We start from the raw sequence: 72,089 nt of genomic DNA, 5'->3' as shown, positions 1-72,089 counted from the left end.
TAGATAGGTATTTGGTTTGTCATCGCCCTGCTGTTTCCCCAAACCTGTCAGAATGCTACCCCGGCCTTAAACCTCTCAGGACACCTGTAATCCGATGCAGAAGGCCAGAGGAGCCAGGATGTTTGCAGCTCAGTGCGTTCAGCATCTTGGCTCCCGGGCTCCGTCTTCCTGTCACTTGTCCCAGTGGGAATGCCAAATAGAAGATGCCTTTTCCAGGGCCCAGGCATAAGAAAGACTGCAGCCCTTGAGTTTCAGTGACCTCTGGGTCCCTGGCTGCAGATTCCCTCCCCCTTCTCCTCTCCAGGTGTTGGAAGTGGCAGCTGCTATTCTTTTTGGCTCCTTTCCCTTCTTTTTAACAGAAACCAGTGACTCAAGAGCTGCCAGGTGGTGTTGTTGATAAACAGCACATTCTAATACCAGATTTCCTCCCGGGAACCAACTCGGGCTCTCTTCTTTTTGGCTGATGACCGAAATGGGAAGAAACTTGGCTGCACCTTCCAGACACTCTTGGTTAGCTTCTAGATGACGCCCATTGAGCGACAGGATAAGCTGGCTAAGCGGGAGTGTCCCACGCTAACTCTGACTGTGTGACTTACCAAATACTTGAGACCCCCGCGAGCCTGCCTCGGAGAAGCTGATTTTTGGATGATGCCATGTGACTCTGGGAGTTCCTTGGCAAGGCTCCCTCATCCAGCCTTGCCAAGAAAAATCTGTAGACCTGTTGTACCTATTTCTGGACATAGTGAGTGTCCAGTTAGTGCCAAAAGTTGAACAAGCTGCAGCCATTTGTTGCCAGTTTCGCGCCACGCCCTCATTCCACAAGGAAGGCATCAACCCAGTGATTGCTTTCCCGATTTCTGGTTCACAAGAGCGGACCGTGGTCTGGAGGTTTGCCTGGGAAAAGCTTGGCCAATTCTTCCTTTTGGTACCAATTTCTCTAAATATATAAGCAAGTATTCGTTTGAGCTACTGGAGACAAGAAGTATGTTGAAAAGAGAGAATGGAGAAATGAAATAAAAAAACCAAACAGTGCCTGACCTCAGGCTGCAAGTGGACCATCGTGAGTCAGGAGGGAGGGTGTTTCACAGCAGTCGCCTGCAATGTGATAGAGAAGCCATGGATTTAGAGTGAAGGTCTGAGCCAGCAGTTGGCCAAAGGCGGTCAGGGAAGTGTTCCAGAGGGCAGCACACTTTGCAGAGGTAGGAGCTGCAAATTAGCCCTTAAGAGAAGGGGAGAAAAGGTGTGTCCAGTACAGGAAACAGCAGGCAAAGCTGGAAAAGGTCAGAGCTGCCTGGGAATATAGTTTAGAGGTGGAGCAGTGACCGAGCCTGCCCAAGACCCTAGGTTTAACCGTGGTGCAGCCGAGTAAAACAGAAACCTCTGTCCAGAGCGGTGGAATCTGCCTATAAGCTTGGCCCTGGAGAAGAGGAAGCAGAAGCATCATGAGCTTGGGACTACTAGCCTGTACTATACAGTTTCCATAAACAGAAACGGAAACACACACACACACACACACACACACACACACACACACACACCATGGTCTTAATGATAGTCTGAAAAAGGTTGGAGCAAAGGATTCCCATGGAGAAATGGTGAGAGATGGTGCCAGGCTGCTGGGCACTAATGCGTTTAATCTTTACCCTGAACATGGCAGGGAACAGATGACAGATTGAAAAACAAGAGTAGCCTAAGCAGATATGACTTTTTTTAGAATGTTCATTCTAAATAAGGACGAGAGCCGTGGAGGGAGGGGCAATGTATCCATTCAATAAATACTTCGTGGCATCTTCCGTGGGTCTGGCATGCGTTTGGCAGGCCGGGTGTCTGCCAGCCAGAGCTTGCAGTCTCAGCAGGAGATGAGAGGAAGATTTGGGAATGAAGAGAAGGACATTGATTTGAGAAATATTTAGGAAGCAAAATGAACAGGAGTCAGTGACAGCTCAGCTGGGTGAGGCGTGGAGAAGGGAGAGAAAGGGATCTTGGACGACACCCAGGTTTCTAACTTGGGCAGTTGGGTATCCAAGGATGACAATCCTCTGTGTTTCTTAAAAGAGGTGCTAATGACATTTCATACAGAAAAATGTGTGGGACTCTCTCATACACTTAAAAATATTTGGCATCCTTGGCTGAGCTCCACGAAATGCCAATAGTATTGCCTAGTCATTGCAACACCCGTAAAGTCCCTCCCTCTCCGTCAGATTTCCAAACACTCCCTGAGAGCCATATTCAGACAGAGAAAGGACTGGGCTGGGGAGGAGAAACTAAGGCAGTTTGCGGACGTGTTCAATTCGTGTTCTGCTCAGATTTCCACCTCAGTGGTGAACGTACCTCTATGTCACCAATTGCCCTGCCCCCTGTAAACCAGGGAAGTGCCGATGTCTCTTCCCAGACATCACTGCTGTCTCGTATGATGTCCACATGCCGTCCATACCTACCCAGTTACCATGGAACTCAGTTTCTTCAATCTAGAAATATTTCTCACTCCCTCCCCCCCAAAAAGAATTATGCATTTCCTTCTTACTACTTTCTTCTCCGCATTCTCAGACATTACTGAGTTGTCTGAAGAATTACTGAGTTGTAGAAGAAAGGGCTGGCTTACTCCCGTCTTCCTCTGTTTTGTTTCTCCGTCCTCTCTTGGTTCCACATCTCAGCTCGGTTTCACCTTAAGCTTACATCTGATAACTCTTGACAGGCCACTGCGTTTGTCTACACTGCAGCCTTTGGCCTGGTCTGATGCTCCCCTCAGGCTGTGCTACCAACCTTCCTAGTGGGTTGTTTCCAGTCCTGGGGGACGGGTGTATGGAGGAAGACAGGTATGGGAATATAATTGTCCGGGGAAAAGGTGTTAGGTAAGATGACCCGAGGCCAGCACCTTGGTAGACAAGAACCTCAAAGAGAAGACTAAAGGACCAAGTACCCAAAGAAGACCCACAGAGCAACAGATACAGATTGGGAAAAAAACCAGAAGAAGCCTCGGCATCTTGAAGGGAAGACTGACTGAGTATTAAATAGGAAAAGGAAGTCAAGGATGATAAAAGCTAAAAGCAGGATTCTAAGCATAACTGAGAGAGAACCTGGGGCCTGGGCCTACTGTCATAAGCTGCACTACACTGTGCTGACAGCAGACACCACCCTGGTAGTCTACGGCATCAGACACTGATTTCTTGCTCTCAGTGGCCCCCGTGGGTTGTTGGTTGCAGATCTGTGCAGCCCCTTGGTGCCCAGAAGGACAGCACATTCTCTTGTCAAATGGTGAAGATCCGTGAAGGACCCAGGCAGAGGGTTTGAAAGAGCTGGAAATGCCCAGTGTTACTTACATTGCATTTTATCTGTTAAAGCAAGTTACGTGACGAGCTTAATGCTGATTCAACATGTGTAATCAGAAAGAAGTCTGGAACTAATAAAGAGAAACCCCACACAGAGCAGCAGGAAAATATATACATAAATTTTACTTAGTGGAGGTACGTGTGGTGTTTGCATATGTGTACACGCATGGATGTACATGGATGAAGAGGCTGGAGCAGCATTTTATGTGTCCTTCTATATCATCTCCCACTTTAATCCCCCGAGACGGGCCCTTTTGCTGAACTGTGCTCTCACCGTTAGTTAGGTTAGTTAGCTTCAGTTAGGTTGGCAGCTATCCAGCCCCATCCAGTCTCTGTCACCCCAAGGCTGGGGTCACAGGCCCCTGGGGCCATTCACAGATTTTTTTTTTTTACATGGGTGCTGGGGATCTGAACTCAGGACCTCATGATCAAGCACAGTAAACATTTTACCCAGGCCCAGAAAATATTTTTTTTTGCACATTCATAAAGTCTACAATACTTGGCAAAGCAATTTCTCTTCAACTTCGAGTTTTTCCTTCCGTCAGATGGCTTTAATTACTACCCCTCCCAGCGGGCTGCGTGACGTGAATAAAGTGATGTACGTGGAAAGACACCACGGAAGGTGGAATTCCCTAGTATTTAACCTTCACCTGCCAATATGCAGCTATCACCACCACTCCCACCCTTATAGTAATTTTTCCTCTTCCGTAATTTCACTCCCCAAATCAAGAGTCATTTCTCCCTCTATGTCGTCCAAATCAGGACCCGAGGCTATTCTAACAGCTGGCTCGGTTGGGATTTATTTTCTCACACTCCTCTTTGCATCCGCAAAATCACTCTTCAGGTCAAGTTACTTTCTTTCTCTTTTCTACCAGCGTGTGCTTCTTAGCTTCTTGCACACCACCTCAAAATCCCCCTCTAGAAGAAACGGTGTTGATGCTGGGAACAGAGAGGCATCCTTCTGCTCTGGTGGTGGGAATGCAAATGAGTCTAGCCCTTATGGAAATCAGCATGGAGGGTCTTTAAAAAAAATTAACTAAAAATAGAACACTGTTTGGGGTGTTTACCCAAAGTCACCATACAATGGAGATACATGCACGTCCATGTTTATGTAGAACTCTTAACAGCAGCCAATGTATGGAATCAGCCTATGGAGTCATTAATCAGCCATTAAAATGAATGAACAATGAAAATGTGTTTGTGTGTGTGTGTGTGCGTGCGTGTGTGCATACACACACGCACGCACACACATGCACGAGAGAGACAGAGAGAGAGAGAGAGATATTAGTATTATTCAACCCTCCAAAAAAACAAAAATAATGTCATTTGCAGAAAAATGGTGAAACTGGAAGTTATTATGCTAAGTGAAGTAAACTAGACTCAGAAAGACAAAAATAGCATGTTTTCTCTGGTGCAGAATCTACATGTAAAAAAAGAGACATGAAAATAGAATGAGGAATTGTATAGGGAGAGGGGAGAGGGGAGAGGCAGGACAGAGAGCAGAGTGAATATGGCTGGTGTGCTGTGTTCAAGCATGGAAATACCATAATGAAGCCCATTATTGTGTACAATTAATATACATTATTGACTTTTTAAGGAAAAAAAGAAAACAGAAGAGAGGGAGGGAGGGAGGGAGGGAGGGAAGGAGAGAGGGAGGGAGGGACAGAGGAAAAGAGAGAAAGAAGGGGAAAAATCAGAGGCTTGCAGCTGCCTCCTCTTGGCTCTAGCTGGAGTTGATGGCCAGGGTGGCCGGCACCCTGCTGAGAACATTGTTGGACAGACTCAGAGCTCACATCCCTAGGTTGTATCAGAAGACCCAACTCTGGAGGCAGAGATCTGGGCTTTACAGGTCTCTTTGAAGTTTAGGGACCCTGGAGCACTCCCGCCAAAAGGACTGGGCTGGGTCTTTGTAGGAAAAGGATAGAGAAAAAAAGGAACTAGGTAGGGAAAGGCAGACAGCATGCCCCCATACCTTTCTTGGAGATCACCAAAATTTACTCAACATATTCAATGATCTGTAAATCCAAGGTCCCCCCCCCTTTTGGTTTTTGTTTTGTTTTGTTTTTCCAAGACAGGGTTTCTCTGAGTAACAGCCCTAGCTGTCCTGGAACTAGTTCTGTAGACCAGGCTGGTCTCAAACTCACAGAGATCTGTATGCCTCTGCCTCCTGAATGCTGGGATTAAAGGCACGCACCACCACTGCCCAGAATCCTAGTTGTTATTTTGAAGAGGTGTGTGAGTGTATGTGTGTGTGTGTGTGTGTGTGTGTGTGTGTGTGTGTGTGTGAGAGAGAGAGAGAGAGAGAGAGAGAGAGAGAGAGAGAGAGAGAGAGAAAGAAAGAAAGAATCCTATGGTGGAGTCCTGATTCTATGCTCTCAGTTTGAATCCTGCTGCCAGATACACACTTGGCCAACTTCCCCACCTTGTTAGACTCTGTTCAGATTTCAGCTGCTCAGTCTAAACAGTCTGAATTCACTTCCTATTCTTGACTAAAATAAAAGACCACAAATTTAGTATATGAAAACAGAAGTTTACTCTTTCAGAATTCTAAAGCCTGTAAGTCCAAAATCAAGGCAAAAGCAGGGGCACATTCAACACCGAAGGCGCTAGGAGGGACCTTTCTTATCTCATCCGAAATAACCCCGCATTTTAGAGGCTGGCAGGTCCTTAGCTCTCGTTGGGTCACGGACTCATCAGTCCAGCTCCCACCTGTGTCTCCACATGGACTTCTTCATGTGTGTTTGCTTCCTTTTTAAAGATTTATTTTGATTGATATGTATGTGGGTGTCTGTGTGAGTGTTGACCATGCGTGTGCAACCGCCCAAGGAGGCCAGAAGAGGACATCCAGTCTGTGAGCGCTGGGGACGGTGGCTGCCTGAAGTGGGTGCTAGGAAGATACTTTGGGTTCTAAGGAAGGGCAGCAAGCCCTTAGCTGCTGAGCCATCTCTAATGTCTTTTCTTCCTAGAACAGCATTCACTGGGTTAGAGCCGATCATAATTCACATGGAACCACAATGGATTGCATCTGCAAGGGCCCCACTTCCAAACAGATCACCTTCCAAGGTTCAGGATCAGCATGAACTTGGAGGGCAACAATGTCTGACATCTGGCTTCTAAAATTTCATGCTCTAGCTACATAAAAGTGTATTCGCTGGTCCAACATCATCAAGATTCTTAACCCACTCTAGGATTAATTCCAAATCTAAAGTATAATTTGCTCAGAAAGTCTCATTTATTTTGAAATCAGGCCTGGTTGAGGCCCCAGGTAAGTCCATCTTGGACAAAAATTTGCTTCTATCTTTTAATAGTGAAACCTGGGCAACTGAACATAACAATCCATCTTTAAAGGGAGAGAAGGGAAGAAATAGAGGGAAAGTAGTCTAGGGCATGTTTACCACCAACAGGGCAAATTCCACTCATTCTTCAGGCCTGAGAATGATTAAAATCCAATGCCTATAAACACTGTTTTCACCCAACAGTCAAACAAGTGAGCCAAGTTCTCTGCCACTTTTCCTGAGGTACTCCTTTCTCCAGGGCCTGGCAGCATGTCCCCATTCCACCTGAGGTCTCACCAGGAGAATATGCTAATGGCTATATCTGTAGCAATAGTCTGGGTTTTTCTTAGGTTTTGTCCTTTTTTATTGTTTTTATTGAGCTATACATTTTTCTCTGCTCCCCTCCCTTTCTCCCCCTCCCTTGTGACCCCCACAGTCCCAGTTTACTAAGGAGATCTTGTCTTTTCCCCCTTCCTATGTAGATCCCTGTATGTCTCTCTTAGGCTCTTAGGATCCTAGGATCCTCTTTGTTGTCTAGGTTGTCTGGGGTTGTGGACTATAGGTTGGATTTTTTCTTTGCTTCCTGTCTAGAAGCCAAACACCTATGGTAGTGTCTAACACTAGAAAAAAATGTGTTTGATGAATGAATTCAAACTCTTTCATGCATTAGAGTATTGTCACCATAGGCTTCAATATTAACTCTAGTAAGTAATCGAAAACTAAGAAGCAAACAATAATGTCACACTCCTTAAGGCTGTCACAGGAATTAATGAGATAATGTCTATAAAGTGTCTTATTCATGAGTAACAGCCAATAACTAACTCAGTGACAATCATGTATCTCTCCTAACTGTTCCCCTCCTCATTTTTATTTAGTAAATGCTTTTAAAAAGTACCTACTATGTGTCAGAGGGTAGGCACCTATTATGTGTCAGATCTTTTCCAAACACCCATAATTCTGCCTGTTGCAACACAAGTTATTTTCTATAATGAAACAAGATAACACATTGTTGGGGGTATATCCAAGCTGACAGAATGTTTCTCTAGCGTGTACAAAGCCCTGGGTTCTGTACCAGCCTTTTTCTTTTAGGTCACCAACCAACCAGCTCCCAAATTGTGAAATGCAGACTTATTATTAGTTTTGAATGCTTGCCCTAGCTTAGGTTCATTTCTGGCTGTTTCTTGTAACTTAAATTAACCTATTTCTCTTGGCTTGCCTTTTGCCTCAGGGCTTCTTACTTTTCTTGCTTCTGTATATTTTACTTCCACTGCCTCTCTCTGTCTGTCTGTCTGTCTGGTGGCTGCCTGACTTCTTGCCCTGGGTGTGTCCCTGGGTTCTCTCCTCTCTCTTCTGTCCTTCTTCCTCTCTTCTTTGAGCCTAGATGTCTTCTTATTTATTCTCTGTGCCTGATAGTCCCTCCTCTTCTTTCTTCTGCCTAACTATTGGTCATTCAGTTCCTTATTTGGCCAATCAGATGCCTTAGGCAGGCAAAGTGGAAGAAATGCAACACATCTTTTCATAATTAAACAAATGTAGCACAAACAGAAGTAACACACCTTTACACAATTAAAACAATATTCTGCAGCATAAACAAATGCAACATATCTGTGCCTAGTTAAAATAATATTCCACAACAGGGTTAGACCCCAGAACCACATAAAATGAGGTGTGGTAGTGTAATGGCCAGGAAATCAAAAAGTTCAAGATGATCCTTGGGTACATAGAAAGTTTGAGACCATTCTTCATTATAGTAGACCTTGTCTCAAAAGCAGAAAAGGGAAAAAATAAAACCATAAATAAATCCCCTATCCTAGACAACAAGTTGGTGTGTTTTTGTTACCTATGGCCTAACTACAAGGCTAAAATCACAGGCAATAAAAAGCTTGTAGGCAGACTGAACATAGCCAACAATGTGAAGAGTATATACTTCAATCTTCAGCTCTTCCTCACTAGCAAATCCTCTGTGGAGCCCAGAATTTTCTTTAGCATCCATATTCATGTGGACAGTCTCCTCCGGGTGAATAACCTCTCCATATCTCTGGACAGTTGGAATAACACTTCATCAATCCTTGTAGCTGGATGACGAAGCTCCCAGTCAGAAAGCTGGTTATATAGCAGCACACTGATGCCTCCTTCCTTTGCGCAGAGTGTAATTAAAAAAGAAAAGGAAAGAAAGTTAAGTCACCACGGTGGGATTGGAGGGAGAAGTCAGGACAAGCCAATATGAGCATCACCGCTTCTATCACAATCACGGCACTTCCGGTAACAGTGCACGGGTGGCTGAGCAGTGTTCAGAGGATATTCTGATCCACCAGAGGCAGATTCGGATGTCTGGGTGTGAACTCTGAGGACTTGCTGAGGCCCTTGGGGCACTCTGAGAGCAGTGGTTCTCAACATGAGCTGCAATCTAAAGTCATCTGGGGAACCTGTGTGAGCTTCTGGGACCCAGCGAGCAAGCAAAGCTGACTCTCTGAGAGTGAGGTCTACGCATCTGTACTTTGAAAAGCCTCCCACCATGGGACTCCTATGCGTAGCTGAGATTCAGATCTGAGTCCTTCAAGGCTCTGGGTCCCACACTATTGCAGGTTAATGTGCCTGAGGGTCACCTCGGAATCTTGCTGGCAGTGCAGAATCTGATTCATCCGCACTGGCACTGAGGTCGGGTCCTTCCCAGAAGCCCCCAAGTAGATGCTGAGGTGGCTAATCAGACATTGCATTCTCACTAGCAAAGCCAGTAATTCCTGATCCAAAAGAGACCCTAGGGATGTGGGGGAGTGTGGGTACTAATGTGGGAGTTGGCACTGATTCTGAAGAGAGTTTCTAAAATCCTGAAAGAATGGCTCTGCCTAAAGACCTCTTCAGTCACTGCTGCTGTGTCATGCAAGCAAGCAGAACGGCTGGCGTTGGTACAGCCACAAAGCAACTGAAACACGTTCATCTGGTCAAGCATGAGACACTCATCTGCTTCATCAGCGCTTGGAGGCTGAGGCAGGAGGATCATGAGTTTGAAGCCAACCTAGGCTACAGAGTAAGACCCTGTTTCCAGAAAAATTAAACATTTGGTTGTTTGGCGTTTCATTTGTTTTTAAAGATTCCTAGAATTAAATTACTGAAGTTCAAGCTTCAACCCTGGTTTCACCCTTCACCCGCTGTGGTCTCTTTGGCTAGTCAGTATCTTCACACCTCAATGTCTCTACCTGGAAAACAGAAATACTGACAATACCTGAGAAAATTATAAGACATTACCTTAAAAAATTATTAAATGAGTTCATACAGAAAATACGCCTAGATCAGCGCCTGGGAATAGTAATGCTCATTAATTTTGAGTTACTATGATTGTTTGGGTGGGAAGGGGCAGTCTTTGGCGTCAACGTAGACGCGTACAAAGCTTTGCTTAGTTTGCACACACAGCATTGTGACCAGCTGAGCTAGGGTTCTGGTCCCTGTGAGTCTCAGTTTTGTCGTTTGGCAGGGACAACAGCAAGGCTCTACAGATGGTGACGGGGTAAATTATAAGCACACAGCACGTGCCACACTGTTGACCTCTGGTAAGAAGTAGCTGTTGGAACATCAAGCCAGGCAGGACCTCAGAGGCCACCGGTGTGACTGCATGGTAACTGTGTGACCGGAATCAGGGCCATGGTCTGTTTCTACATCAGCTCCTAGGATGGGGGAGGGGTGGTTGTGAGGCCATAGAAGAGCGCTTTGCAAACTGTGAAGCTAAAATCTCAAATATGGGCTCTAATACGGTACAGGTATTTTTTCTTCCTTACCCAGGAGAAAGAAAAAGAAGTGTTTGTTGTGCTGTGGTACTGCCGAGCACTTCCCCAAAGAAAAGCTTTCAGTGGATCGGGAAGTGAGGGCGGGCAGCATCACCCTTTCCAGTCAAGTCTGACTCTGTCTTTTGAATGAAATGGTATTGCTCACTAATAAATAAATAATAAATAACCTGCCTATACCAAAAATCCTTTCTTCTGACAGTGGAACGGTTTCCCTGCAACAAAACTTTGCTCCCATAGCAACCTCCTTTTTACATCCTTTACCCAACATCCCTCCAGACACATCTCGATAAGTCCATTAGGAAGGGAACGTGGAAGGTTGCGTGTTTAATGGGCACTTGAAGGGGGCACTGGAGCATGCACTGAAGTGAGTCCTTAGAGTGGACACGGCGGCACACAGAGGTTCCAGGCCGCTTGTCTCTGCTACTGAAATCTCCCGGAGCAGGCGTCCCATGCGCCCGGCTCCTAAGCACCATCTGGCAGCCGCATCTTGAGCTCTGCCACTCTTGCATGTGATCCAGGCAGCCCCGGTTCACTTCTATCTAACGACACGAGTGTACTGACATTTATCACTGGCTTCCACTTTCCAGAGCGGAGAGGCAGCCTGGCAGACGCAGGGGACATACGTCTCTGTGGCATCGCACCCAGCAGCTGACATGGGGGATTACTCCTTCCTCTGTCACCCTTGGCACGTGCTCCTTCGCTCAGCCCTAATGGGAGTCACTAGCTTGTACTTTGAACAAGGGGCGGAGAGTCGCTCCAAAAACCCACGCTTGGTGCAAGCTCTTCTTTCTAGGATATGACTACCACATTTACAGACTCCATTCACATTTTAGGTATACATATGTTTCTGTTTCTTAAAAAAATGAGGTGTTAATTGAGCCTGTACCTGTGCATGTGTGTTCACATATGGAAGTCTTGGATAAACAGCATATAAAAATACAGGTTATTTTCCTACAAACTGTATCCTAATCTGGCACTCAGCAGCGCACTCGCTCGGTATTCCATTATTAGGACTTGGATTTTTGTTTCCCAATACCGTTTGAAGGACAAGAATTGTGCTAATGAGTCAAAACATTTTCCTTCTATTTAAACTCCTTGGTGCCCTAATGAGACTATCAAATGAGCCCTGAGCAAAGGGAAAAACATGACTCAACTTCTGGAGGCCCTGAAAAAATTCTACGTAAATCAGCGCGTTCCCAAACATGGCCTCGTTTACTCAGGTGCTGCCTCGTTCTTCTGGTCTTTTTTGTTTTCCAGTCACAGGCCATTGTTTGGAAGGTTGAACAATGCATCTTATGTAATCCAGGCTATCACAGGAGGAACCCCTCCCCCGGGTTATCAGTGGCTCTTGTTTATTCTGCACTTGCGGAGGCAAACAGCCTTCACTGGCCAGTGAATCATGTTGTGCCCATGGCAGGAAGATGACGACAGCCTCCGTTTTTTTTAACTTCTAGAGAGACCAAAAAGGAAATGCTGGTGAGCAGGCAAAAGACGCAGATAGGGCGGAAAGAGAAGGCCACCTGAGAAAGGAAGAACGTACGTGGGCTTCTGTTGTGATGGGAGCGTCAGAGCGGCTCACTGAGTGTCATCCAAGGTGAAAAGGAAGAGACCGTCCTAATGGAAGGCACAGGCAGAACTCAAATTTCTAGCAAGAGTCGATTTTGCCAGAAGGAGTCATGAGGCAGGAGGATTCTAGCTAAATATATTTGATTTGGGGATGACTTTCCTGTCCGTGGGTGTTGAGGAGGAGGGGGCAAGGGCGGTCTGTGAAGTAGGGAAGAGAAAAACTTAGGGAAGCTGTGAGCTGGAAGGAAGATGGGTGACGATGGAAAACTCTTCCTGACAAGACAACGGGGACCCTAGGCTCCCACTGGAGACTGCTCTGTCTTCTTATGCCACTTTAGGACCAGGCTTTCTGTCTTTTAAAAACGACATCCCAAGTCTTCTTAAGGGAGGGTAATCTTTCTAGCCCTGTGGATCAACAGCAAATAAACGCTAGCATATAATCACACTGTGGAAACAGTAGGCAAGACTCAGAAAGGATTTGAGCAACTTTCCAGGTAAATATGTTTTTCAGGGTCACAGCAAAAAAGATTATATGGCGACCTGGCATTATCATATCCCACTGAGAGGGCTAAAAGCTGGTGAGATATTTCCAGAGGCCAGCTTGGCAGTATGTGCCAAAAGCCTCAAAGCAGTGAACACGCTTTGCTCATCAGAGGGTGAGTTGACCAGTAAACCTAGAGTCTTTTTCACAAGGAATAAACAATTTGGGCTCTGCTCAAAGACAGCAAAAATTCCGTTCATCCACTGTTGTTTCCAACAGTAAAAACCGAAACCAATTTAAACTTTGACTAGAGGATTGGAATGACTAATTAGCATATGTTTGAAGCAAAATCCCATGTAGTCATTAAATTAATATATAAGAGTATTAATTAATGGAGGAACTACTGATGCTACATCATTCAATCACCGACGTTCAAAAACCATGTATCCAGTGTGATCTCATTTTTTGTATAAGACATTCATAGAATGATACATGCTTAACTACTGAGAGGTTATTTTTATAGGTAGAAAAATAGTTTCATTTTCTTTCTCACATTTATTTTTGATGTACAACTTTCTATTAAAAGTTATTGTATTAATTTTGAGTGCTGATTCCCGCACCTAGATCCCACAGGTTGATATCTGTGCAGTATGCTGCCTGTCACCTAGTATATCAGTGTCTTCTCACGACATGGCTCTGCGCTCACTCTCTCTGCATGTCCCGTGTACCTATCTTTGAGTTCATCATTCCCCATCATTGGGAACCTCAATGATATCAGTTTCACCGCTCCGCTCTCTTACCAGTCCCTGTCTTTCTTAGCCTCTGCTATTCCTCGAAGCCTGAGATCCACAGACATGAAAAATACCTGAGCCTTCACCTCTGCCATGTCCCCTCTGCCTTCACCTCTGCCATGTCCCCTCTGCCGTGTCCCCTCTGCCTTCACCTCTGCCGTGTCCCCTCTGCCTTCACCTCTGCCATGTCCCCTCTGCCTTCACCTCTGCCATGTCCCCTCTGCCTTCACCTCTGCCGTGTCACCTCTGCCTTCACCTCTGCCGTGTCCTCTCTTCCCTCCTAGCTCAACTTAGTTTTCACGATCTATGATTAAATGTTTTCTGCCCAGATATGCCATCCCTTGCCTCTCTTATTCTTCATTTTATGAACTTGGAAAAAGCCCCGATCTTGGTTGATTATAATTCTCTGCTTCGTCTACGACTGTACCCATGCAGCTGGGTTTAGCTGAAGAAACTAGCCATCTTGAGCCTCATTTCAAGTTCAATATGGCTGACATCAAGTGTGAACTTCCACGACTGACTCTTTTTTAACTTCTGTCTCCTTTCTTATAGGATGACCCTAATCCTGTTTTCTCACAGAGAAAACAGAAACAACCAGAAAAGAGCTTCAAACACCACACGTATGTCCTTCCAGCACCCACATATGTCCATGCCTTCCTCCTCTCAACTGCTGTGAATTAACACGCACTCCCAGCCAAAGCTACACCTTCCAGCTACACACGAAGCCCTGCGCTGTTCTGGCCATTTTGGAGGCATTACCATGGCAGCTCTCCCTGCTCTCTCTTATATTCCTCTTTTCCTCTCTCCTGGCTTCACCCACCAGCGTATGAACATTGCTAGTTCTCCCACCCTGCATTTCCCCTGCCCCAGCTCCTTCTCCGGTCATAATCCCATACATTCTTCCCTTGATCACTAAACCCTTTGAGCAAATTATCTGTTTTCAGTTTCCACGCTCATCGGCACGCTCTCCAGACTCCTTCTGATGAGCTTTTGCCGCTGTTGAGCGTCTCCATCCTTACTGTGCAGAGTCCAGCTGTCAACCCACAATCCTACCCTGCTCCCCCTCGGCGCCATCAACAAGGTGACTGCTACAGTCTGGCAGGTTTGCCAGGCTCCTTTTGGTGCAATCACAGGCCACTCCTTCCCTGGTTTTTTTTTCTCCCCACCTTTTTCCCAGCTTCCTTTACTGCTTCATCCTAACCCCCTTCCCAAGACCGGTGATGCTGGGGAATCTCAAGGCTCAGTCCTTAGGCTGCTTCTTATTTCCAATTCATGCTCATTTTCCTGGTGCCCCTACGCAAATTTCATGTTTTTAAACACTATGTCTATGCTTATACATCCCAGATATATGGATCTGTATCCCTCACTTGGCTCCCGGGGTCTAGACTCATACCTCCATAGTCACCTACACGGTCACCTACATAGCCAACATCTGTACTAATTTAAAATGTCAGAAAGCAAATTCCTGCTTTAACCACCAAATCCATGTCTTCTCAGTCTTTTCTTTTTTTCTACCAGATAATGACCATCCCATTCTTCTGATGGCTCCACACAGAAACCTTGGTGCCAACCAAAGGCATCAAAAACTCATGCTGACTATTTCTTACAAATACAAGGATCTCCTTCCTATCCGTATCTTGCTAGCATCTTGGGGATGCCACTCACAGCCCTGATCACCTGTGTCGTCTTTACCCTCATCTCTTTTTCTTTTCCCATCTATATGTCAACGTAAAAAAAGATTTATTTTTTTTAAGTGTGTAAGTGCTTGCCTGCATGTGTATCTGTGCCCTACAAACATGCCTGGAATCTACAGAGGCCAGAGGAAGGTGCTGGGTCCCCTGAAACTGGAGCTACAGAGGGGGCTGAGCAGTCATGTGGGTTCTGGTAATAGAACCTGGGTCCTCTGCTCGAGCAGCAAGTGTTAACTGCTGAGCCATCTCTCCAACCCCAACAGAGATTTCCCAAAAGACATTGGTATTTTGGAATAGCAGAACATTGATTGGGAATACTTGGTCCACACTTATTTATGGCCATGTTCAATGAGGTCCAGGCAAGAAGTTATTGACCTTTGTTTTGTTTTTGAGACAGGGTCTCACCATGTAGCTTTGGCTGGCCTTTAACTCGCAATGTAGACCAAGCTGGCCTTGCACTCAGAAACTAGCCTGCCTCTGCCTCCTGGGTGCTGGGATTGCAGGTGTCATCTATGACAGGTTTAACTTCATTGGCATGCCTCCTAGTGAGAGGCTAGGGACCTTCCTTTCCTGACTCTCAAGCTGGCCTTGTTGAGTCACCAATGGGTTCTGGCAGCTCCCACCACTGGTCATGTACAACACTCGCTCTTGGGACATGGACACCATAGGTAAGGCAGCCTTAGTCTGGGGATCATCTATATAGATAAGATGGAGCTCCCTAGCTAACAGCCCACACTGAGCTTTCAACTCAGCACCTACTTGCCAAGGATGCCCTAGTTAATGTCACAGGGAATGCAGATAAACTGTCTCCACCAAGATCTGCCCATATTAAAGAGTTATATACAAATGGATGCTAAGTTATTAACCTTCGGCACAGACTGCTGCACAGGTGTGGAGGCTCCACCATTGCAATACCATCATCACTCCCTGCTTGCCACTCAGCTGTCTTTGCTGCCCCCTGAACACGCAAAATGTTCTTGTCTGTGAGCTGTGGCACGTGCTCTCGACTCCTATGTCCAATATACACACCAGTCTCAGTCTCTCTTCCTTGCTCTCTCTCTCTCACTTCTTTCTCTCTCTCTCTCTCTCTCTCTCTCTCTCTCTCTCTCTCTCTCTCTCTCTCTCTCACACACACACACACACACACACACACACACACACACACACACACCACTCTTGAGTCGTTAATCACTGTTATCTTTCCAGGAAGGCCTCCCCTCCTAAACTGGTAAACCACACGGCTGCCCGAGCCCTGCCCCCTTTCACCCGTTTTCTCCAGAGAAGCCATCAGCATCCGATACACCGCATGGTTTACTTCTTTGGCTAAACCTCAGGTGACGGGAGCAACCTGTGTCATCTCCTGCTGATTCTCTGTGCTGAGGACAGTGTTTCTCTCATGGTCCCTCCTCACCTGAGAGGCATGACAGCATCCTTGTGGCAGATGCACAGGGAGCCTTACAAGTTTGTCCCCTCCCTCCCACCCTCTCTGCTCTCCAGGAACTGACCTCAGTCCTCACGCTGTCCACGTCTCCTGTACTATGAGAGTCAGAGACCCCAGGTATCTTCTGCTCTGAAAGGTGTTCTCCTCTGTCTGGACAGAAAGTCTTTGTATGCTATCCTGTGCTCATTTCACACCAGGGATGATTGTGAAACTTTAGGCTCAGAATTCCAGGCTTTATTGTGTGTGCATGTGTGTGTGTGTGTGTGTTTGTATGTATGTGTATATATGTGTGTGTGTGTGAGTGTGTGTGTATATATGTATGTGTGAATGTGTGTGTATATATGTATGTTTGTATGTGTGTGTATATATATTTGTGTGTGTGTGAATGTATGTTTGTGTGTGTGTATATTTATGTATGTGTGAATGTGTGTATGTGTGTGTGAATGTGTGTGTATATATTTCTGTATGAATGTGTGTATGTGTGTGTGAATGTGTGTGTATATATGTATGTGTGTGAATGTGTGTGTATGTGTGTGTGTATATGTATGTGTTGGGGGAGGGGGAAAGCATCATTCACCTGTGTGGGTATATGTGGAGGCCAGAGTTTTTGTTGAGATATTTTCACAATTACTTTTCCACTTTATTATTTTTTAGGCTAGGGTCTTTCACAGAAGCTGGAAATGACTGTTTACAGAAGATCCCAAAGAGTCTCCTGCCTCTGCCCCCTCGCACTGGGGTTACAGATGTGAGCAACAACGCCCAGTTTTTACATGGGTGTTGAGGATCTGAACCCAGTTCCTCACACTTGTTCAGCAATCCCTTTCACCACTGAGTCCCCCACCCCGCCCCAGTTCCTTTCAAGCTTCATTTTTATGAGCAAAAATGATAGGAACTTAAAGTAGCTAATGAATGAGCAAGGATGAAATCAACGCAGCACTCCGGCCGCTGGCTGCCATGTAACGGCCACCCCCAAAGTCAGACGCTACAAATGATATCATTTACTGACTGCGTTCCAGGCTGCAGTCTGCACAGGCTTGCGTCTGCGTCACATGCTGTCAGCTGGGGCAAATCAATCCAAAGCTGTCATGTGTGCCTGCACGTTCGTGCTCTTAGCATGTCAGGAATCCTCCGTCTCACAGAGGCTGGCTTTCAAGCATTGTTAGGCTTTATTCTCAAAACAGTTCTTGGAAGCTATGGGAACCCACTCGCCTTTCTCAGGTTGAATGGCCAAGGAAGCAAAAAGTACCACTGACTCTTGGGTGGAGACCCTCGCGTGGTCAAGTATGACCACTGAAAACCGTATCAGTGTGTTCCAAAAGAATTCAAGTTATTTTGATTCTACTGCATGGACTGACTTTGTGAGAGCCTGGTTTGTTTGGATGCTCACCTTCATAGACCTGGATGGAGGGGGGAGGACCTTGGACTTCCCACAGGGCAGGGAACCCTGACTGCTCTTAGGACTAGAGAGGGAGGGGGAGGTGGGGAAGGGGGAGAGAAAAGGGAGGCGGGGAGGAGGTGGAAATTTTAAATAAATAAATAAATAAATAAATAAATAAAGAAAGAAAGAAAGAAAGAAAGAAAGAAAGAAAGAAGAAAGAAAATTAGCAGCTTAACTCTTTAGCAAATGAATTTTAGTGTTTGAACTGATTTTTGCTCAGAGTTGTTTCTCGGTGTGTTTGCTGATTCAAGATCATTAGCAGATGTCATCTGCAGTGGTCTGATGACATTTACTGTTTAGAGAAAAGTTCCCTATTGGGGTGAAATGAAATTTGAATAATCTCAAAAAAATAAAAATTAAAAAAACCACATTTGTATTCATTCTTGAAGAATTCCATGCAACATGCATTAATCATATTTACCCCCACTCCTCCCAAACTCTCTCAGATTCACCCCTACTGTCCCTCAGATAACCCATCAAGCCCAGTTTGTTCCGCCCATATATTCATGGGTGCAAGGCCATCACTGGAGCTTGACTGACCTACCAGGGACCACGCTCTTAAAGAAATCTGACTGTTCTTCCCTCAGAAGCCACCAACAGTCAATGACACCTCAAGGGTATAAGCTACCAAATGCCTGCCCACTCCAGGCTGGAATGTTGACCAGATTGATCTTGGGCAGGTCTTTCGTAGGCAACCACAGCTGCTGTGACTTCCTGGGTGGCACAGTCCTGTCGTGTCCAGACATCGGTGCTTCACTCTGGTCCCCCCCCCCCACCTCAAGCCAACTCTTCTGTGATGGTTCCTGGGCCTGGGCTGTGTGCAATACAGAGGTTCCAGCTGTGGCTGAGGTCTCTGCTGATCTCTCTGCACCTTGGCCAGTGCTCAGGTGCTTTGTATACCTATTGCATTTTGTTCATTTATTAGTTCCCTTAATGAGGAGGAAAATGGAATTATCTCTTGTTTTATGCCTGTTTTTGAAGAACATTGATGGCGTATACAAATCTTTTAGTAAACAGGTAGATAAATTAATCAAGAATAGCCACTAAATTTATGATGGACAAATGTATTGTTGACTTTTGATAGGAGCACTTCACAGGAACAACGTTTTTATTTATTTTTATTTTTTAAACATTTATTTTTTAATAGCAGTGGGTAGGTTCACTAATGCCACAGTACTTATGGGAAAGAAAACCAAAGGGAGCTGATTCTCTCCTTTATACCATCATCGAATATTCTATATTTTTAAAAAAGAAAATGATATGAAAAGTATAAATATAAACTATATGAAAAGTATAAATATCTATCACACAAGCAAACTGAAGAACTGTTTAAAGATTTACTTATTTTTATTGTACACACATGAATAGTTTGCTTGCATGTATGTATGTATGTGCTCCGTGTGAGTACCTGGGGCCCACGGAAGCTGGAAGAGGGTGTCAAATTCTCTGGAACTGGAGCTGCAGAGGGTTGTGAGCCAACACATGAGTGACAGTAATTGAACCCATGTCCTCCGAAAGAGCAGCAAGCTCACCTAGAAGTCGGCTCCTCAGTCCCGCTTTCTTGGTGTTCCATGGGCTGATGGGATGACTCAGCAGGTAAAGGTGTCCACCATAGTCTGACAAGCTGAGTTCAATCCCTGGGACCCACATCCTTATGAATAAAATTAAAATAAATAAATAAATAAGTAAATAAATAAATCTTCTTTTAAAATCCTTTATATTTTTTAGATCCTAATATAATTACCTCATTTCCCTCTTTTCTCTCTTTAAATCCTTCATGTACCTGCCCCTTTGCTCTCTTTCAAATTCATGATTCCTTTGAAAAATTGTTGTGATGTGTGTGTGTGTGTGTCATAGGGAAACATACATACCCACACCCACATGTAATCCTTTATTTTAAATAACTGCAGAGGGGCTGGAGAGATGATTGAATTCCCAGCACCCACATGGCAGTCCACAGCCTTCTGCTAGTCCACTTCTGGAGTACCCTACGCCCTCACACACTCATGCATGCAAGCAAGACACCAGTGCACAGAAAATAAAAATAAATCATTTAAAAAAAATGCTGAAAGCTTATGGGATGTCAGTGATATTTTGGTTCTATAGAGTAGTAAATTGAGACACACTGAGATCCCCAGCTGGGATTGCGGCAGGCACTCTATTTACATAGGCCCCAGGTGATTGGCTGATGAGGCAGGGGAGGCATTAGAGCCCTGGGGAGCATGGCATCTATAGGAGCTGATTCCTAAGCTGAACCCTGAAGGACAAATAAGAATGGAATCTGATGAAACAGCTGAGCAGGAATCATGAGGCTGAGTTTCCAAGGGTTCCAGACAGTGTACTAGGGGCAGGAAAGCCAAAGAAATAGAAGATTTGGCCCTTGACTTACAGACAGTTAAATTGTTAAAACCGGCGTGTTAGTAGCTAGCATAAAAGTGCGTACATTGGTCCAGGAAGGTAGAGGAAGTCAGAATCAAGGTCAGGTCATGAGTTCATCGAGGACAAATGAGGTGGCCTTTGAGTTAGGAGCTGAAGGAAGAGGAAGAGCTCGGCAAACAAACAAGGAGTGGAAGGCACATTTCTAGCGGAGGAAATAACATATTCGGTGAACAAATTTTTAAAAAAATCTCCTGCTTCCTATTTGCAAGTTATTTCATCTTTATGCCTCAATTTCCCTCCTGATAATTGGGTGTAATGATTGCACTTCTCTAAACATTCCTACAAGCACGAAAATGATAAACACTTGTAAAGCATTTAGAGCAATGCCAGTGCATTCTAAGTCCCGTGCGAGCTTTTCTAAAGATAACAAGCTGACTGCTAACCAAACTCTTAAGACTCTTACATGAACTGCATGCCAAGCCAGTCTCCTTCAATCTAAAATCCTGCCATCTATTGCTTCTACCCAGAGAAGAAGTCAGACTTGGTATTTAACCCCACTGGATTTCCTTCTGGCCGCTCAGGGGCTTTTATTTCCTTTCAACGCCGGATCCTGCTCACCCAGTCCCTGATTCAGGAGGAACGTGGAAAAGGGTGAGCTGAGCATGAATCCTGCGGTCATCAAGATGCGCCAGAGTCTTCACACTGGCGCCCGACCAGCTCTAAGTGTCTCTAATTACATTTCAATGGAGCATATAGTCAAAATTTGACAAGCACATAAACTTAATAGCTGATCTGCAAACATAATTAGCACCAAACTGATCTGTAACTGCCAGAGAATAAACCCACGGGGCTGTTGTCCAAAGTCCTCCAGTTAAAAAGAAGAAGGTATGAGGGCTGAGGTTGTGAAGATGAAGCCACTACGGCCACCGTGGAGCTGAGTGTCTGCCCCATTTGGGGCTCTAGACACAATGCAGGGAAGCAAGTCATTCGAAGGCATCACTGGAATCCTGTTTGGCTGTTCTGATGCAGGAGATAAGCAAAGGAATCAACGGGGGAAATGTAAGATGCGGAACTATAAAAATAAACCCATGTCCCTGACATCTGTGTTTGTAAATGCACTCCGTTTAAAGTGGTGGTCTTCCCTCTGCAGGGCCAATACCAGGATGACATCCTCCGTGTTTCGTTTTTCCTTTGGCCCTCCCTCATCAGAGGGCTTTCCCAGAGACCTCTTCACTTCCGGCTTTTGTTTGATGTTCTCCATATAAGAGTGGTCAGGATTGTGGACGTTATGGATGGGAGATTTCAGAAAGTCGGCTTCTCTCCTCCTCCACTGGTCGGCTACTGAGGTGAGTGTGTGCTCCCTCGTCTGCGATGGAATCCTTCCCAGCCCCTTATGTGGGGAGTGCCGCTGTGGGCAATCCCAGGACAGGTCTGAATCAAATAAATGACACATGACGGGGTGGCCAGATGTTCGCGGGTGAGAACGGGAGCTAAGTTCACACAATTGTTCTGCCTGCCTCCTCGCTTCCCGCCGGGGTTCTTTCCTGTGGGCTGCAGATCTTGTTGTCAGCAGCTCCACTTTGCTGGCCTCCACCAGCCCAGCCCGTGCTCCAGGGGCTGCCCAGCCTGTGCTCCAGGGGCCGCTCACAGTCTGCCTTCCTTTTCCTGTGCAGCTGGTGTTTGCAGAAGGACACGATTTGGAAGTTGATTTATTTACTTTGCTGTATTTTTTTATGAATGGACATAAATATCTGTTTGTTCAAACAATCAATCAACTCCAGTGATACGTTTAGAATTTAGCAGAAAAACACCCTTGGTGTGCATGTGGAACGCTAAGACTTGGGGTCTGGGGACGCTCAAATAAACTGTCTCGCTCAGAGCGAAGTCAGAGAATTTGTTGCATCTTCAAATACAAGCCCAGCAGAATGGTTCATGTACTCTGCAGCCTGGGGCTCGTGAATGAAGCATCACTTCCATTTGCGGACGACCATGGCTGAAGTTCTTGTCACTTCCTTTTGTCTCTGTTGTCCTCACTTGGAGACTTTCAGGATGTTTATATGGCCTCAACTACACAGAGAGGGAATATTCCAGAAAGAGCCTCCTCTTGAGCTAACTCCTCTCCACAAATACCTTTTAAAAAGTCCGAAGATCTGAGACACAAACATGGAGCTCACAGGAACGACAGATGGGCTGGGACAGACTTGCTTCCTTTAAAGAGTTTATCCATAATTTTGAAAGCAACAAAGAAAGCCTTAAGGCACAGTCAGCCAAAAGCCACCCTCTCCTGCTTCTGCCATATCAGCCCCTGGGTTTCCCTGCCAGAAGAAACAATCACATTTCTAGAGTATTCTTTTAGAGGCGTCCTACATAGATATAACTTTCAAAGATAGGTTTGCTCCTTAGATATACAGATAATAGCATACAACACACTGTTCTGCATTTCTGCTTCTCCCCCGCCCCTGCCCCAGAACAATACATCAGACAGTCTTTTTTTTTTTTTTTCTTCCTGCCCATGAAGCTGTCAGGAGAGAAGCTGCTCTTCAGCTCAGTGAGCTACATCTGGTTCTGGCTTGTTGTACTGACAACAAGCACGGTGCCAAGTCAGACTCAGCCTTCTCCACAGTTATTCCCAGCCCCAAAAGACAGAGGTCCTACTCAAAACCTTAAAACTTCTAATGGCAGCAAGAAGGGAGTGGGCACGGGAGACAAGGGAGGCCTAATCGTGCTGAATAGAATGTGGTATGAACAATTTGAAAGGAAAGGCACTTGGCAGCGTCGCAAAAGGGAAATCCGTTGCTTCCTTCTCTTCGTTGGTAAGCAGAACAAACTCACCTGCTGTGGGGGCATCAGTTTTGACAGGCAGGGCTCTTCAGGGTTGCTCAGTTAGTAAAGTACTGGCTGAGCAGGCCAGCAGAGGCACATCTCTCTGACCCCTGCCCTGGGGAGGCAGAGACAGGCAGATTTCCTGATGTTCATTGGCCCCTAGCCTAGGCCAATCTAAGAGCTCCAATGCTGGAAGAGACCCTGTCTCAAAGGAGTAAAGTGGTCGGTGATGCAGGGCGACACCTTCTGGCCTCCACGTGTATCACATGCTCACACACAGGCACACACACAAATGAGTGCACACAGTGCTTAGGCACACACCCTACACAAACAAGTAGATGCACCCACTTGCACACACTTAAAAAAATAAAAACAAGTAATTAATTAATTAAAAATGTCTCTAGGAGCAGTATGGCCTTAACAATGATGTGAGGCAGACAGAAATGGGACAGGCTTTGGAATGAGGCAGATATGTGTGCTAATGCTCATATACCAGATATTAGTTGATGCAAGTTGTTCAACCTCGCAGGGTTACACACACACACACACACACACACACACACACACACACACACACCCCATATTTTTACATATATAGATATATAATATATATTATACATAATATATATTTAGTAGAAATGCATGCCTGATGGTGTGGTTAAGACAATTTTTGTGTTTTAAAATGGGGAAAATAAGCATGGTGGTAGACTGAGACAATCCTGCCATTGTAAAAGGTGAAGAGGAGGATCAGGAGTTCAAGATCATTCTCCGTTACATAGCAAGTTCGAGGCCTCCCCGGCTACACGAGGCGCTTTCCTCAGGCGAGGCAGATGCTAGCTGTAACTGTATTACTGCTGCCTATCAAACAACCACACACACTCACAGCCCACACACTCACGGCACACACACTCGCTCCTCCACTGTGGCTGCACTCAGCTACTCTCACCCACGTTGGTCTAGCCTCGAAACCTTGGATCAGGTTCAGGTTTGCTATCTGAAGTCAAAGAGCACCAATGACCCGAGGGTACGGTCACAGCGGAAGGTAGAACATAGGAAGGCTGGTGGCAGTGGACCGTGTACCACAGCCTCAGCTAATAGCTAAAGCATCACATTGGCAAGGCCCGAGTCAGTGTAGTAAGAAGAATGGCTAACCACAGCCCAGATAGGGTACACCACCCCCAGGACAGTCCCCAGTACGTCGCAACATACAAAAATAAGCCTCATCACTCTGGTATTCAATAGAGAAGAAATGGCACCAAATTCATGATGATGCCAAAATAGATACTGAAACTATTTTTTTTTAAAAAAACACATTTAAAAGTCAGTTTGTAATTTTGTTCTAATCAGAGTTGACATATATAGCTCCTTGGTATGAACTTGAAAACAGGTGTCCCGTCGAAGTAGGTGTACCTTCAGAGCCAACAGCTTGGCACACGCATAGCAACAAAATCCTCCTTCCATGGGGACAATACCAGCTCTTCACAGAACCCGTGGCTGGAGGCTGGGTGTAGGAGGATGGCCCCTCAGCTGGGCTCATTGGGCAGTGCACAGCCTGAGCCCCATATGAAGTATCACTGCCCCTGAGAGAGGAAGGTAGCTCCGAGTCTCGTGCTGTATGGGGCTCTGCGTCTGAGTCCAGACCCAGGAGACATGGTGACCTAGCAGCTTGACCCAAGCTCTGGGGCTACAAGCTGGCACCACAGGGAAATGTCCAGGCTCACACTTTACTTCCACCCTGTTTGATAGAATAAGACAGAAAGGAAGGGGAGGAGCTTCTGAAGAAGCTTTATAGGACACCAAAATTAAAAGCCTGTGAGTGGATAAACCACTTCTGGGGAGTGGGGTACAAGGCGGTAACTTAGGGAGGTACGTCTCAGGGTGGAAGACTCTGCTGTATGCACATGGAGGTAACGGGAGAAAGAAAGGTGTAGGGTTCTATCGCAAGTTTCTTATTTGGAGATTGACTGGTGAAAGGTTTGAAAGCAATGATCCTCCTGGACAGAATACTAAGTTTCTCACCAAAGTTTTGTAGACCTTAATCCTAGAGCAGGTGGGGAAAGACAGAACGGGCAGAGGGAGAGAAGTGGGGAAAAACACCTAGCAGAGAAGGAGGAGGAGAAGAAGAAGGAAAAGGAGGAAGAGGAGAAGAGGAGGAGAAAGAGGAGGAGAGGGAAGAGGAGAAGGAAGAGGGTGAGAAAGGAGGAAGACAGTGGCTGTCTGCTCTGCTTCCCGGTAACAAGCCTAGGGCTTGATACACACAACGTGAGTGTGAGTGTGTGTGTGTGTGGGAAGGAAGAGGGCAGAGTGATTGTGACAATGACCTCTGTGACTTTACAGATAGCATCCCCCAGAGAATGGCAGGACATGTCTAGTCCCCAGCAAGCACTTGCACATCTTACTGGCAGGGCCAGCGCATCCTCCCCTCAGGATCCCTCACCCATCTTGTCCTTCCTTGCCTATCAGCATCTGCGATCTGCAGCCTCCCCCACAGGCAGCGCAAAGACGAGCATCCCTGGCTCGCTTGTCCTCCGCTCTCTTTGGTTTTCCTGTTTGCTTGCATTAAGAGTCTGTTAGATACTTCCTCTGAGGCCTACTTGCCAGCTGACCTGGGAGTGTTTGAGTATGCGCTCAGGGCCCCTAGCCCCAGTGACATCGCAATGACACGCTGAGCTTCCCTGAGCAAGGCTGGAACGGTCATATCTCCCCTGGAGATGAGAAGGGCAGGAGCTGCACCTGCTGTGGACACAAAGGCTCCTGGAAAGAGTCCTCCCCATGGGACCATCCTTGGAGGCTGTCCAGAAACAAGGCTCAGCCACTTGTCCCTCTTTAAGATGTGGCTGGGTCCAGTTAGATCCAAAGCACCCACTCGGAGGAGTGAGGTCCATCCCTGGGCCACCCAGACCCTTCCAGAACTATCCAGGACCCAGCTGCTGGTGTGGGGGATTCAACATTCTGGGAATGGCATGTTTATTTCGAAACAATCATGAGGCTTGATAGTGAAAGAAATCAATGCTTGCTGAATACAGCCCAATTATTACTGCATTAATTCATCCGGATTAGCAGCTGCCATTGGTTGGGAGGCAGTCAGGACATTTCAGTCGGTTCAGTTGAAAAGTGCCGTGGTCGTGGGGCTACCCCACCCTCACCGCCAAGCCAGATGACCCCTCCTGGTCTGGGTGACCTTCACAGCAAGGGGGAATGGAATTATTTTAGTGTTAACTGGAAGTGGACAAACTAAGGCTTGATGGGGAGAGCTCCCAAGATAGCCATCACCTTGATACCCTTGATACCTCATGTGGGAGTCCCCTCTGTGTGCTGTGATTACCATTAATGAATAAAGGAAGTGCCTTGGCCTATTGATAGGGTAGAATTTAGGTAGGCAGGGAAGATGGAACTGAATGCTGGGAGAAAGCAGGGCGGAGTCAGAGACGCCATGGATCCGCCACCGGAGATAGAAGTGCTGGAGCTTTGCTGGTAGGCCACGACCTCATAGTGATAAACGGATTAATAGAAATGGGTTAAATTAAAATGTAAGAGTTAGCCAATAAGAAGTTAGAGCTAATGAGCCAAGCAGTGTTTTAAACAATACAGTTTCTGTGTGGTTATTTCGGTTCTGGGTAGCTGGGACAAACAAGCGGCTTTCCTGTTACAGATACCCATGTTAGACTAAGTCTGGGGTCCATGTTTTGAAAACAGAATAAACTATAACATGCTATAGGAAAGTAGAGCCCCAGCACTTTCTGATCTTCTAATGGACCATTCAACTTAACATGTGAGTTTACAACCTAAGTGAACAGTTGCGGGAGAATTATCTGTATTCTGTCAATCATGTATTTTAATAAAACGCTGATTGGCCAGGCAGGAAGTATAGGCGGGTCAACCAGACAGGAAGTAGAGGCGGGGCAATGAGAATAGGATAAGGCTAGGGAGGAGAAAGCTCCCTCAGCCACTCCTGCGCAGACCACTGAAGAGGCAGCATGTAACCTGCCCAGCTGAAAAAGGTACCAAGCCATATGGCTAACGTAGATAAGGATAATGGGGTAATATGTGTTATAAGAACTAATAAGTACCCAGACCTAATGGGCCAATCAGCTTTATAATCTTATGGAGTCCTGTGTGTGATTTTCCTTGGGGTATGCTGGCTGTGGACATATCTGTGTCCGGGCAGGGACAGATACCTCAACAAGCCGGCCCTCGTGTTACAAGCAGTCAAAAACTCTCTCTGCTCCAAGGAGCAATGACTGAGGACAGAGATTATCTGATCGCCATTAGGAAACAAGGTAGATCTGGCCCAAGTTCGTATGTTGGAACCCAAACCCCCACTACCAAAGAGTGGGGCTGTATTTGGAAATCCAGACTTCAAAGAGGTGATTAATATGACGGGTGAGTAGATGTTCAACTGTTCAGGGTCATCCAGGGAAAGAGGAGAGATACATGGGCACACCTACACATGCACACACACACACACACACACACACACACACACACACACACACACACTACAGAAAATTGTCTCACCCAGTTAGGAAGACCAGAAAATTCCAAAGCCGATGGACTGCAGGATAAGCTGGAGGCCCTGGGAAGCTAATGGTACAGTTTCAATCCAAGCAAAAAGCAAAAGTCTGGATACCCAAGAGAAATAAAAGTGTAAGCTCTGGCTGAAGGCTGCCAGGTAGAAGCTCAGAAAGAGCCAATGTTTCAGTGAGCGTCCCAAGGTTGACCAAAGCCAAGGTCCTGAGCTATCAGTCAGGAAGAATTCCTTCTTACTGAAAGGAGAGAAAAACCTTTTGTTGGCTTTCAATTGGTTGGATGAGACCCACTCACAGGAGGAAGAAAAATCAGCTTTACTCAGTCTACTGACGTGAATGCCCATCTCATCGAGAAGAAGCCTCCTGCAGAGCTCCAGAAAAAGACTGGACATGAGGGCATCTCGCGGTCCACTTAAGTAGATACATGGTATTAACTTAGCCATAGTCCACTCCGATTGTTGTCCCTATCAAAAGAAAAATCTGAGCACTCAGACATCAGGGGTATGTGCGTATAAAGACCACACGAGGACACATCAAAGGGACAAAGAGAAGGACTTCAGAAGACACGCACCTGCTGGCCACTTGAATTTCTGCTTTCAGAACTGTGAGAAAACGTGTTTGATGCTAAGACACCAAGCCTGTGGTATTTTGTTAGGTGGTATTAGAAAACCAACACCGTGTCCTGCAAGATCAAGAGTAGATACCCTCTGGAAGTGATCCTGCAGCCCAGTGCTCCTGGGCGCATGTCTTCTTCACAATTATTTTGGCTTTTTCTTATGCATTGGTCCCATGAACACAAATGTGAAATGCCACCACCTTTTGGGGAAGAGGCAGGGGTCAGGGGTAGGGAGTTTCTCCTGTGGGATTTCAAGAAAAAAAGACCACTTGAATTACAAACACAGGGTGGGTGCTGGTTTGTGGGGTGTCCTGCAGCTTGGTCAGAGGACATGACTTCCCACTGGGGAAGTGGCACCTGGTAGATACTCCACAGAACCTTTGGGACTGCAATGACCCAAAGACGGTTTTCTGAAATGGTATCAGTTGGGTTTCCTACCCTTCCTGGGGTGTCCTTGGTACCATGGGGGATGCCTTGGTGTTTACTGCATCTTGTTGCTATAAGGTCCCATGAATTCTACCTGAGCCTGGGTTATAGGTACAGACCCTCTCGGTAAGAGCAATTCTAGGCAGACTGGTCAGTCACATGACCTGATTCTAGTGTCTTTCACCACGTATGTGGTCTTGAATGAAGCTCTTCATCTAGGGTTATGGCTTCCTGCTTTTCAAGTGGCAACCCCCTCAGGCTCCGTAGCTGCCAGCTGCATGGGAGAGGAAGTAATTCCCCGTGGAACAAATTTCACCCTAAGCAAAGAGGAGATTCACTTCAGGTAGATAAAAGCCCTTTGTTTCTTCTGCAGATGTCTATGTTTCTTAGAATAGACCGTGTGGAGGCCTCTCGCATGACTCACATGACTGAGTACGTGATATTAATTTCTGGAGGCCACTAGAACAAGGTGGCACAGAGTGGCTTTCAGCAGAAAATTACTCTCTCACGGGTCTTAGAGCTGAAATCTGACAACAGTGCATGCACAGCACCAGACTTCATCTAGGTTCTAGGACAGTGGTTCTCAAAGTTCCCAACGCTGAGACCCTTTAATGCAGTTTCTCATGTTGTGGTGACCCCCCTCAACCATACAATTATTTTCATTGCTGTGTCATAGCTATAATTTTGCTACTGTTGTGAATCATAATGTAAGTATCTCATATGCAGGATATCTGATATGTGACCCCTATGAAAGGGTCATTCGGCCACCAAACGGGTCATGACCCACAGGTTGAGAACCATTGTTCTAGCATGATTCAGTTTCTTGTCCCTTCCCCGTGCCAACACTGTCTCCTTTTCTGTCTGTCCATCTACCCTTTAGACCTCTTGACGTTGGATGGAGAGCCCACGTAAATATTCTGACGTTGGATGGAGCGTCCACGTAAATATTCCAGATCAATCTCTTCATTACAAAATACTTAAGTCCAGCTGGAGGAAACTTTTGTCTAGATAGGATGTTACAGGAATTAGGATTAGAAGAGGCCACCATCCATCATCCCATTGCAGAAAGTCTTGCTGAACACTTACTCAATACCCCTCCCAGCTCTTCCCACACAGGAACACCTCCTCCTTGCCCCTCCTCCCACCCATTGAGTCACTAGCTCCCTGTCCAGAGTATGTAGTTCCCAAAGGAAACGTCAAAACTCAATTCTTGCCTCTGCCTCCACTGCCAAAAAGAAGAGGGCTAAGACAATACTTAACATAACTTGGCAGATCGGAAGTGGTCTTGTAGCCTGTTCAAGCTGCTATTAGACTGAGTACCTTATTTTAAAAAATATCTCTCCTGGTTCTAGAGGCTAGGAAGCCCAAGGCCACAACACTAGAAGATTTGGCAGCTAGAGAAGACCTATTCATAAACCATGCCTTCCATCCCTGCTTGCACAATAGGCGCATGCTATCACTTCATGGCCTTGAGAAAGAGCATATTCTCAAAGGGCTGCACCCTCTTGACATAGCCACCTGTTCAGGGTGTCACACATCACCCCAAGGGTTAGGGTTTTACCATATGAATTTACAAGATCATAAAAAGATCACACCAATAGTGCATGCACAGCCTCCGCTCTAGCATCAGAGGGATCTAAATTTAAGTATAGGCTCTGCCAGCTAGTATCTATGTGACCTTGGACAGGTCATTTCTTTATTAACGCGAAGCCTCAGATTTTCCCCTTTAAACAAGAGTGGTAAGAATTTGTAGTTGTATGGATGTTACAAAGATTAATAAAAATGCTTAGCAAAAATGCACGATATGCCACAGGTACCAAGTATGTATTTTCTATTATGACTAATATCTGAGTAGGTATGTCCTCTAGGAGTCTGCTCTTACAGGTAATGAACTAAGTATCGTGGGATTCTGGACAGTGTGCATGGCAGCCACCAACAAGCTGGCTTCGCTCCCTCAGTCTGGTCAGGAGGCCACCATTTCCTTTCAGCTCCCATTGTGGGCATTTGAAAAGAGCAGTGTAGACAGAGACTGCGCTTTCATTTCCCAGCCACTCAGGCCTGAATAACCACACAGAAACTATATTAGTTACAGCACTGTTTGGCCAAAGGCTCAGGTATATTCTTTGTTAGCTCTTACATCTTAAATCAACCCATTTCAAATTAGTCTATGTATTGTCACGTGGCCATGGTGTTACCTCTTTTTCTACATGTCTTGTACCTCTCACGCCCTCCCACTGCCCATCATCCATGTATGCAGATGCATGCATGCATACACATGCAAAATGTGAAATGCCACACCATGCCTCATTTAGACACTAGGGACAGGTGGTGAGGAAAGGAGGGTACCCCATCTTTAAATAGTGTATAGATTAGAAGAGAGAACGCTGTTCATGTTATTCTAATTAAATGTGCTTTAATTTCTGAAAGGAATGCTGTTGGGACATACAGGAGCCATGCAATCTACTTAATGGAACTTCACGCTTCTGCAAGAGCTGGATAAAGTCCTGCTCCCTCACTACCCAGCCCTCACTTCAAATCCATGAGGACAGACTACTTCCTTGGGTTTTGATATTCTACTAAACAATGCTGAAGAGAAGTTCTCTTGAGTTGTACTTGGAGCTAAGTAACTTGTGTGTACCTGCTTGGTGCTGGAAATAGATCCCAGGTGCTGTGAAGCTAAGGACTCGGGCACACTAGGTAAGTGCTCTCCACTGAGCTACACGCCAGCCCCGAAGTCCTTCTCCCCAGTGCCTCATCATTAAGTCCGTCATCTCCACTCTTGTTGCCATGCCGAATCTTCATGCCCATCTGTCTGTTTTCTTCTCAGCCCCATCACTCTCAGAAATTGCGTGTATTTCCTTATTTCCATGTTATCTTTTTCCATTAGGACATGCAATTTCTACCGGAACAAGTTACTCATATATCCTTGATTCTTGGCCATAAAGTAGTTATTGGGTCTTCAACCTATGTTTCGTCGCTGAGTTAATTACTGAATATAGTCACAGTCGTTTTGCTGTAGAAGGCTGAGGGAAGATGAAAACCGGAAATGCCACTTTGTGATTCCACTTAGGGGGCCCCCTCCCTCCGTCTTACTTCAGAGTGGTCTCTTTACTCCTGTGTCAGCTGTGTGACTCTGGGGGCAATGGCGATCAGGTCACAGTCCTCTTCACAGCCTCCTCCCTCCAGCTTCTGTAGAGACATGCCTTGCTCCTCAGACACTGCCCATATTTGCTGAGATGAACTGAATATGTTTCCATGACAACACTGGAGTAGGAAGAAGGATGTGAGGCCCTGTATGATTTCCCTGTCCTCTCCGTTGAGAACTGTATGACAGACCGCAGAAGATTCCTCCTCAGAGCTCCCAGCACAGAGGTTCTGGGCACACTTCTGGTCCAGGATAGCTTTGGGAGAGAGACACTACTCTAACTCTAAGATGGCTGGGTCTCCGTGTCTGGCCTGAGTGATCCCATCCTGTAGAAGGTTTCAGTTCACCGTCCATGTGAGGATTGAGGTCCAAGTCATTGTGTTTCTTAAAAGATCATAGTCTTTATGGTATAGTGACTTTCTGGTCCCCTTCCATGGGCAGGGCTCACTGCTCCTACCAGATAGCATGGGCATTTAGTGGGAAGGCAACAGATGCGTCTTTGTGGGGATGCCACCAATGCGTGGGAGCTTCCTGTCTGGCTTGATCCTTGACTTCTCACAAGTCCCTTTAGCTGTTTAAAAACACACACACACACACACACAAAGCAAGGGAACTTCACAAACTCCTGCACTGATAAAGGAGACACAGCAGCAAAAGGTTTCCTTGGAGCTTGCAAAATATTGGCTTGCTGCCATCAGAAAACCCAGAGGACCTAAAGAGAGAAAGTCAGCTCCTATGTACATCAGATGCTGGCCTCTAGGAGGCAAAGAACCTCCCTGGAACAATAGGGCAGGGAGGCATGGATAGTGGGACAGTCAGGGAACCCTGGGTTCCTCTCTCAGGGGCCCAGCCATAGTACTGGGAGCTGGCTCTGTTTCCCCACTTTCCTGAGAGCACAGATTTTAAAAAGGCAGACTCCATTTCTAGCCTGACAGAGAAGGCAGATGCCATAGGCTGTGACTTCATGGCATCTAGATGTCACCTCCCTTCTTTGTGATAGTCCCCTGTCACCTGAATTTTCTTCATTAACAGGATTACTAGAAGCCTTACGGGACTGGCCTTTGAGAGAATAGGCTCAGTTGCAGCTTCCAAGAAGGATGAAAAATTCACTTAAAAAAAAAAAGTCTACAAGATTTCTCTGTAAAGGGCCAGATAGACAGCCAGGTTGTGTGAACCCCGGCCACTTGTGCACCTGTCCTCTCTGTAGCTTTGTGACAAGGGGGTAAGGGGCACCGTCCCCTCTGTAGCAACCAGAGTTGCAGGGAAGGAACAGACAGACGGATGGGATGGCAGGAGGAACGGCTGCCTGCCTGCCACCCTTATGTACAAATGCTGCAAGCAGCTGGATTTGGCCAGGAGCTGCAATTTGCCAATGAGCTCGGGCTTCCCCTTGCCGCCTCTTTCCCCCCAGGGCCCTCCACAGTGAAGAAGTGTCGAAATGTTATTTGTTGACATACTTTGCAGCAGCTAACAGTTCAAGAGGACCAGACTGGTGGGTGACAGGCTTCTCAGAGACCAGAGCAGGTGGAGAGAGGACAGCAGGCCTGAAAATAGGAAAAGACAGTTCTCCGGCCTCAAACCTGCCACCTCAGCTCCTCTAACCAAACGAATCTTATTGGTTGTGGCCACAAATCTCCCAAGTCCCAACTCATCGAGATTGCCTGGTCCCCTCTCGTGAAGCTCACAGGAAGTGAAGTCTGAGAGCACTGGGTGTCAGTGACAAGCAAGGAACACACAGCATGGCCGCTCTTCCAGCGTTGACACTTACTTCCTTGTGTCCGTTCACTCTAGAAAGCTCCTCTCTCTTGCCGTTTCAGGGGGTGAGCCAGGGTCGCTGTCTAGACTTTACTGTCACTGTCACTGTCTAGGGTCATCTGTCTTTGACAGATGAACTGTCAAAGCCCGTACATAAGCTGTTCTTTTAAAAAGTCAGCTTCATTGAACTAAGTCCTAATTACCTCCTTTCTTCCCTCACGGCAGTGACATATCTCTGGCAGCTATGGACTCTAAGAGCCATTCTAGTAACCCCTTTCAAGACAGAAGAAGCCAGGATGGTGGTGATTGCAGCGTGACTCGGCGGTGATAACGACTGCTCTACTTCAACTATGTTTGAACTCTCTCGTCTTGGCTAACGAGAGGCTGAAATAAAAAGGCCTCTGTAGTATACACTCTTGGCCACTCCAGACATCTGGGGACTCTGCATCAGTCAGGATAGGCAAGGTTGTGCCACGATAACAAATTTCAATTTCTTAATACAACCCAAGTTTATTTCTGGTTCACGTCCCATGTCCAGTGTGGATCAACACGCAAGCTCCTCTCACGGAGGTTATTGAGGGTTCTAGTTTATGCTGGCTTCATCATAGTATAGGCCTTGTGGGTTATCTTGTTAGGGGAAAGGGCATGGATAATCTTGTTCTGCCTTCTAAAGTCTGTTTGGGGACTGTTTACCTTCCATTGACCAAACAAGTATCATGCCACATGGGTGGGGCGATCTACCCAGCTATGTGCAGGGCGGGATGAAAGGACTGTGAGCAAGCCTAATGCTTCTGCAAGACCTGAATGAGGTCAGAGGTCAGGGGCCTCATAGAGAAGACACCCATGGGAGTTCATGTGAATATTCTACACAGTGAGTGGAGGAAGGGTTATTCATTTAAAGGTTGTACCCAATTCTAGTTCCAAGCGTGCTCTTTATTCTTGCTCTGTGTCCCCCTGTCACAGGCTTCCACTGCCACAGATGGCGCCCCTCCGGTTTTCCTTCCTTGTTATAGTGAAGTACAACCCTCTGACACTGTGACCAACATAAACACCACCTTCTTCACGCTCCATCCCCTAGGCCAGTTGTCACAGCGATGAGACAACACACTCATATCAAGCCACCCTCTGAAGCCCTACTGCCTGTAGCAGTCACACACGCTAGTATTTGGGGGTCACACACATCTAATTCCCCCACCCTCTTCTGCGTGTCACCGATCCCCTTGTGCTCATCTGGGCAGCTATAGCTCAAGGATACAGGGGAGAGGCCTGGCCCAGCCACACTCAAGGCCAGGTCCTGGCCTCCAGCTCACTACTCCCTTCAGACCCTTCCCGCCTTAGCATGGCTTCCTGTCCTGACACTGGCTTCCTCTACTCGGACACACAGTGTGGTCTGGGTCTACTCTCAGGGCTCAGCAGCGCAGAGCAAATGGTCCCCCAGGAGAGCCTAACATAGGTGACCTATGGGAGGAAAGGGGCAGTAGTACCCGAGACCAGAGGAGGGGTCAGAGCAGGCCTGGGTTTCCCATGAGGAGAGAAGCCAGAGACTTAGTATTTCTGCTCTTGTTTTTATCCTACCAGGCCATGAAGGCTGACCTGCCCTGCAGACACATAGACACACATGTCACAAGGTATTCAGTGCCCAATCCTTTCTTGGTATACAATAGGTCCCTATTAAATGTTTGGGGGGAAAGTGAGTATGTATATTTAAAGAATAGTTCCATTGTCTCCTTTCCATCCCCATAAGGGTGATAAGAATTTGACCACAAAGCAAGCTACTGACATGTGAAAAAGTCAATTAACCAAAGGGAAGGTGGAGGCTTTTGTTCTGTGAACAACCAAGTGACTATCCATTCAGAACTGGATTGAGGCCTGGGGCGAGTTTGCCTTTGGATTCCAATTAGAGAATTAGTTTTTAATATTCTGTCATAAATGCTGAGAATAGAGAGACTTTACAGCACTGTGATCTACATTTATCTATCTGCCTGCCTATCTGTCTATCTATCTATCTATCTATCTATCTATCTATCTATCTATCTATCTATATATATATATATATATATATATATATCTTTCTATCCATCTATCTATCGAAACAGGTGCTCACTCTGCATCCTAGACTGCTTTAGAACTCACTATGTAGTACGGTCTGGCTTACAAACTCATGGTAGCCCTACTGCCTTGGCCTCCCACGTGATGGAATTGCAGATGTGAGCTTCCACATACTTATGTTCCTGCCATAACACTTTAAATGCTTGTGAAAGCCTGGGCAGAATGAGTGTGTGGCCTGCTTGCAACACAGGGTATTAAAGGCGGTCTATCCAAAAAGTTCAGCTATACAAAATGAGTAGGGCGAAGTTGCTCTGGTCCCTTGTCCCTTTCAGTGGAAGGACACATTCACCTGTGTCTGTATGTAACATGATACACGTTAGAGTTCGATGAGTGTAAAGGATTTTGATGACATCACAGTGATGGGGCAAAGGCTGAAGGCAAGTCAAATTCAAACCAACATTTGTACCCTAATCTCTTGCTCCCTTCCCACTTTTCTTCCTGACAGACACGTGATGAAGTGAAGACATGTAGAGATCTGACCCGCCTTCAGGAAAGACCTCGGCCTCTCACCCATCCTCAAATAAACAGAAAGGAGGGCAAAAGGCAGGGCTGACGGCACATCCAGGACTCTGTCGTCTCTGTCCATCGGCTTTGTTTCTCCAATCCTGTCATCTGCTGCACCTTCTCTGACGTCAGCAAATCCCACAATTGGTGAATCTCTGCGCATGTGTACATGTGAGAAGCTTGGCTTCCCCAAAAACACGTTAGTGGAGTTGGGAGGTGGGCCTTTTAGAACTGATTAGCATTAGATGAGATTGCAAGACTGGCCCCCATGATGACTCTGGGCCTGAATAAGAGGAAGGAGAGCGACCTCCCAACCTGACCACTTGCTTGCTCATCTCAGTGTGGAACAGCACATCAAGAAGTCCTTTGCCAGCTGTTGGGGCAGATGTCAACATCCTGATAGACTCCCTAGTCTCCAGAACTCTAGAACTCCAGCCAACAAGATGGCTCAGAGGGTAAAGTTGCTTGACATTAAGTCTGAAGACCAGAGTTCAATCCCCAGGAACCACATGGTGGAGAGAGAGACTGGATTGTTGCAGATTGTCTTTTGATCCCCACCCATGCCTTGTGATGCTCTCCCCTTAAAAGAAAGAAAATGAAAGAAAGGCAAAGAAAAGAAAGAGAGAGAATAGGGAGGGAGAAAGAAAGGAAGGAAGGAAGAAGGGAAGGGTAGAAGGAAAGGAGGAAGGAAAGCAATCAATCAATAAATATAAGAAAAGTTGGATTAACCCTGCTTTCCAGCCTTGCATACTTCAAAAGCCCTTCTTCACGTGCGTAAAATCTTACAAAATATGACGCTCGACCCCAGAGATATTTCCATTCACATGCATCCACAAAGCACATGAGCACTCATGCCCATCGGATTTATGGTTTCAGTTCTTGTTCCCGAGGAGCAGGGGGTCTCACAGAGAACAAGCAGCTAAGGGAGCCTCAATTACACAACAAAGTGGGGGAACTATTTATCCTGAAGGTTGGCTGCCACGTGTACTTTGAAGAAGTGACCCACTTCCCCTCATAAGCTGACCTCATGGTTCCAGGAACCAAGGTGGATGTGGGAGAGGTTTCTCTCAGAATTATACCTAACAGCCCCTTCCTGAATGCTGGCTGTCTGTCCCACACTGGGTCTCTTTGGGCTCGGAGGTCTGTTTTCAGAATAGAGAAATGTCTCCAGGATGTGACAGGGAAGTCGCCTTTCTGATGTGAAAGCGGAGACAGCCACTCGGCCACTTAGGGCTTCTGATTCCTAAGAACTAGCAGATAGAGAAGGGGGTGCCGGCTGGTCCCGATTCGTAAAAGAGAACATAGTTCTTCTTTACACGCACTACACCTGGGACCCAAGGGGTTCTCTGACGTCTTTTGAGGTAGAAGGAAAGAGAAAATGTTATCGTCTACTGCCGCAGCCCAAGGCTACTGTATTAGGTGAGCAGAAAGTGCCGTACTGAGTATCGTCTGAGTAGTCAAAGGGAAAGTTGGTAAGTTTTAAGCTATTTCCTCCTGGTTCCAAAGCCACCATCCTGCATTCAGTGCAGCCGTCTCTGTCCACCACTGGTTCTCCACTAAGTGAGTGCTCTTCCCCTGGTAGTCAACAGCGCCCACCTACCTGCACGGTCAGCAACCACAGAGACACATTCGCGGAACCGCATAAGGCTCTGCACCAAGTGCCAGGTTTGACGGTACTAATCTTGTCCCCGCAGTTAAAGTGCTGGTTAGTTCGGTGGCACAGTTTTGTCCCTTCAGCCCCTCTCTGGTTCATGTCGTTGATTTCCCAGATTAAATCTCCTCCGCTGAAACAACAGCATGGTGTTTGTTTCCCTGGCCTGTGACCCAATGATGCGGAAAGGACATTTATGATCGCCTCGCTTGCCGTTTCTACCACTTTTACTGAAGTTTTCGCCAAGACCTCCAGTCTCAGATAGCAGGGAGGCCGTATTTTGTACAAAATACAAAGCAAAACTTTAGTTTTTCAAATGCCTTCATGCACATAGGAGTGGGAGATTTTCCAGCGAGGATCTTCTGCAAAACGGATTCGTTTTATTTAAAGGCTTCCCTCTTTGTATTTGGAGGTTAAATAAATGATAGAATTCATTATTCCAGCAAACAAATCATTTCACTTATTTTGGGTAAATTGCACTAAATGTGGTTTAATTACTGTGTCCAGAATAGCATTTCACATCTGTGGCCCCAGAAGCCGTTATAGCTCTGAACATCCAGAGGAAAAGAAACGGAGCCCTCTTGTGGCCGATTTAAATACTACAGCCCTTGCTCCAAAGACCCCTTAGGGAATGCTACCTTGAGAGACAGGGTCTGCAGTCCATGCTCCTTAGCAGGCTGCAGATACAGCATAAAAACACTAATACGCTGTACTCAAGGTTGCTGCTCAATGGCAAATTTTAGGTGAAAGTCTAGGGAGTGGAGGGAATATGAGTCTGGGTGGTATACAAGGTGAAAGAGAAATCCAAATCCCTGTGTTGTGAGAAGTCTTAACACAAGCCTTTCTTTCCCCGGGTCCATACACAGGTGAGGCCCTCCAGGTACAGAAACAAGGGGAACGCACTGAATTCAGCAAGTTATTGACAGGCGGCGGAGGAGGAGATCTGCACATTACTGCCGTATTGTCGTCTGTGGCAATGACTAGAGTCCAGAGGCCCGGGGCAAGCAAGGACACCGAGGGGAAGGTATGTGAACTTGGGATGCAGTGGCACAGAGTTTGGACACCAGTCGAGCACATTCCTAGCTGTGTGACTGTGGGCAAACCGTTTAGTAACCTCCATCTCTCGGCCTTCTCTGGAAAATGAAATAGCATAATCTCATTCAAAGCAACTTATAGGAGCAGCTGTGAATACAAGCTGCTGAGCCAAGCTGGGTGGCTTCAAGGGGTGACTCTACCATGACCTATGTGTGGTGAGTTTCTTATCTTCTCAGGCATTGAAGGCTTGTTTGGAAGATTAAATGACCTCACCGATACTTCTCCCTCTCCCCACCCTCCTCTCTCTCTCTCTCTCTCTCTCTCTCTCTCTCTCTCTCTCTCTCTCTCCCCCCACACACACACACACACACAGACGTCCAGGCATTGTGGGAGAAAATGTCATTGTATCTCTATTTAAAGAGTCTCCAGAGATTTTGTAAATGGTAAATGTGAAGTAAATGATAGCTTTAGTATTGGTTGTCAATCATCATGGGAAACGTACTTCTCTTTTTCCTGCCCACTTCTTTTCTACACGTCAAATCATATGAAATTGCCATTTCAATAGGTCAAAAAGTACTAGAATGTGACAATTCCTCAGACAAGCCTAATGCAAACCAATGCATGCCACCACTAAGGAGTCGAGGCCTCAGACAAGGGAGAAAATGGAGCTGTATTCATGCCTCTGGACCCAGGGACTGATGGAGTGTGTCTCCTCTCCTGCCTGTGAGGACCAACACTCCGGGTAGTCTTAGCAGGACTTGATCCCCAGCTCTCGGTACTGGCTTCGGGAGGTGTTGCCTGGGGATCTGTGCCAATTAGACTCTATCTGAAGCCTCGGGCCCCATTACAGGGAGTTCAATGGGGAGAATTTGGTATAGAATTAGAAAAGATTAAAAATTTATAGCCGGGCATTAGTGGCCCCCACCTTTAATCCCAGCACTCGGGAGGCAGAGGCAGATGGATCTCTGTGAGTTTGAAGCCAGCCTGGTCTACAGAGTGACTTCAGGACAGTCAGGGCTACATAGAAAACCCTCTCTCACAAAACAACATAAAAGAAGAACGTACATGGGGGTGGCTGCAACCAAGGATACAGAGAATAGGCAGAATCATTGGGTAGAGCCAGGGCCACCAAGAGGAGAGGGAATAGGGTGAGCCCGCCCTCCTGGAGCAGAGAGAAGAGAGGGGAAGTCTCTGCCTGCCCATCTGCCTCCTGCCTCCAGCTCCAGCTCCAAGTCTCCACCCATGGTGGCCTTCTCTAACACCCTCCAGTTCAGTTCCACACACAGCTTTGTATTTCTTCCCGGTAGTTACAACAGTACTATCAGCCCTCTGTACCTTGCACGCTCAGTGTTGTAGTTAATCCAAGGCATCCGTTTTTTCAGCATGGGGTAGGAGGATGTGTGGCTAGCTAGCCTTCCTCTGACCTCTTTGCCATAATGGCTTCCCCAGCACTGGATTAGGACAAGAAAAAGGGACCGCTGTTATGGTTAGGGTATTTACCTCCATAAATGGTGGACTGACTGTTTGTGCTCCCAAAATTCATGTGCTGAGATCCTGACCCCCAATCTGGTATTATTAAAAAGTGGGTCATCAGGAACTAACGAGGGCCTAAGCATCTTGGAAATAAGGACATGGGAGCTGGTTCCATGTAAATTGATTGCCCTTCCAGCGTGAGGACCTAGGTTTGGATCCCCAGTATCCATGTAAAAGCTGGGAGCAGTTGCTCCTGTAGGTAATCCCAGTCCTTGGGGAGGCAGAGACAGGTGGATTCCCAGAGACTGCTGGACCGCCAATCTCTCCCAGTCAGTAAGTAAGTAAGTAAGTGAGGTTCAGTGAAGAGATCTTATCTCCAAACTAAGGTGCAGAGCAGTTGAGGAAGACAATAGGTTATCAAACGCTGGTCCTCACACACAAGTGCACACACATACTTACACACGATAAAAATAAAGGGGTGCTCTCTTCACAGCCTTCTGTAGTAGGAAGACACCACAGAGGAGGAGGAGCCTACAGTCCAAGGTCTCAAGGGAACCTGGCCACACCCCCATCTTGTACTTCTAACCTCCAGGACAGGAGGAAGTAATTGTTAGTAATTCTTTTTAGGCCACTTAATTGGTGGCAATTTGGCCCTAGGTACTGAAGAAGCTTCTCACACCAGGGTATCAGCTCAGCCCTGTGTAACTTCCAAGGTAGGGAAGGAACTCAGGACACACTGGCAAGCGCAGGAGCGCACGTGCTTGCACGCACGCGCGCGCGCGCGCGCGCGCGCGCACACACACACACACACACACACACACACACACCAGCCATCAAGAAAAAAGCTGCCCCCTCTGTATGCCCGACCTCCCTATGTCTGGTCCCTGAGGACATTCTCTTTGAAGTGGAATGCAGATACATCGATCTGCCCCACCTTGACGCTCCTTTGAAATGCTGTATTCTCATAAAACAAGAGAGGCAGGGAGTTTGGAAGGCAAATTTCCAGGGGCTGCTTGAAAGCTCCATCCATACAAATCCAGACGTGGAAAGAGGGTCTGTCTTCAGAGTACTTGGCCAAACTCGTCCAAGGCAACTGCTTCGTGGTAGCCATACGAGGGTTCTCCAGAGAGCATCCCTTCGGCCTCATGCCTAGGCGCTCTGCACCTCTGCCTGTCCCTCGGGTGTGTAGAACAAGTCCTTCCTACAGAACTATGTGGCTCTGTTCTGTCTGCTCTTCCTGGGGATTTAACTAGAAGGGAACAGGGGAAGCTAAGAGGTGGGGAAGCTCTCTCCAGTCCAGTCAAGGCCGTGGACATTCACGGCCCTGAACATCTTGTCATAAACAGTTACCGGAAACCCGCCAAATGTCGAACATAACTAAACGTGGGAAGTAACTGTTGGGAAATGACCACGCTGTCACCAGGGTTCTGCCTCTCGGGAGCTCTGGCAGTGGAGACAAACAAGGGACGCTTAGGTGACCTGTGCCGCCTCGGGCCAGTGAGGTGACCCAGCGGATAAAGGCGTTTGTTCCCAAGCCTGACAGCATGGCAGTGGAAAAAGAGAACTCCTGAAAGTGGGCCTCTCATTTCCACAAATGTGCTAAGGCATGTCCTGAACCACACCAACAACCAGACACCCGCACACCTAACCATACACACACATATACCCATATACACACCCATACACCCGCACACCTACCCATACACACACACCCATATACACACCCATACACCCACACACCTACCCATACACACACACACACACACACTCACACACCCGCACACCTACCATACACACACACATATCCATGTACACACCTCTACACCTGCACACATACCCATACACACACCCCGACACACATCTACCCCCACACAATACACTCATGCACACATACATACACATGCCCATACACACACATATACACCCACACACACTCCCACACCCCCATGTATATCCACAGACACACCCATACCCACATACATACACACATGCACACATGCACACACTCAAACTCTCAATAAATATAATTTTTTAAAATATAAAAGAGTTTCGAAATGTTCCTCTTTTCTCCTAGGAGGCCTTCCCTTGTTTCGCCCAAGTGCCACGAAAAGGCTACAGAAGGGAATTGCTGTGTGAGCTGTGGTCTGGGGATGAGAAACCAAGAGGTACAGGTGCCTCCAAGCAAACACAGCAACAGTACCAAGCCTGGAGCGGTGAGGGTCCGCAAGGGTGCTGTCAGACTGAGCATGGTCAGGGTCACAGGCCTCCTCGAGAGCAATTTCCCCGGGAACCACATCTACACATGTACAGAACAAGCAGACGTGTCCACAGGACAGCCAGCCAAAACCCTGCCGACTCTGAGAGCACCGCCTTCCCGAGTCTTCCCCACGACCACGCTGGTATTATAGTAAGCATTTACTCGTGGGCAAAGCATGGGCAAGCCCAATTTAGCCCTCCCCGCTACCCCAGAAATCTGCACTGTGTGTGTGCACCCCATCTTACACAGGAGGAGGGAACCTTAGCCATCGAAATAACCGCAGTAAATAAGTACAGAGCCCATCATAGTCCAGGGAATGACTAAACCGTACATCCTTAACCATGGCTGACAAGAGCACTGTGAGACACGGTTGTCCACGAGAGGCTGTGTGATGTCACTTTGGTGGCCTCAGGACCCTTGCTCATCAGAATCACTTACTTTTGCCGAATATTATCGTAAGCTGAAAAGAAACTTTACCATCTGTCTACAATTGACTAAATGCTATTTGGGAGAGGGGCTCTCAGCCCTCGCTAAGTCACTAGCCCTGGTAAGTTATTCCTGGCCCCAGCTGGGCCCCACACACAGATTTCTCCTTTTCACAGAAGATCCACCTTTTACCTCCTTCAGATGATGGCGCACCAGTTCTGTGCTTATGTTTCTGACCTTGGGCACTGGTATTTTTGTCAACGATGAGGGACAAGCTGTAAATCAGTGGTTCTCGTCTTCCTAACGCTGCAAACTTTTAATATGGTTCCTCCTGCTGTGGTGACCCCCGGTCATAAAGTTATTTTTGCTGCAACTTCATAGCTGTAATTTTACAACTGTTATGACTCGTAATACAAATATGTGATAAGCGGCCCCCAAAAGGGTCACAACCCACAGGTTGGGAACCGATGTTCTCAACTAAACACAGGCAAGTTTTACTAAGAGCCTTGTGCTAGTTAGCGCCAGGGTTCAGCTCTACTGTGAGGTACATCTGGAATGTTCTCCCCAAAGTTCATATGTTAAGGGCCTGCCTCCCAGCTTGGGAATCTTGAGAAGAACTAGAAACCGTCAGGCCTTAGGACCTGGTGGGAGGCTCTTGGGAGGATTCAGATGTGAACCATCCCTTGCAAGCTCGGGAGTTTGACTCCCAGCTGGTGGTGCTGATGTGAGAGGTGACAGATTCTCCAGGGGATGGACCTAGTACTACAGGCCAGCTGCTGGGAGCTGAGCAAGAGGGTTAGCTCTTCTGTCTACTCTCAACTTGTTGATCTACCAGCCACACCCTAGGCTTCCACAGCCATTCCTTCATTGTAAGCCAAGATTAATCCCCGCCCCCTGCCCAAGTTGCTTTCATCAGATATTTTGCACACATAGATGCAACAGTAACTTACGCATGGGCTCATGACAGGTAGAGTGTGCTCTCCCAGGGTCTATTCCTCAGTCCTTTACTTCCTGGGCATGTGGTGAGCAGTTTGACTTCATAGTGATGTCCCACGTTGCCACAGGCAACAGGACTAACTCAATGTGAACAGGAACATCCAGAAACATAAGCCAAAATAAGCCTGTCTCTTTGTAAGTTGATTATCTCAGCTCTTTGCTGTAATTAACTAACATAAGCCCCAAACAATAAACCTCCTCTAAACAGATATTTGTAGGAATTAGGGGGTCTTGTTTACTTCTGTCACAAAGAATCTGGCAGTTGGAGATCCAGAAAGAGGATGGTGACCCACAGTGTAGCAGACACTCAGAATCCTTGCATATTTCTGCTAATTCTTTCTTAAACAGCACCTGGTCTCTCGTGAACACTAGAATGCTGCGAGGGCCCCAGCCATCACATCTAAGCCCCAGACACAAGAGTGGGAAGAACAAGGTCTACACAGTTGCCTCATGAACTGACACCCTCTCATGCACACTAAAGGTAGTTCGTCTGGGAAGTTCCACCTGACTTCTACATAGATCACTAAACAAAATTCCATCATGCCTAACAGCAAAGGAAGCTAGGAAATCTCAGATTGTTGTGGTATTTTTTTTGTTTCTTTTCATTGTTTGTATTGAGCTATATATTTTTCTCTGCTCCCCTTCCTTCCTCTTCCCTCCCCTTTTACCCTCTTCCGTGGTCCCCATGCTCCAAATTTACTCAGAAGATCTTGTCCTTTTCTACTTCCCATGTAGATTAGATCCATGGATGCCTCTCTTAGGGTCTTCTTTATTGCCTGGGTTGTCTGTGATTGTTAATTGTGGGCTTATTATCTTTGCTTTATGTCTAAATGCCACTTATGAGTGAATACATATAATATTTGTCTTTCTGGGTCTGGGTTACCTCACTCAATATGATGTTTTCTAGATCCATCCATTTGCCTGCAAATTTAAAGATGTCATTTTTTTTTCTGCTGTGTAGTACTCCATTGTGTAAATGTACCACATTTTCCTTATCCATTCTTTGGTTGAGGAACAATTAGGTTGTTTCCAAGTTCTGGTTATGACAAATAATGCTGCTATGAACATAGTTGAGCACATGATCTTGTGGTAAAATTGAGCATCCTTTGGATATATACCCAAAAGTGGTATTGCTGGGTCTGGATGAAGGTTGTTTTCTAATTTTCTGAGAAATCGCCACACTGACATCCAAAGGGTTGTACCAGCTTGCATTCCCACCAGCAATGCAGAAGTGTTTCCTTTTCCCCCACAACCTCTCCAGCATAAGTTGTCATCAGTGTTTTTGATCTTGGCCATTCTTACAGGTGTGTAAGATGGAATCTCAGAGTTGTTTTGATTTGCATTCTTCTGATGTTAAGAGTGTTGAGCATTTCCTTAAGTGTCTTTCAGCCATTTTAAACCCTTTTTTGAGAGTTCTCTGTTTAGGTTTGTACCCCATTTTTTTATTAGATTACTTGTTCTTTCGATGACCAATTCCTTGAGTTCTTTGTATATTTTGGAGATCAGTCCTCTGTCTGATGTGGGGTTGGTGAAGATCTTTTCCCATTCTGTAGGCTGCTGTTTTGTCTTGTTGACCATGTCCTTTGCTTTACAGAAGCTTATAGATGCTCTGGCCGAAGACCCAGGTTTGGATCCTAGTGCTTACATCAGGGAGTTTACAGCTGCCTGTGACTCCAACTCCAAAGAATTCTAGACACTCTTCTGGCTTCTGTGGGCACCAGACATGCATATGGTGCACAGGCAGGCAGGCAGACAGACAGACAGACAGACACACACACACACACACACATACACACACACACACACACACATACACACATACACACACACACACACGGTGCACCCCCCCATATGATTTTTAAAAAACCCTCCATCTCCTCACCCTCATTCTCTCTATAAAATAAAAGAAAGGAAACAAGATTAAATGCTTTAATGACAGAGAATGATCAAGGATTTATCCCCCGCCAACAGTGAGTCCGGAACGTCCTCCTTTTACTCTTTCCTGTTCCTGACCCTCTCCTGGCTCTCACTCTGCCCTTGATAAGCACACAGTCTTTTAACAGGTAAGGGCGTATTCACACCTTGGGATAAGAGGGAAAGTAGTTCTGATCCGCCTTGTAAAGTTAGCAGACAGAAAAGGGGACTCTTGGTTTAAAGGGCATCCCCATCCTAACCACCATCAAAGTCTCATCCGCCTTTGAATTAGAAGTTAAACCCTCAAACCGTGACTTTCATTGTCCTGCCAAGGGCTTAGCATATAGACTCGGTAGTTTTGATAATTCAGCTATTTCAAGACGGAGTATTTTTACTGAGTTTAGCAGAAAACTTGGAGTTGAAAAACAAACAAACAAAAACTCCTTTGAAACCATTCATTCAAGCATTCGTTTGTTTGTTGGTGGGTTCATTCGTTTTACCGAAGCAGCAGCATTTTCTCCTTCCGGGGGAATAGTTTAGGTAGTAATACTTGCCACCTCTTCTGAAACTTGTAAGCTCTGTCATATGAGAAGCAATTGGGCATCCACGTGCAGTCCAGAGAGACCAGAGTGTGCGCATTCATAGTCTTGATCTCACATAACTGGGGCCCCCACGGTACCGCACAAAGAGAGTCAAGGCAAGAGGGGTGCCCTTTCTTGGAAAATGTAAAATCTGGGTCCTGAAAGACCACCCTGCAGGGGCATGGGGCCACGCCTGCAGGTCAAGCCTTACTTAAAACCGAACGGACGACATCAGTATTCAGTCTTGACCTTGACAATGAGCAGTGGGTCACGGATAAACTCAACTTCAAAGAAAAAAACCCCAACTAGCAATCAAGCCGTCCCTGCACCCAGAGAGAGCACACCAACCAACCAGGAAGAAGAAATCCAGGTGACCCTAGTCTAGTAGAGCAGCAATGTCAATGTCAGACACTAGGTGGCGATGTTAGCTGAAGGAAAAAGCACACAAACCTGCTGTGTAAACACCAGGAAATCAATTTTATGGGGCGGGGGAGGGCAGGAGACGTTGAGGGGCACAATATACTTTTAATTGTATCCTTTCTTTACAACGAGCAATAAAACTATCTTTTGTTAGCGGTGAATATCTTATTACAACAAAGGTGAGTTGGAATTACTAGAGGGAGAGAGCCCTGGTCTTTGTAGTGAAGCTCTTCCGGCAGGGCCAGTAACAGCCTTGCACCCAGACGCCTGGGAGTCCTATGTGTGTTCAACCAACTCCCAGCAGCATCGACTACCACTCAACTCCTCAGTCTCGGAGGAGAAACTCGCAAAGTGGGAGCGACTGACAGCCTTAACCCCTCAAATTGCCGAGGCTGGACCTTGATAGGAATGGCTGCCTTTCTCTCCAGCCGGGTTAGGATACAAAGAAAACTAAGCTCCGAGAATATATGAAGTCACGATAATGCCAGGTATCAGCAACAAAATTTCAAAGGCAACAACAAACTTAAGGCGGGAGTTGACGTCTCAAAGACAGACTCTCATTAGCGCAAGAATTAGCACAAAGCAGGCAAAGGAGAAAGGAGACAAGAGCCGGCCAGCTCTGAGGCGGTCAAATATCAACGGCATTTATTGTGATATACAGGAGTGGGGTCTTCTGAAAACGCTGATGCAAGGTTAGGAGGAAAGCGGTCTTAGACCTGAAAATACTTCTGGGAAAAAAGGGTTCAGTCACATCTGGTTTCCAAATACTGCTCACAGATACAGCCCGGACCTGTGACGGAGCTTTCTCTGGTCTGCGGTGAAAAGAGATGGCTCGGCAGTCAAGAGCGCTTACTGCTTTCTCCGATGACGTGGGTTCAGTCCCAGCACCCACGTCAGGTGGCTCACAACTGTTTATAACCCAAGCTCCAGGGAAGCCAATGCCCTCTTCAGCACCTGCCTGTGCTGGTGTATGTAAACTTATGGAGACGCACATAGAAACAAATAAATAAATGAATGACTATTTCAAAGTGCAAGAACTTATTTTTGTTGTTGTTGTTGTTCTTAGATTTTGGCTCAAGCTTTACTATATAGCCAAGGATGGCCATGAACTTAGGACCCTCCTGCCTCTGTCTCTCAAGTGCTGGGATATCAGGCGTTCACCACAATGCCCACCTCATGAGGTTCTGGGGGTTGAACTCATGTCTTTCATGCTGGCTGGGCAAACTCTTTACCAGATGAACTATATGCCCAACTGTAGAGATCTTACTTTTATTTTCACGTTAATCTCTCCTACCTTGTTACAACAGAAACAGTCCTTTTTAAAAAATCTTAAGCCTTCTACGGTGTGGTCAGCAGAACTGTATGTGTGTTTGTTTGGTTGTTAGACCTTGTCACCACAATCAGTCTTGATTGTCAACTTGACTGGATTTGTAACTGACTGGGAGACATACCTCAAGACTGTGTGCCTCCAGGGATCTTTTTTTTTTTTAAATATTTTTCTGGTTTATTTAACTTTATTTTATGTGCATTGGTGTGAATGTGTCAGATCCCCTGCAACTGGATCTTCAGACAGTTGTGAGCTGCCATGTGGGTGCTGGGAATTGAACCTGGGTCCTCTGGAAGAGCAGTCAGTGCTCTTAACCACTGAGCCGTATCTCCAGCCCCTCCAGGGATCTTTAACTGAGGAGGAAGGCTATCTTTGAACATGGGCAGCACCATCTCATGGACTGGTGCCCAGCCTGAATAAAAATGGGGACAGGAGAGACTGAGCCAAACACCTGCACTCTTTGCTCTTTGCTTCTTTCCTGGGTACACGGCATGATGGCTACCTGATGCTCCCGCCACCACTGTGACTTCTCAGCTGTGAGGGACTGTGTCCCCTCAAACCACGAGACAAAAGAAACCCTTCTTCCAGGTCACAATAAATAGAGGGATCATTAATATTGATATTAATGATATTAATTATGCAATATTGGTACCAATTAATTATTAATAATAATAGACCTTGCTTGGTAAACCCTAAGCTAGCATTATTATGTATATTATATTGAAATATTTCTTCTCTGGGTAATATAAAAGTCTGGAAAATAGACTACTAAACAGTCCACTGAAGAGAGAATTAACCAGCCAGGTGTCAGTGGCCCTATTCAAGGATCGAATGTCTGTAGCGCCCCTCCAGTGGCCCCGCTTTTCACTGACCACTGTGGCGAGGAGTTAGCGGGACACTGACTTCTAGAACTATCCAGCAGGGAGGTACAGGGAAAGCAGGAGTCTAAGGAACACTGTGCAAAGGGAAGAGTGTGTTCAAGATGACGTCATCGTATGCTTGGAGCTGTGCATTTGATACTTTTTGACATTTTATATAAAATTTATCACTTTATATAAAATCTAGCTTGGGTGAACAGGATGCGTCTTTCCTGTAAAACTCAACTGTGAGTGTCTGTCACTACTGAGCTGCTTTTATAAAAGAAGAAAAAACAACAAAAGCCATGTATCCATCTCCAACTCAGCCAGTGTGTAGTGCGGTTCCTGCCCCAGACACGTGGCTGGCTCTCTCTGTATAATGTACCATAAAAGGGACCTGCAAGGATGGAGCCTCGGAGGTTATCACAGGTAATAGCTCTTAAACATCTCGGAGAAAGATAAATCAGTCTTACAAAAGGAATTATTTATTACCCAGTCCTGGAAGGAAAAGCAGTCTGAAGGACAGAGCTGGTCACTTTGACTCCCGTGTGACGTTCCTCACCTCCTGCACGTAGGGCTCATCCAAACTCTTGTCAGGTTTCCCCATCTTGACAGTTAAATCAGCATGAGGGCTTTAGGTCCAGAAAAGTTAATAGGACCTGCCCCAACTTGGGCTGGTTTCCATGGTGATGTGCTGAGTACTTGCCGGTCCTTAAGACAAGCAATGTGAATAATTAAATTATTAAAAGGAACTTATTTGCTTAGAATGAGGAGATTGGACATACGCAGAAGAAAGAAATTAAAAGCTCCCTCTCACACACACACCTGTGTACACGGAGGGGAGAGAAAAAGAGAGGGAGGGAGAGAGAGAGAGAGAGAGAGAGAGAGAGCTAGAAATCCGCATCCTTCTACTACCCTGAGATAGATTTAACACATTTCCGGGACGTTTAGGTCACATGGGGTAGTGTTTCAGGCCATGACCCGCCTCCTCAGTTCTCTCACTGAGACTTGAGCCATCATCACTGTGCGCCTCTGTGCCTTATTTTACATTTTAAATCCACTCCAAATTCACAATCTCTCCTTTGCTTTTGATCTATCTGGATACTTTTGTCCCTCTGGTCCAGTGTGAGCCATCTGTGCTGTGACTAAAAGATAGTCCCCTCTACTGCATGGTATCCTCCATCCCTTGTCCGCCTCTGCTAGGCTCCACAGGTCAACTTTATTCCGGCCTATAGTGCTGCCTGTGACCAGGCATCCTGCCTCCACATCTGACTTGTTAACCTTAGGCAGTCAGGTTCCCATGCTTTCCTTCCGCCTGGATTCTCTCCTGAATGGATCAGTTCCCCGATTCTCTCTCCACCCTTCCATCTACAACTCCTTGTGGGCCAGCTGCCTCGGGGAAGTCCTTGTGTAGCTCTCTTTGATGACCACCATTGGAACAGCCCTCAGGGCCAGGGAAAGGTCCGGCAGCAGGACTGAATGTGACTCACTTTCCAGTTTCCTTCCTCCCTCTCTCGCCTCCTCCCTTTCTCCTTTCATTTCTGTGTGAATTCAGCATTAGGTCTCAAATCGAAGCCCTTGTTTCACGGTGTGACATCTTCATGGGTGCACACAAGCCCTCCTTTTGATATGCAATGCATTATTTATTTATTGTCACAAATGGAGGCCTGCATGGGAAGACTTCCAGTGGATACCCACCCTGTCACCCTACACACTCCCCTCTGCTTCTCATGCCTTAACGCACCTTCCCCTTCCAAGGACTCTTCCTGTTGCTCTATGTACCACAGGGCTTCTGTTCATCTACTTTATGAAATTCCCCACCATGTGGCGTTGTAGCTATTTTTCCATTCTGACAGCAGGGGGCTCCACCTCTTTCTAAAGAAATGACTATCTTTTTATTTAAAAATATTTACTTGTCATTTTGTATGTGCATATGTATGCTCTTATCTGAAGAGACGTGCACTGTGGGTGGGTGGGGGTCACAAAAGAGCATAGGACCCCCCTAGAATGGGAGTTACAGGCAATAGTGGATCATTCTTTGGGTGACTCTGGGTAACAGCCTTAACTGCTGTGCTATCTCTCCAGTCTAGGGGTGGACATCCTCGTATGTGATTCCTTAAGGACGTATGGGAGACTACCCCAGGGATCGAGACCCAGATGGCCCACCCATAACAACCTTTTGATTCTCTAGTAGAACATCTGGGTGACAGGAGTTCAGTATTCTGGATCTGATGCGATGGAACCAGTGGCTGTCCACACCGGCTGCAGTCCATATCCTCAACATGGGAGCCTGGGGGTCAACAGACTCCCGTTTTGTTCTGGGCATGCGTTCAGCTTTGTGATCTGTACTGACGTCATAGGTACATCATTACGACTTTCGCTTCCTTCTGTATTTCTCGTAAACGTGGGTTGTCTGAGGATTTAATCCTAGGCTTGACATCGTGTTCTCCTCCCTCTGCTCACGAAGCACAAGTGTTTTTCCTTTGAGGACGTTCGCGTTAGAACTCCTGAGTCTCTATTGGTTCTTTGCTACCTTGGTCCTTGATTGTTTTCACTAAGCAGGAAACTTTGACATCATTCAATCCATCAATTTGAGCCTCATGCTTTCTATTTGGAAAAAGTTTTGTTTAAGAAGTCTGCTCTCCTGATGGAAGCAGATGCAGAGATCCACAGCTAAGCATTGGGCAGAGCTCCCAGAGTCCAGTCTAAGAGAGGGAGGAGGGATTATATGAGCAAAGGGGTCAAGATCATGATAGGGAAACTCAGAGGTAGCTGGGGGCGGGGGGTTAATTAACTCTGAACTGGCAACTGAGGAACCTGCACAAGACTGAACTAGATGCTCTGAATGTGGGTGACAGCTCTGTGACTTGGGCAGTCTGTGGGACACTGGAAGTGGGACCAGGATTTATCCCTAGTGAATGAACTGGCTTTTTGGAGCCCGTTCCCTATCGTAGGACATCTTTCTCAGCCTCAACACAAGGGTGAAGGGGTTGGTCCTGCCTCAACTTGATATGCCAGACTTTGTTGACGTCTCATGGGAGTTCTTACCCTTTCTGAGGAATGGATGAGGAGTTGAGTGGGGGAGAGCAGGAGGAGGAGAGGGAGGGGGGACTGTGGTTGGAATGTAAAATGAAAAAAAAAAGACGTTTAAATGAGATGCCTGGTCTCATCTCAGAATCATAAAAATAGTCTGCATATCTTTAACTAACTTAGTGCTTCTAGCGCTCATACATTCAGGTTTTGCTCAAGAAGGTCAAAGGAACACAACCAGTAGAGGTCATCATTCCTGACGAAAGAACAAACAGGCCAAGAAACACAGCTGGGAGAGAAATCTGCATTCTTCTCATACCACGTGGGTGGACAGACTTCCAGTCAGACTGCTGTACACAGCACAAGGACACACAGGCACACACACACATACACACACGCACACACATATGCACACACACGCACACACACATATGCGCGTGCACGCACACACACACTAACACGCTAACACACAGAAAGTTGCAGCTCCAAAAAAATGTATTTAGAAGAAGTTAATCAACGTAACTTTCTACATGAATTTAAAAGTTCCTATTTTTAATCACATGTACTACATTTTATTAAATGTTTTTTTCTGTCTCTCCTAAAGTAACGACTATGCTCTTGTAAACCCCCTCAGTACACTGGAAAAGAGTGTATATTGGAATCACCAGGAGAGAAATGCCCAGTCACATGTAAAGGCAGCTCCATCAGAATAAGAGCAGACTTTTCAATAGAAGGTGTAAAACTTAAACTTGTGTACCCAAAATTCTGAAGGATAGCAGTGAGCAATCAAGACTATGATACCCAGAAAAATTATCTGTCATAACTGAGGGCAAAGGAAAAACTTTCCATGATGAATACACATTAAAGAAACTCATGACCACTTTGACATCTTTTAGCTGGGAGGTTTCAAGACAGGGTTTCTCTGTGTAACAGCCCTAGCTGTCCTGGAACTAGCTCTTGTAGATCAGGTTGGCCTCAAACACACAGAGGTCCACCTGCCTCTGCCTCCCAAGTGCTGGGATTGATGGTGTGTGCCACCCCCATCCATTTCCACTAAGACGTCTTAGATGTGTGACCGAACCCTCCAGAGTGAAATCTAACCACATCCTGAGGCTACAAGACGGGATAAAGATCTCTTGCCTGTCTTCTCACAGCCTGTCCCACCCCCATAGAATGAAAGTTTCAAGAGGACAATAGCGCCACCTGCCTCTGGAACATACATGACATCAATATGTGTTGAGTAAATGTATAATGAACAGTCCATGGATGACGATTTAATATATACGAAGCTTTCCTTTGGGAACATTAGGCTGTGTGTGTGTGTGTGTTTAAATGTATTTAATAGCACTCAGGTCCCAGGAGAATATTACTAACACAACCATTTCTCTAGAGAGACATTTGCTTTCCACTTATCTTTCTTGTATGTACATGGCTGGGTTCTGGGTGGAAAAAATTGGACGAGTACAATCCACTCGACATTATGGACTCTCTGAGCCCCATTCAAACAAGGTTCAAAGATATGAACAGAAAGCCTGTGGATGCTTTCTCCGTGGCTCTTCCTATCCATCCGTCAGTCTACTGGGGAAGTCTACTGGGGAAGAGGCTTCCGTTTTGAAACCAAGGTCGGAGCACACTTTTCTGGTCACCTGGTGCCAAAGCCTTCCTCGGGTGGCTGCTAAGGAGTGTTTCCACCTGTGGCCCAAGCCCAGCTATCCTCTGGGTTCCAGAAATTTCTCTGGAGATAAGCATGTGAAGTAGAACGAGCTGTACTTACACAATGATGAAAACGACTGTGCTGCGCGGTGTATGGGCCGCATTCTAGAGGCGCTTGTCTGGCGAGTCAAACGCTTCCCCCTGGACTCCGCCAAGCTTTTCAGAAATTTAATTAAAAATGGCTTTGATGGTGTGTATCCAAGGGAAACCAAGTCCTGGGGTTAACTAAGGAAGAAAGGAGGACTTAGGGCCGACTGCTATGATGGACAAGGAGAACACAGCAGTGCCCTGAGATGCTGGAAATGTGTGTGCCAAAATACCACCAACGGCCTGAAGGATTGGTCAGGAGATGCATTTCTTTGAAGCAGAGAAAATGAAATAATAGAAATGAGAACATTTCATCCACTGTAACTTTTTTATTTTGTTTTTTTTTGAGGCAGGGTGTGATGGTTGGTTTTCCTGACTTGACACAAACCTAGAATTACCTGGGGAGAGTGGCATCTTGGTTGAAAAATGATACCTCCATAAGATTGGCCTATAGGTAAGTCTGTGGGGTATTTTCTTGGTTTCATGATTGATGTGGGAGGCCCAAGCCCACTCTGAGTGATGCCAGCCCTGGACAGGTGGTTCCAAGTCATAGAAAGCCTTCTGAGAAAGCCATGAGAACAAGCTAGTTAGAAGTGATCCTTCATGGCCTCTGCTTCAGTTTCTGCCTCCAGATTCTTGCCTTGAGTTTCTGGCCTGACTTCCCTTAGGGCTGGAGAGTGAGCTGGGAGTTGCAAGATGAAACAATCCCGTTCCTCCCCAGGTTGCATTTGGTCATGGCATTTTATCACAGAAATATTAACCTTAACCGAGACACAGGGTCTCCCCAGGCTGGCTTCGAACCTTTGGCAGTCCCCCTGCCTCAGCCTCCTGAGGACTGTGTTTCTAGGCACACTGCCACACACCCCCCAACACAACTTTTTAAGGAGAGCCCGTCAAATGTCCCCGAACATTGCTGATGTCTACAGTCACCCGCGTTAGTCATTCTGTGACCTACACTTCAGTAAGAACAGTTGTTGAAATAAATTTCATTTATATGCTTCAATCAGTTCCCACACAGTTCTCCATAGTGTCTCTGTGTCTTGCCCTGGACTCTAAGTATGTCTTGTGAAAAAGAGCACAGCTTGTGCTCAAGTTCAACTTGAGCAGGTTAAATTTTCAATTAGCGCGAAGTTTGGCAGGGATTTAATCCTTCTGTGGGTCAATTTGTGATACTATAAAGCGGAGCGAGGGCTATTAGGCTGCTGTGAGGACTGGATGAGCTCATACATGGGAGCGTTTGCCAATCACCATCTGGTGTGAATAAGGCCTGGCCAGGGCAGTGGGGGCAGGGAGGAGGTGAGTCAGAAGCAAAGTCTAAGGGGCACCGGGAAATTCAGCAGCGAAATAACATTTCAACAATAATAAAACTAATAACAAAAATAGGTACAACTGACCAAGTGCTCGGAGCGTTAGCTCTGGATCTGAGAATGTGACAGTTCCCATCCCGCGTTTGCTAAAGGAGCAAAGCAAACCCTGGGGCCCCAGCCTGTCACTGTCACTGTTTCCCAGCCGCTGGCTGCAGACCTGGGTTCCTTTGCCTCCTCACTGCCCAGCCAGAAGCGGTTTCTCCCTGCCCTTCCCTTCCACCTTTCTTTTTCACATAGCCCACTTGTCCTGTAGGGGGCGCCATAGTTCTTCGGTTGGGTGGAAGAGTGTTTAAACTCAGCCGTCCTGACGCTAGCGTATTCGGCTACTCCAAATACTGTCTCTCTCTGAGAGTAACGTGCTCCTGACAAAGCCACAGCTCCTGAGGTGAGCTGTTCTTGAGCCATCCGGTCAGGAGGCAAGCCCATACACAGAACTTGCAGATGTCAAAGAAACAAAAAGCAACCAGTGTTTAAATGTGAGCTATATGAAGCAAGGTTAGACATCTAGAAAATGTGCTCTTGACAAAGAACATTTTCAGAGTTTCCTGCTGTAAACACGGGGACCAATTGCCTTGCCATTGCCATCATCAAACCTCTGTGTTTACAGTGCTAGCTACAGTTAACTGGGGGCTCACCATATCTGCTGCTTAGCATACAGGATTGCATTCAGTCTATAATATCCTTTGTAGGTGGGAGCTATTAGCTCACCCCCCCCATTAGGAAATAATATTCAGGAAGATCTTATAACTAGGAATAACCCTTACCCATTTGTCCATTCAATTTTTTTTTAATGTTGTCTGTTTTATAAACACCACGGCTCTAGGCATCTCTGGATGTTTAAACAGTTGAGTGTTAGGGATTGGATGTTTAAGTCCCCCCAAGTTTCATCATGAAATGTAATCCCTTAAACAACAGTATTGGGGGTGGGGAGAAAGCCTCAAGAGTTCCACTTCGTGAGTGTGTGCACTAATTCCTTATGGAAGGCCCCCTCGGTCCCTTCTGATGTATGAAGACACAGACTCCTTCCCTTCGGAAGAAGCAGTCGGTGTTAATGATGCTGTCTTGGACTCTTAAGGCAGAACCTGTACTAGACACCAGACCCATTGGCCTTGACGGTGGGCTTCTGGCCTCAAAAGCTGAGAAATAAATATCTGTGGTTTGTCAGTTACTTAGAGTGTCTGGCTATACAAATAGACTACGGTTGTTGAGCTAAACAGAAGACCGATCCATAAATGATACATAGAAGCTCACAGAATGCCACATAGATGAGGCTATTTGTCCGCAGGACAAAAGCCAGAGTCATCACAGATCAAATCTTATAGGAGACCTGCTGGCACTGCTCCACTCTCCAGGGCTCTGGAGAATGCCATCGGTACATCAGCCACCAGACCCCCCTGGTCACTTTCCCCAGTTGTTCCTGTCACCAGAGACCCTCTTTCACGTTCTTGCTGCTTTGTGTCATAGCTCTTCCCCTGACACCTCAGCTGCTGCATTTGTCTGGGAAAATGTATGTTGTCTGTCACTATAGGGAGTGAAGGAATACGGGATCTACGGTGTCTATAAAAGAGGGCATCTGGCTCTTCCACAGGACTCATCTCCAAACAAGAGCAGGAACAGCAGGCGATGGTACATCCAAAAGAATGACAGGGGCCGTCATTACCCCTCCCCTTCAGTCACTGACACCCTGAGAGAAGGGAAGATGCACACAAGTGACCATGGTATATAAGAAATGCTGGCAGAAGCTGGACTGGGACTGAACGAGCATGTGATCAAACCGGAGTCTCCGAATGTGGCTGACATGGGGGCTGACTGAGAAGCCATTGACAATGGCACTGGGTCTTGTTTTGTCTGCATGGACTGGCTTTTTGGGATCCTAGTCTGGTTGGATACTCACCTTCCTAGACCTGGAGGGAGAGGGGAGGAACTTGAACTTCCCACAGGGCAGGAAACCCTGACTGCTCTTAGGACTGGAGAGGGAGGAGGAGAAGGAGTGGGGGGGGGAGAGGGAGTGGGAGGAATGGGTGGGTATGGGGAGGAGGGGAGAAAGTGGAAATTTTTATAAACAAATAAATAAATTAATTTAAAAAAAATGCTGGCAGAGTAACCCAAACAGAATGCCTCTTAGCCAGAGAAGAATGTTTCCTCATAGGGTGAGGTTCATCCTGGCTGGAGACAGCGTGGTTTTAAAGAAGACATCAGGTCTGGGGAGATGGCCGTCAGTAAAGCACTTGCCGGGTAAGCGCGAGGACCTGAGTTAGGATCCCCAGCACCCACAGAAAGACTAGACTCAATAGCACCCCATCTTTAAGTCTAGTGCCCAACGAGCAGAGGTAGGTGGATCCCTGGAGCGCCCTGGTCAAGCCATGCTAGTCAATGAGCTCCAGATTCAGTGAGAGATTCTGCCTCAGAAACACATACTATGTGGAGAGCAGCTGAAGAAGACACAGGGCAGAGACCTCCCACCTCCACAGGCATGTGCACATACATCACATAGGTGTCAATGAACGCTACATAGATGCACATATCCTATATACTAAGGAAGGCACCACACCCCAATGGGATCTTAAGGAATGGTAGAATTTGCGGAGACAATTGAAAACAGCTGAGAGAACAGACCACAAAGACTCAGGCACAAGATGCACTGCCTGTGATGAGCGGGCACTTGCATACTGCTGAAGGAGAAAGAACGGGTGGTCTGCTGCATCATACAGCGTGAGATCACAGCGCTGTAGCCAAGGCTGTGACAATGACATGGGCAAGGGAACCAGATCACTCGGGCCCATCAGTACTCAACGGTTACACTTCTGTCGTAAGGAGGCTGCTTGTTTGTTTCCCGGCCACCCAGACCCCGAAATAACCACACAGAAACTGTACTAATTAAATCACTGCTTGGCCTATTAGCTCTAGCTTCTTATTGGCTAGCTCTTACATCTAATTTTAATGCATTTCTATTATTTCATATTTTACCACGAGGCTCATGGCCTATAGGCAAGGTGCCAGATGGCAGCTCGTGTCTTTTCCCTCTGGCGGCTACATGGCATCTCCTGACTCTGTCTTTTCTCCCAGCATTCAGTTTAGTTTTCCCCACCTAGCTCTACTCTGCCCTATCACCAACCAAGGCAGATTCATTATTCATTAATCAATGAAAGCAACACATAGACAGAAGGACTTCCCACACCACACTTCTTCATGGCTGCCTGGGGGTTTGTCTCCTCATCAGACAGGAACTTTCATGAGACAGGGATCATGTCTGGTACCCTTCCCCATCGTGTCCACAGTGCTTTCCACAGCCTGGTCTCGAAGAATAAGCTCAGTAGACATTTACTGAGCGGAAGACCACTTGATTCTCAAACAGAACACAATGGTTCACAATTAAAGCATGAGGATGAAGTGAGCAAAGATGATTCATAGGCCTTCTCCATATGATGAACCTGAGGGTTGAAGGGACAACCTGGTAGGCGCCTTTTAATGGATTTTTAAAGGTGAGTGGAAAAAACGTTTCTAGTATATTATAAAATCAAGCAGACAAACCTGTTCTGTATGTATGCAATGGTCAATGCATGGCGAACATTCCTTGCAATAATAGAGTTTTACATATACAGTGTTAAAATTTTAATGTGGGGGAGAAATCAGGAATTCTCTCCTATTTCCTATTATTTGTGGTACTGTTAGGACATTGTCTTGCCTGGCACATATATCAGACAGTACTCTGTGGTCTGGAAAGTAAGGCCGATGGTCCCTAAGGAGCTCTGTCTTCTCACAGTTATGGTGTGAAGTGTAAGAGTCAGCATACAGTCTGGGTTAAGAGAAGAAAGGAACTCTCATAGAAGATGCATCAATGAGTCCTTGTGTTCCTCAAGGAGACATTCCCACAGCCAGGCCAGATGAGAGAGTGTTCTGTAGTCTGTGACTAGTTTTCACTGTCAGCTCTTGGTTGGTTGGGTTGTTGTTATCAGCCTCGCTGCACTGGGGACCCATGGCCCAACAGGTTGGAGGCTACTGGAAGCAGAGAATGAGCTGAGGACTGGAGGGACCACCTAGCTCCCTTGGTGATCACAGCCAGGTGGCAGGGAATAGTTTATAAATTAGGTTGTGCTGGCCAGGAAAAATATGATGGCATCGCTGTGGTTCACGGTTTCTCTCCCAGTGGATGATTTATGTTTGCCATGTCTCTCCTGAATTCGTTTGGAAATGAAACTGAATCTGAGTCCCAGGGATCTCAGAAGAAAGAGAAGCACGGATAGGAGCTGCGTCTCAGGAAGGGAAAGCCGCGCTGGTATTGATAATGGAGCTCTATATATGCTTTCACGTTGGTACCAGATCCAAAAAGCCCCATGGATACTCACACTGCCCCTGTCTCGGTCTGTGAGGTTTGACAGTATGCCTGGACCCAGAGCCCGAGGGTGAGCAGGTGGCACAGGCCAGCATCTCTGTGGAGGGCACTGCCCCCGGCTGAAGGGTTTGAGATAGGCTTATACACACCTTACCAACTGGTCAGAGAGAAATCTTAAAGCCTTAATCTTATTGTCCTGCATGAGCGGTTTCAGAAATGTAACAATCCCAGTTGCCACCATAATTCCTTCAAAATGACAGCTAGCATTCCTGTGATCCCTAAAGACAAAAGAGTGGTATGAAAAGCTCCTACCAGGGCAGTGTGTTGGTGTCCTTCCCAGATTCATCTGTTGAAATCCCAACCTAGGTGACAGCAATAGGAAAGGAGGGTGGTCCGGCTGTGGGCGTGGGCCCTACAGATGGGTTAGTGCCCCATCAAAAGGAGCTCTGAACCACAGAAACAGATGATGAGAAGGCAAAACCTACCCAGGAACTAGACTGGTTCCCTCTTAACTTTGCCTTTCAGTCCCCAGAGCTATGGGAGATAAATTTTTGTTGTTTAAACCATACAGAATATGATATTTTATTATAGTACTTCAAACTGATTAAGAAAGCAAGTTACTTCATGTGAGAATTATCTGTGCATTTTCTAATTTATGTGTTCCCCTTTCTGGGCTGTGGATAAAGTCTCTCCGCCCACCCCTTTCTTCACCCTACCCACCATGTGGTGACTTGGCGGTGTCAGAAGACAACTTTGTGGAGTCAGTTCTTGATGTGCGATGCCCTTCTGTATGCTGTGAATATGTTTTGTTACCATTGGTTAATAAATAAACTGATTTGGCCAATAACCAGGCAGAATAGACCCAGGCGGGAAATCCAAACAGAGATACAGGGAGAAAAAGGGTGGAGTCAGGGAGACACTAGCAGCCTCGAAGAAACAAGATGGGAGGTAATGCCACAGTCATGTGACAATACATAGACTAACAGGAATGGGTTAATTTAAGATGTAAGGGCTAGTTAGTAATAAGCCTGAGCCACTGGCCAAATAGTTTGTAATTAATATTAAGCCTCAGAGTGAATGTTCAGAAACTGGTGGGCAGGAGAGAAACCTCCATTTACAAAGTTTTCTCCTTCCACTTTTATGTGGGTCCCACAGATTGATTTCTGGTCCCTAGGCATTCGTGACACATTCTTTCCTGAGTGTGTGCTTGAGAACTTTTTATCCCCTGAACACCTAGCACACATGTGCTCCCCACTGAAGTATTTCTATAAAAGCTCATCAAAATGAGCCAACTTCAGCTTCCCTTGGTCTTAAGTGATGATTCTTAAGATGGATGGACAAAATAAAAAAAAAAAGCTGGCCAGAAATCATCAATAATACTCCAAAGTTTCATTTCATATTTGCACCCTGAAATGTATAAATGTATGGTACCCATGACGTCATTCCTTTAAGGCTTCCCTGAGACACCCTCTTCAGAACTAAAAGCAGAATACTTTAGTTTCTGAGAAAAGAATATTTTCCTTTAGTAGATAATAATACATTTGTAGATGATCGCATTTCCTTCTTTGCTAGCAAATTCTAAGGTAAAGAACTTCTCCAAATTCTAAATACGCCATCAGTTTGGTGTCTTTGTTCCCATTTTCCACTTATTCTAATTGCCTGTCAGGAGTCTTGATGCTCATCTTTAAATTCATGTTTAATTATATGTATTTCTTCTGTATAATTTATAGCACAAGATATGATATATTAATAACTCATTTAGGGCTAGAATAATAAAATAATAAGATTTTTTAAGTGTGGGGATCCTTTAGACAAAAAAAAAAAAAAGTCCTCCGTGAATGAAACAGGTGGGAGCTGGGAATGATTCTTTCCCCACCAGGTGTTCCTGTCCCGGAGAGCATGGGGACAGAAAGAGTTCTCTGCTGGGTTTCTACCCTTCCCACAATGGGTGACGGAACATCCAGCCCCAAACTCACTCTGTTTGAACTTATCTCCCGTCCTGGTTGGTCGTTTTGCTGTTGCTACTGTTGTTTGGTTGTTTGCCAACTTGACACAAGCTAGAGGCATCTGAGGAGAAGAAACCTCAGCAGAGAAGATGCCTCTACCAGACTGTCTGTAGGCCATCCCATGGGACGTTTTCTTGGTTAATAACTCATGTGAGAGGGCCCGGTCCACCAAGGGTGAAGCCACTCCCGCGCCAGTGATCCTGGGGTCATATTAAAAACAGGCTGACACTCAAGATGAGCCCAGCATTGGCCAAGCCCCCAAAATGGTCCGGTGTCTTGACTTCCTTAAGGAGAAGCCATTGGGAGCAAGCCAGACAGAATCGGTTTCTCCAGGACCTCTGCTTCAGTTCCTGTCTCTGGGTTCCTCCTGCCTGGCCAGGTTCCTGCCCTGACTTCCCTCAACAATGCACTATGATGTGGAAGTATAAGCCAAATAAACCCTTTCTCCTCCAAGTTGCTTTTGGGTATGGGGTTTATCACAATAATAGAAACCCTAACTTGGATGGACATTTCTCGATGTGTGAAATCATTTTGAACATGGTGAATTCTTGGCCAGGCACTCGGTTGTTACTCTCTTGTTCAGAGACTAATCCTGGAGAATCAGGCTCAGAGCATGCCTATTCTGCGACCCTCAAGCCCTTAATTAGTCTGACCAAATCACTAAAAAACTTCTGGACGCCCCCAACTTGGTCATTGCAGTGTGGCTTCACTAACTCACTCAATAGACAGTGACCACTAGAGATGACCATTTCCAGGATTGCTCAGGGAACATCTACAAGCTCAGGGTAGGAAACCCTACAGCTGCTTCGCATCGAGAGAGACTTGAGCTGGAAGGATGGAGCATCCCTTGCCCAAAGTCCTTTAGCCGGCTCCCGCGGTTCAGAGACTCTGGTACCTACTGCACTTTGTAATAGGCAGCTTAGAGGCACTCAGGGTACCTAACCGCAGTTGCTTCTGCGACCAGCCAGCCTTGTCCACTTTGGCCCTGTAGCATCAGAGGCGAAAGCAAGCATGGCCCATGGCTGAGGGATAAGCAATTGCTGACACTCTGCAGAGACTGAAAACATATGAGCTCTACAGTCACTTAAATACAGATGTTTAGCTAGAAAAATGAATCCAGGGGGCTTGGACCACCTTGGGTATGAAACGATAGTCGCTCTTCAGTTCCTCTCAGGGTGTGGTGAGACAGGAGGAGAAGAGAGACTGGCAGATGGCTCAGTGCGAGTCCGGCCTGCTTAAAGAGCCCTCCTGTTCCTCTGTTTCTCTGAGCTGGCTTGCCCTGCACTGCAGCGCTTCACTGGGTCCTCACTGGGTCCTCACTGGGTCCTCACTGGGTCCTCACTGGGTCCTCACTGGGTCCTCACTGGGTCATAGCGCCTTCACGCGTCTCCCCAAAGCGGATTTCCATTCTTCTCCTTCAAATCGGCACCTCGGAAGATCAGCCCAGCATTGTTCAAGCCCAACGGATGGCCCAGCCTCCCGGCTTTCTTAAAATAACAAGAGAACATTTGCTCTCTGGAAGTCCAAGGCTGCATCCAAATTTAAAAAAGAAAGAAAAGGGGGGGGGGGGCGCGGCGAGGAAAGCATTCAAACAAAACTCTTGGAAGTGGGCTCTTGTGGCAGCAACACACAGAGGAAAACAGGAAAGCAATCGCAGGTCAGAAATAGACGGTTTCCTGTGTAGAGTTCCTCGCTGACCTCGCTGATTGGAGGCCAGCCATGCTGATTGGCCTGCCGCCTTCTGACTTCATGAGAGTTCACACCACCGGACAGTTCTCAGGCTTAGAAATCCACCTCTGGGTCTCCGAGCGTTAGCTTATACTGCTCCTGCTGTCTTCAACTCTTTCTCCCCCTTCCTTGATCCATGGTGCCTATTAGAGAACAGTTCCTTATCCTTTGCTTCATTCTCGTGTGTCAAGGACGTGATTTGCATATTGGAGACACTCCAGGGCACTTCGGAATTTGTGTGGTGTCTATGCCCACGACATCTTAGGTGGCAGAAGTGTCCGCCATCAACACAGCAAGAGAAGGGTGATGGGGACAAGCCTGCTTCACTGTACTGAGAGAGAACATTCAGCCACGAGTGCCACCCTAAGGAATAACTTCTACGCACCAGCTGCAGGCAGTGCTATGCTCTTGGGTCATACCAGGTCCCCAGTGAACTTATATTCTATCGGAGAAATAGACAATATGCCCAGTTAATAAGTCAATTACAAAGAATGCTCTTGGGTCATACCAGGTCCCCAGTGAACTTATATTCTATTGGAGGAATAGACAATAAACAATATGCTCAGTTAATAAGTCAATTACAAAGGATGCTCTTGGGTCACACCAGATCCCCAGTGAATTTGTATTCCATTGGAGAAATAGACAATGAACAATATGGCCAGTTGATAAGACAGTCATATAGGCTGTGATAGGGAGACAGAGAAGGGGGAAAGTTAAGTTGGATAAGGGGAGTTAGGGAGCCATTAGTATTATAGGAGATAGAGTGGGCCTAGGCAAGGAAGTGCTATCTGAATATACTTTAGGTAAAGGAAGTAGTTGGGCAGGCATCTTGGCTGAGTGACCATGTTGACATAGCAACCCGTGTGAAGGCCCGGGTGTAGCACCATTATGGATCAGCAGGCAATATGGTTTGACATATCTTTTCTTCATCATCGTGAAAGCCTTGAACATGGTAGTAGTCATTCTCTGTGGGCTGCAGAAGGGTTGCATTGAGCAGCAAGACCAAGGATGGAAAGGTGGGAATGGGTCAGCTGTTAGAATGGGTGTGAACAGAGGTAGAAAAAGGAGGTTAGCGGACCAGAGAAAAACGAGCACTTTCCAGGATTCTACCCGTCCCCCCAGGGAAAGAATGAAGCCTGGACTTCAAAGGGCATGCCCAAGACAAATCACCAGGCAACAGAGAAGCCCGTGCGTCCTGGCCAGCTGCCCCTCTTGCAGGACTCGGTGACTCCCGAGGCTCTCGTGGAATTTGGCGGAGGATCACAGAATCCTCCAACTGAATTCTTCCTTCCCGGCTGGGCTTGTTCCCTGGTGCCCTTCTCCATCACCCTGGCGGGGAGTTTTCTTAATAACTTTCTCTTGATGTGGATCCCAGCCAGGGTGAAGACTGATTTCTGGGTCCTCTATCATCAAGGCAGAAGGGCCGGCATCTCCTCAGGCTTCCAAGGGAACCCCGTTGTCAAAAGCCTGTAGGAGGCCAGGGCTCTGCCGAAACCCCCTGAGCTTCCCTTTGTCCTGGGGAAAGAGTCTCTGTGTCTTCTCACTGCCTCCACGTCCCCACAGCCTCTCTTTCTGAGTTCTCTTTGCTGCTGCATACTGTGTGGCGTTTCGTCCAAGGGTTTGCTCTCTCCCATGGCCAGGTGTGTGTTTCCACCGTCTCAGAATCCTCTCCCTCTGCCCCATTGACTTTGCTCATGCCAACTTACCCTTCAAATGTCCTACCCACCCCCACAGTCATCACGCCTCTCGCTGCTGTGACCAAATATGTGACAAAAGCATTTGAAAAGAGGAACGACCTCTTTTGCCTCGCATGCTCAATCTCGGTCCATCGCGGCAAGGAAGGAATGCAGAGTCCATAGTACTTGGAAGCGTGTGTGTGTGTGTGGGGGGGGGGTGCTTCTTCATCTTAATGGACCAGGAACAGAGAGGTGGGCAACCTTTGAAGGCCTGACCTTGGTGGTCTACTCCCACCAGCCAAGTCTTCTGTCCCCAAAGTTCTGTATCTTCTCATTAGAACACCTCCAGCTGGAGACCCCGTATTCAGACACACAGCCTGCGAGGGCATTTCCTGTTCCAGTTCTAACACCTGTCTTCGACCTGGGAGCCCCCCCCCACAGATTTCCAGAACATAGTGTTTGACTTGGTATACAGTAAGTGCTCAATAAAGTTCAGGGACCTACAAATCCATTTGAGGAATAAATGCACAGAAAAAGAAGCTAAAAATAACATGAAAAAAATCATCAGGACCAAAGAGCAAAGTCCCCACTAGGAAGAGAAGATTGCCACAGGATAGCTTTTAGTTAGGAGGGCACACAGTCTTTGGTAGCCACTTTCTGGCTTGGAATCAAAAAGGAATATGACTGCCCAAGTTAACCAAGGCTGACAATGGACCAGAAGACAGAACAGCGAGGTGGAGCCAGGAGAATGAAGTACACAGGAAAACACAGTTCACACGAAGAAGCTGAACTGTAAATGTCTTTGTAGCTTCTCACTCTGTCTCCAAGACAGAACAGGGAGGACACTGGGAGGTGGGCAGAGGAGGTCAGGTGTCTAGATGACAAGGGTCCCTCACAGTCCTGCACCATTGGGGCATATTAATGATGCCGGGCACTCTCCCCAGCTGCTCCCCAGTCTGCTTTATTAGTCCCATTGCAGCTTCCTGACTCCTTCCCATTCAGGAAGCTTGAAATAATGGTTAGCAGAGGGGCACATTGCAAAAATAAAAACTCTCCCTCTTTTAAGTTTTCCATCTCTTTAATTCCAGTCCTTCCTCTCTTCCTAGCCTCTGCTGGAGCTCTGCCATGTCTGTGATCAATCGCACACTGGGGAGGACCTTCCTGGTGGCAAGATGGAGACCAGGGGCAGCAGGAGTTCTGACCTAGCGTGTCTGCCGAGGATGATGTCCTTTCGCGGTGCCCTCCAAGACAGAACTAAGGAAACAGGCCGTCATCTATCAAGGGATTGAACAGAGGACGCTGATAATGGGAAACAGACCCTGAGGTCGCTCCTGTGGAGTCAGCTGTTGGGGGCCAAGTCAGAAAGGGGGCTACTAGTGAGACCTAGCCTGCCCGGAATCTCCCTCCATTGAGGATTGTGCATTTGTGGATGGAATGGAGCGGTCTTTTGAACCCTCGAAGGCACACAGCCTCTTGCCTGCTGTGCACCATTTTTGGCCTCTAGAGGGAGCTGAAGTCTTCTGCCCCCTCCAAACCCAACAAGCCCAGATCCACCCCCAAGCAAGTGTGCTATTCGATGTAAGAACAGCATGAAGATTCTTGGTGCGCTGGAGGCTTCATGGTACTTGGGCAAACCTGTAGTAGGGGAATGAAACGTGGTCATGCAAGGTCGTTCACCTGCTCCCTCTTGGTTGAAGGTGAGGCGACCTCAACATGTCCAGACCCCTGAGATGCATGATTCTAGGAGTGAGAAGAAAGTGTGATTGTAGGATAGTGACTTTTGGCATTGTGTCTCCTTTGCTGTCCCCTGTCTTCCCAGCACAACCACCATCGTGGCTTTTCCCAGAGGAGGCTTCATTGTCGTGGAAATTTGTTTAATGAACTTCCCACAGAGAAACGAGGGCAGTCGTACATGAATAAAGGTGAAGCTACGCAGACTCCCAGCTCTAGGGAAACGTTAGCAAGAGTCTCAACAGGTGCCCACACAGAAAGATGCCAAACCAAGTGCATAACATGGGTAACAAAAGAGAGACCATGCCGGTCTCTTGCAGGCATGTGACGGCTCTGTGCCTCCTTCAGGATCACCAGGGCTTCCGTGTGGCTAAGTTCAGGGCGCCTTGTGTAGTTCAAGGTACATGATGAGATCCTGTTACAAAAATAAATATATAGGTCACCTCCAGGAGGCCATGGCTAGGGATGGAAGAGAGCCAGCAGGCAAAAGTTCTTCAGGATCCTGGAGAAGAAAGGGCTTTGGGGAAAGAGAAGCTATCGTCTGGCTGAAATGATGCTTGCAGGACAGGACCACTCTCCTTCACCCCCGGAAACTCAACTCATTCTTTCAACTGCCACAGCACCCACCACGTTTAAACTCTTTCCTGGAGTCTCCAGGTGGAATAAAGGGCATCCTGCCTTGGGAGTTGGGGGTACCTTGTTTCTAGCGTTATTCCAGCTCAGCTCACAGTTCTGTGGCATCTCCCCACGGTGTTCAGGTCAGGGTCTTGTCACAGCTAGGTGTATGATGCTGTCCAGCTAACCTAACCACCCTGCACCTCCGTGTCTTCCTCTGTAATGTGCTGACAGGAGCACTTCACAGTTCCCAGGCTTTCACAAGGACTAAACACACAAAGATGGGAAGCCATTAGGACAGTGGGTCCACCTGGGGGCTCTCAGAAACCCCCCATTTTCCATCTACTTGATGTTTTTAGGGTGAAGCCTAAAGCGAAATTTCCTTTATTTAATTTTATGATATAGCGAGTTTATATTTTTTTTATAGTTTCCCAACTTAGAAGTGCAGGAAAATTGAATCTATGATAGGCAATTCTTGGTACTACAAACAATTTCATTGACTTTATTCTAAACACACAATGTGTGACAGCAAATTCTATACTGACCTGAATATAATTATCCTTTATCAGATTCAATTTAACCCATGCTAAGGGACAGAAAGAGGAAAATGAGACCCTAATTTTATACGTATGTAGCCATTCTTCAGTGTCCATGGGGGTTTTGGTTGCAAGCTTTCCCCCAACTAACCCATTTCCAAAATCCTTGGATACTTGGCTTCCTGCTATAAAATGGGTAGGGTTTGTGTACTCCCCCCACCACTTCTACAAGTTCTAAACCGTGTTTAGATGAAATGTTTACAGTTACAAAACACTGCAAATGCGAAGGCAATCCTTGTGCTGCGCTGCCTGGGTACTGATGTCGTTGTCGTGTCTTGTCGATAATGAGATATAATGATAATGAGAAGGGAGGTCCCTGCAAACCCCTTCATCAGGTACAACTTAACAGAAAGTGTTGGCTGAATCTGTAGATATGCGGGGCCCACTGTACACAGTCAGCACAAAGGTTCCATGTTTCGTATCATTAGGGATCTATTTTTCTAAGTCACCTAGGCATGTTTTTATGATTTCGTATTCATTTGAAATAGTTTCTTTTTTAAAAACAGAACATGGGACCTTAGGCATAGTCCACGACTGTCCGCTTACTGAAATCCCACCCCTCAGTCTTGAATGACAAGGCTCTGCATAGCGTTCATATTCACCGAATCATTAGCTCACTCGCCGGGGCTACTTACAAGATCTTGGTCCTGAACCTAGCTGCCCTCGTCTAGAGACCGGGAAGGTTCTAGAATGGTCTCCTCAACTTGTTTCCGGGACCCAGCTTGTGCGATGCTGTTTCTCATCCTTCCTAGTCACTCCCGTGGGCTGCAGCCCTCTCCACTGGGCTGTTCTTGGGGGCTGTGATCACATCTGTTCCTCGTTGTGCCGATAATTTAATTGTAGACTTACTTCCGTAAGTCTTTAATCAGGCGTGTAGGTGAAAAGATGAAAAGTAAAAGATGGATGTTTGTGACTATTTGCTCAGAAAACAAAGCAGGCAACACTCGCGCATCCTCTTCACCGGGCGTCAGCATCCTCTGATTCTACACTGACCTGAGACCCTGGGTCCCCGAAGATGGGGCCTGGAACTACAGCCTAATACCCATGAAATTAATTGTTTTCTCACGACTAATAGTATCCTCATCCTACACTCTGGATAAACAGGCACCGGAGTGCTTTATACACGGGGCTTGTTTTGCTTCTGAAAGACGATCCTTAAAGTAACTTCAGAAAACAGAAGGTCAACCCTAGAGATAAAAAGAAGCAGTGATTCTGTTTTCTTAAAACCCGAATTCCAGTAAATTAAGATGCTGTTGACAGAGCTGTAAAATAATCTTCTACCAGTTGAGTTTTAGAGTATTTCAGAACAACAGGAGTTGCGAGAGAGAAGCCAGCATCTTAGCTCATTATGCCCAAGAGGGCTAAGATGAAAGAAGTGAGTTTATAGTGGCCTCTGGGCCACTGTAGGATGTAAAAACCCTGGATACTGAACTCTTGAGTCAAAGAAATGAAATATTAAAGTTTGGCTCCTAAATGTTTCCCAAAATCCCACATATGGAAAATTTGTTCCCTAATGTAGGAGTGTTCAGAGATAGGGCCTTTGAGGGGTGATTGAGGCCTTGGACCCCATAAATGAATTAATCCGCTAATAGTGCCATGGATTTTCTCTTTTAGTCTTTGTCTCCCCCCCCTTTTATTAAACATAGATTGTTTCATCAAGCAATATAATCTGAATATAGATTTCTCTCCTTCTACCCCTCCCAGTTCCTCCCCACCTCCTCTCCCGTCCGGATCCACTCCCTTTCTGTCTCTCATTAGAAAAGAACAGGCTTCTAGGGGTGAACAACCAAACACGGCAAAACATAACATAAGATGGGAACCATCATTGGACAGCCAAGTCAACAGAAAAATAAAAGAGCCCAAGAGAAGGTCCAAGAATCAAAGACCCTCTCCTTTACATGTTCATGAATTCCATACACGCACTAAGCTGAAAGCTATAGCATACGTTCAGAGGCCCCAGTTCAGGTTCGTGTAGACCCTGTACACGCTGCTTTGGTCCCCATAGGTTCATATGAGCTTTGTTCAATTGTTTCAGAGGGCCTTGCTCTCCTGGTGTCCTCCGTTCTCTCTGACTCTCCCACTTCTGCCTTCTCTTCCATGGGGTTGCCTGAGCTCTGGGCGGGGGGAAGTGGGAGGAGGGTCTGATACAGACATCTAATTTAGAGTTGTGCGTTCCAAACTCTCCCTCTGTCTGTGTAATGTCTGCTTGTGGGTCTCATCTGTTCTCATCTGCTGCAGGAGGAAGCATCCTTCGTGATGTCTGACTTAAGCACTGATCTATGAGCAGAATATCATTAGGAGTCTTTTTATTGTTCCTTTTTTGTTTTTTGGACCAGTAGTATTTGGTTTTATCCAAGGACTCTGGGCTCTCTAGTCTCTGGTTCTCGGTCACCCAAGCAGTGTCAGGTATGGTTTCCATCTCATGGAGTGGGCCTTAAGTCAAATCAGACATCGGTTGGTTACTCCCACAAGGTTTGTGCCACAATTGCCATAGCATAATTTGCAGGCAGGACAGATTATAGATGAAAGGTTTCGTGGTGGGGTTGGCATTTAGTTTTCTCTTTTGGTAACCTTCAGAGTACCTTTCCATGTCACAGACACTAGAACCTAAAGGTGAAAATTCTGTGTAGGCACCAGCTCAACCTCACCATGTTCAATGAGTTAAGTGGGTGTTGTCTTCAGCAATGGGGCTTTATTGTCAGTTTATGGGAAGCATCCTATTGTCATGGCAACAGCGTGGGTTGTTTAGGTATAGCCAAGGGACCCGGATGAAACCCAGATCCAGTGCTGAACTTCGTTTGTGACGAGAGATGGCTGCAGAGGTACCATCTCCCATATTATTTGGAGACTTTATTAGGATTGCCTTTATGTATTATAGGACGTTTCCACCGTACTAGGCTACCACACAGCCACTTAAAGGCTCTTCAGTTCTAGCTGTCTCTCCCCTCGTCCCTGCTGTCCCTTCTGTCCTCCCCCTTCCCACCCGATCTTCCTGTTATCCCCCCAATACCCTCTGCTCCAGTCCACCCATAAAATCTACAGAATCACGACTTAATGGAAAATTGGGCAGTAGAAACTTCAGAGGTAATGTCTATTTTAAAGAAGTAGTTTATGGAAGGCAAGTAAGTCCTTGGAGGGTGTATCCTGGTCCCTTTTCTTTACCTCTCTAGATGACAATGGCTGCCTCTGGGTTAAGAAAACCAAAGAGAAGGAGTCATGCATGTACCAATAAAAGAATCTGATGCTTGGAAGATCACAAGAAACAGTGGGGTTTAATCTGTGTATTTTCAAAGTGTTCTTTTCCCACTGAGAGCCTCTCTTCTTCCTTCTTTTCCTTCCATCTCTTCCACTTCCATTCTCTTTCCTCCTTTTCTCTTTCTTCCTTCTCTTTTTCACTCTCTCAGCCTTCCTAACTGCCGTGAAATAAGAACACCATGTACTCCCTGTAAGATGCTGCATTTCATCCCAGGCCCAGAGACAGTGGTGCTAGGTAACCAGCTCTGGAAAGAAACATCCGAAACCATGTGGCAAAAATAAACTGTAATTCACTTAAACTGATTTTCTCAGGTTCTTTGTCACAATAGTGTTAATCTGGATAATACATGTGACCTGATAACATGAATGACAAAGATTATGACAATAGCTTATTTTCCTGACAAGTCAGCAAGTCTTCCCAAGAGAGAACAGTCACTTCATGTATGTGGCCTTAGCGTTGCTTTAACATGAGATCTTCATACTTAATGTGTCTTTAGAGCTCAAGATAAAGAATTATAAAATAGTAAATAATTCTCAATGCTTTTGCTTCCAGACTTACAATGACAAAAGGAAGAAGCCACAGACAGACAGATACACAGATACACAAACACATACACACACACACAAGATCTGTCCTAGAGATACTGGGTAGAAGATAAAGGGAATCCCTGAAATTCACCCTGGGAAGATTAGAAGGTGGCTTTTCTTCACTGGCCATAACTGAGCTGTGGCAAGAAGGCTGGCAGGACCTGTCCTCTCGCCAGGCACTTACACATCTTAACATAGTGGCACACCCTTACAAACAACAAAAGGAGACCACAGGATGCTCCAGGACCACTGCAAACAACAAAAGGAGACCACATGATGCTCCGTGACCACTGCAAATGACAAAAGGGGACCACATGAAGCCCATGACCACTGCAAATGATAAAGGC

At 46.5% G+C, this 72,089-nt stretch overlaps 1 long non-coding RNA gene across 3 annotated transcripts; it reads left to right on the top strand.

The window, feature by feature from the left end:
• The first annotated feature begins 21,294 nt into the window (after nt 1-21,294).
• LOC125387538 (uncharacterized) lies at nt 21,295-45,700 on the top strand. 3 transcript variants are annotated; one of them, XR_007227894.3, is made up of 6 exons: nt 21,295-21,519; nt 30,995-31,264; nt 33,693-33,791; nt 36,022-36,535; nt 38,598-38,755; nt 42,314-45,700. It is a non-coding gene; the product is annotated as an uncharacterized LOC125387538 (long non-coding RNA). The 3 variants fall into 3 exon arrangements; XR_007227892.3 differs by lacking the exons at nt 38,598-38,755; nt 42,314-45,700 and having other exon boundaries at nt 36,022-37,510; XR_007227893.3 differs by lacking the exons at nt 33,693-33,791; nt 38,598-38,755; nt 42,314-45,700 and having other exon boundaries at nt 36,022-37,510.
• The last annotated feature ends 26,389 nt before the right edge of the window (nt 45,701-72,089 follow it).

Source organism: Myodes glareolus, chromosome 8, assembly GCF_982192425.1.
Source record: "Myodes glareolus chromosome 8, mMyoGla1.1, whole genome shotgun sequence".
Classification (NCBI taxonomy): Eukaryota; Metazoa; Chordata; class Mammalia; order Rodentia; family Cricetidae; genus Myodes; species Myodes glareolus.
The sequence above is the reverse complement of the archived record's forward strand: the minus strand, read 5'-3'. Positions and strand labels throughout refer to the sequence as shown.